Here is a 72,089-nt window from a genome sequence, read left to right as displayed (position 1 = left end):
TCTACTCCAGCCACTTTAATCATGGGAATTGATGGGAAATTATGTAAATATATCACTAGCCACTTTAAACAATGCTACCTTATATAATGTTACTTACCCTACATTGTTCATCTCATATGCATACGTTGATACTGTACTCTATATCATCGACTGCATCCTTATGTAATACATGTATCACTAGCCACTTTAACTATGCCACTTGGTTTACATACTTATCTCATATGTATATACTGTACTCGATATCATCTACTGTATCTTGCCTATGCTGCTCTGTACCATCACTCATTCATATATCCTATGTACATATTCTTTATCCCCTTACACTGTGTATAAGACAGTAGTTTTTTTGGAATTGTTAGTTAGATTACTTGCTCGTTATTACTGCATTGTCGGAACTAGAAGCACAAGCATTTCGCTACACTCGCATTAACATCTGCTAACCATGTGTATGTGACAAATAAAATTTGATTTGATTTGAAATTTGATTTGATTTGATTTGATCTAGCACCATATGCATCTAGCACCAAAGGCATCTAGCACCAAAGGCATCTAGCACCAAAGGCATCTAGCACCAAAGGCATCTAGACCAAGGGCATCTAGAAACAAATGCATCTTGAACCAAAGGCATCTAGAACCAAAGGCATCTAGAACCAAAGGCATCTAGCACCAAAGGCATCTAGACCAAGGGCATCTAGAAACAAATGCATCTAGAACCAAAGGCATCTAGAACCAAAGGCATCTAGAACCAAAGGCATCTAGCACCAAAGGCATCTAGCACCAAAGGCATCTAGCACCAAAGGCATCTGGCACCAAAGGCATCTAGAACCAAAGGCATCTTGCACCAAAGGCATCTAGACCAAGGGCATCTAGAACCAAACGCATCTAGAAACAAAGGCATCTAGAACCAAAGGCATCTAGAACCAACGGCATCTAGCACCAAAGGCATCGAACACCAAAGGCATCTTGCACCAAAGGCATCTAGCACCAAAGGCATCTGGCACCAAAGGCATCTGGCACCAAAGGCATCTGGCACCAAAGGCATCTGGCACCAAAGGCTAGATGCACCAAAGGCATCTGGCACCAAAGGCATCTGGCACCAAAGGAATCTGACACCAAAGGCATCGAACACCAAAGGCATCTAGCACCAAAGGCATCTAGCACCAAAGGCATCTGGCACCAAAGGCATCTGGCACCAAGGCTAGATGCACCAAAGGCATCTGGCAACAAAGGCATCTGGCACCAAAGGCATCTGGCACCAAATGCAATTCGCACAATAGGAATCTGGCACCAAAGGCATTTAGCACCAAAGTCATCTGGCACCAAAGGCATCTATCTAACACCAAGGGCATCTGGCACCAAAGGCATCTAGAACCAAAGGCATCTAGTACCATATGCATCTAGCACCAAAGGCATCTAGCACCAAAGGCATCTGGCACCAAAGGTATCTAGCACCAAAGGCATCTAGCACCAAAGGCATCTTGCACCAAATGCATCTAGCACCAAAGGCATCTGGCACCAAAGGCATCTAGCACCAAAGGCATCTAGCACCAAAGGCTAGATGCAGCAAAGGCATCTGGCACCAAAGGCATCTAGAACCAAAGGCATCTGGAACCAAAGGCATCAAGAACCAAAGGCATCTCGCACCAAAGGCATCTAGACCAAGGGCATCTAGAAACAAATGCATCGAGAACCAAAGGCATCTAGAACCAAAGGCATCTAGAACCAAAGGCATCTAGCACCAAAGGCATCTAACACCAAAGGCATCTAGCACCAAAGGCATCTAGCACCAAAGGCATCTAGCACCAAAGGCATCTGGCACCAAAGACATATATCTAGCACCAAGGGCATCTGGCACCAAAGGCATCTAGCACCAAAGGCATCTGGCACCAAAGGCATCTAGAACCAAAGGCATCTAGCACCAAAGGCATCTAGCACCAAAGGCATCTAGCAACACATGCATCTAGCACCAAAGGCATCTGGCACCAAAGGCATCTAGCACCAAAGGCATCTAGCACCAAAGGCTAGATGCAGCAAAGGCATCTGGCACCAAAGGCATCTAGAACCAAAGGCATCTGGCACCAAAGGCATCTAGAACCAAAGGCATCTAGCACCAAAGGCATCTAGACCAAGGGCATCTAGAACCAAAGGCATCTAGAAACAAAGGCATCTAGAACCAAAGGCATCTAGAACCAAAGGCATCTAGCACCAAAGGCATCGAACACCAAAGGCATCTAGCACCATATGCATCTAGCACCAAAGGCATCTAGCACCAAAGGCATCTAGCACCAAAGGCATCTAGACCAAGGGCATCTAGAAACAAATGCATCTAGAACCAAAGGCATCTAGAACCAAAGGCATCTAGAACCAAAGGCATCTAGCACCAAAGTAATCTAGCACCAAAGGCATCTGGCACCAAAGGCATCTAGCACCAAAGGCATCTAGCACCAAAGGCATCTAGAACCAAAGGCTAGATGCAGCAAAGGCATCTGGCACCAAAGGCATCTAGAACCAAAGGCATCTGGAACCAAAGGCATCAAGAACCAAAGGCATCTCGCACCAAAGGCATCTAGACCAAGGGCATCTAGAAACAAATGCATCGAGAACCAAAGGCATCTAGAACCAAAGGCATCTAGAACCAAAGGCATCTAGCACCAAAGGCATCTGGCACCAAAGGCATCTGGCACCAAAGGCTAGATGCACCAAAGGCATCTGGCACCAAAGGCATCTGGCACCAAAGGCATCTAGCACCAAAGGCATCTGGCAACAAAGGCATCTGGCACCAAAGGCTAGAAGCACCAAAGGCATCTGGCACCAAAGGCATCTGGCACCAAAGGCATCTGGCACCAAATGCAATTCGCACAATAGGAATCTGGCACCAAAGGCATTTAGCACCAAAGTAATCTGGCACCAAAGGCATCTATCTAGCACCAAGGGCATCTGGCACCAAAGGCATCTAGAACCAAAGTCATCTAGCACCATATGCATCTAGCACCAAAGGCATCTAGAACCAAAGGCATCTGGCACCAAAGGCATCTAGCACCAAAGGCATCTGGCACCAAAGGCATCTAGCACCAAAGGCATCTAGCACCAAAGGCTAGATGCAGCAAAGGCATCTGGCACCAAAGGCATCTAGAACCAAAGGCATCTGGCACCAAAGGCATCTGGAACCAAAGGCATCTAGAACCAAAGGCATCTAGACCAAGGGCATCTAGAATCAAATGCATCGAGAACCAAAGGCATCTAGAACCAAAGGCATCTAGAACCAAAGGCATCTAGCACCAAAGGCATCTAACACCAAAGGCATCTAGCACCAAAGGCATCTAGAACCAAAGGCATCTAGCACCAAAGGCATCTAGCACCAAAGGCATCTAGCACCAAAGGCATCTAGCACCAAAGGCATCTGGTACCAAAGGCATCTAGCACCAAATTAATCTAGCACCAAAGGCATCTGGCACCAAAGGCATCTAGCACCAAAGGCATCTAGCACCAAAGGCATCTGGCACCAAACGCATCTGGCACCAAGGCTAGATGCACCAAAGGCATCTAGCACCAAGGGCATCTAGCACCAAAGGCATCTAGAACCAAAGGCATCTAGCACCATATGCATCTAGCACCAAAGGCATCTAGCACCAAAGGCATCTAGCACCAAAGGCATCTAGCACCAAAGGCATCTAGACCAAGGGCATCTAGAAACAAATGCATCTTGAACCAAAGGCATCTAGAACCAAAGGCATCTAGAACCAAAGGCATCTAGCACCAAAGGCATCTAGACCAAGGGCATCTAGAAACAAATGCATCTAGAACCAAAGGCATCTAGAACCAAAGGCATCTAGAACCAAAGGCATCTAGCACCAAAGGCATCTAGCACCAAAGGCATCTAGCACCAAAGGCATCTGGCACCAAAGGCATCTAGAACCAAAGGCATCTTGCACCAAAGGCATCTAGACCAAGGGCATCTAGAACCAAACGCATCTAGAAACAAAGGCATCTAGAACCAAAGGCATCTAGAACCAACGGCATCTAGCACCAAAGGCATCGAACACCAAAGGCATCTTGCACCAAAGGCATCTAGCACCAAAGGCATCTGGCACCAAAGGCATCTGGCACCAAAGGCATCTGGCACCAAAGGCATCTGGCACCAAAGGCTAGATGCACCAAAGGCATCTGGCACCAAAGGCATCTGGCACCAAAGGAATCTGACACCAAAGGCATCGAACACCAAAGGCATCTAGCACCAAAGGCATCTAGCACCAAAGGCATCTGGCACCAAAGGCATCTGGCACCAAAGGCTATATGCACCAAAGGCATCTGGCAACAAAGGCATCTGGCACCAAAGGCATCTGGCACCAAATGCAATTCGCACAATAGGAATCTGGCACCAAAGGCATTTAGCACCAAAGTCATCTGGCACCAAAGGCATCTATCTAACACCAAGGGCATCTGGCACCAAAGGCATCTAGAACCAAAGGCATCTAGTACCATATGCATCTAGCACCAAAGGCATCTAGCACCAAAGGCATCTGGCACCAAAGGCATCTAGCACCAAAGGCATCTAGCACCAAAGGCATCTTGAACCAAATGCATCTAGCACCAAAGGCATCTGGCACCAAAGGCATCTAGCACCAAAGGCATCTAGCACCAAAGGCTAGATGCAGCAAAGGCATCTGGCACCAAAGGCATCTAGAACCAAAGGCATCTGGAACCAAAGGCATCAAGAACCAAAGGCATCTCGCACCAAAGGCATCTAGACCAAGGGCATCTAGAAACAAATGCATCGAGAACCAAAGGCATCTAGAACCAAAGGCATCTAGAACCAAAGGCATCTAGCACCAAAGGCATCTAACACCAAAGGCATCTAGCACCAAAGGCATCTAGCACCAAAGGCATCTAGAACCAAAGGCTAGATGCAGCAAAGGCATCTGGCACCAAAGGCATCTAGAACCAAAGGCATCTGGAACCAAAGGCATCAAGAACCAAAGGCATCTCGCACCAAAGGCATCTAGACCAAGGGCATCTAGAAACAAATGCATCGAGAACCAAAGGCATCTAGAACCAAAGGCATCTAGAACCAAAGGCATCTAGCACCAAAGGCATCTGGCACCAAAGGCATCTGGCACCAAAGGCTAGATGCACCAAAGGCATCTGGCACCAAAGGCATCTGGCACCAAAGGCATCTAGCACCAAAGGCATCTGGCAACAAAGGCATCTGGCACCAAAGGCTAGAAGCACCAAAGGCATCTGGCACCAAAGGCATCTGGCACCAAAGGCATCTGGCACCAAATGCAATTCGCACAATAGGAATCTGGCACCAAAGGCATTTAGCACCAAAGTAATCTGGCACCAAAGGCATCTATCTAGCACCAAGGGCATCTGGCACCAAAGGCATCTAGAACCAAAGTCATCTAGCACCATATGCATCTAGCACCAAAGGCATCTAGAACCAAAGGCATCTGGCACCAAAGGCATCTAGCACCAAAGGCATCTGGCACCAAAGGCATCTAGCACCAAAGGCATCTAGCACCAAAGGCTAGATGCAGCAAAGGCATCTGGCACCAAAGGCATCTAGAACCAAAGGCATCTGGCACCAAAGGCATCTGGAACCAAAGGCATCTAGAACCAAAGGCATCTTGACCAAGGGCATCTAGAAACAAATGCATCGAGAACCAAAGGCATCTAGAACCAAAGGCATCTAGAACCAAAGGCATCTAGCACCAAAGGCATCTAACACCAAAGGCATCTAGCACCAAAGGCATCTAGCACCAAAGGCATCTAGCACCAAAGGCATCTGGCACCAAAGACATCTATCTAGCACCAAGGGCATCTGGCACCAAAGGCATCTAGCACCAAAGGCATCTGGCACCAAAGGCATCTAGAACCAAAGGCATCTAGCACCATATGCATCTACCACCAAGGCATCTAGCACCAAAGGCATCTGGCACCAAAGGCATCTAGCACCAAAGGCATCTAACACCAAAGGCATCTAGCACCAAAGGCTAGATGCAGCAAAGGCATCTGGCACCAAAGGCATCTAGAACCAAAGGCATCTGGAACCAAAGGCATCTAGAACCAAAGGCATCTAGCACCAAAGGCATCTAGACCAAGGGCATCTAGAAACAAATGCATCTAGAACCAAAGGCATCTAGAACCAAAGGCATCTGAACCAAAGCACCAAAGCATCGAACACCAAAGGCATCTAGCACCATATGCATCTAGCACCAAAGGCATCTAGCACCAAAGGCATCTAGCACCAAAGGCATCTAGACCAAGGGCATCTAGAAACAAATGCATCTAGAACCAAAGGCATCTAGAACCAAAGGCATCTAGCACCAAAGGCATCGAGCACCAAAGGCATCGAGCACCAAAGGCATCTGGCACCAAAGACATCTATCTAGCACCAAGGGCATCTGGCACCAAAGGCATCTAGCACCAAAGGCATTTGGCACCAAAGGCATCTTGCACCAAAGGCATCTGACACCAAAGGCGTCTGGCACCAAAGGCATCTAGCACAGAAAGAATACTGACAACAGCTGCTAAGCCAAATTAATTAATTACCAAGTTATATCAATGGTTGATTGAAAGTCTACCTGGTAGTTCAGAACCTAATAAGGTAGAAATGAGAGCGTGATCTGAATGAAGAAACCGAGGAGAACCGTTTGTCACAGATATGCACAAATGTTCACATCCACTCCTAGAACCAAAGAAATTTAGTAAACTACTGCAATTGAAGATGATTCATAACATTTACTACCCTCCTGGATTTACTACCCTCCTGGATTTACTACCCTCCTGGATTTACTACAGTCCTGGATTTACTACAGTCCTGGATACACTACAGTCCTGGATTTATTACCCTCCTGGATTTACTACAGTCCTGGATTTACTAAAGTCCTGGATTTACTACCCTCCTAGAATTCCTACCCTCCTGGATTTACGACAGTCCTGGATTTACTACAGTCCTGGATTTACTACCCTCCTAGAATTCCTACCCTCCTGGATTTACTACAGTCCTGGATTTAATACCCTCCTGGATTTACTACAGTCCTGGATTTACTACCCTCCTGGATTTACTACAGTCCTGGATTTACTACAGTCCTGGATTTACTACAGTCCTGGATTTAATACCCTCCTGGATTTACTACAGTCCTGGATTTACTACAGTCCTGGATTTAATACCCTCCTGGATTTACGACAGTCCTGGATTTATTACAGTCCTGGATTTACTACAGTCCTGGATTTATCTACAGTCCTGGATTTATTAGAGTCCTGGATTTATTACCCTCCTGGATTTACTACAGTCCTGGATGTATTACAGTCCTGGATTTATCTACCCTCCTGGATTTACTACAGTCCTGGATTTACTACAGTCCTGGATTTATCTACAGTCCTGGATTTACTACCCTCCTGGATTTACTACAGTCCTGGATTTATCTACAGTCCTGGATTTACTACAGTCCTGGATTTAATACCCTCCTGGATTTACTACAGTCCTGGATTTACTACAGTCCTGGATTTACTACAGTCCTGGATTTAATACCCTCCTGGATTTACTACAGTCCTGGATGTATTACCCTCCTAGATTTACTACCCTCCTGGATTTACTACCGTCCTGGATTTACTACAGTCCTGGATTTACTACAGTCCAGGATTTATCTACAGTCCTGGATTTAATACCAACCTGGATTTACTACAGTCCTGGATGTATTACCCTCCTGGATTTACTACCGTCCTGGATTTATCTACAGTCCTGGATTTATTACCCTCCTGGATTTACTACAGTCCTGGATTTATCTACAGTCCTGGAATTATTACCCTCCTGGATTTACTACAGTCCTGGAATTATTACCCTCCTGGATTTACTACAGTCCTGGATTTACTACCGTCCTGGATTTACTACCCTCCTGGATTTATTTCAATTTACTACAGTCCTGGATTTATTACCCTCCTGGATTTACTACAGTCCTGGATTTACTACAGTCCTGGATGTATTACCCGCCTAGATTTACTACCCTCCTGGATTTACTACCGTCCTGGATTTACTACCCTCCTAGATTTACTACCCTCCTGGAATTACTACCGTCCTGGATTTACTACAGTCCTGGATTTACTACCCTCCTGGATTTATTTACAGTCCTGGATTTATTACCCTCCTGGATTTACTACAGTCCTGGATTTATCTACAGTCCTGGATGTATTACCCTCCTGGATTTACTACAGTCCTGGATTTATTACAGTCCTGGAATTATTACCCTCCTGGATTTACTACAGTCCTGGAATTATTACCCTCCTGGATTTACTACAGTCCTGGACTTACTACCGTCCTGGATTTACTACCCTCCTGGATTTATTTCAGTTTACTACAGTCCTGGATTTACTACAGTCCTGGATTTACTACCTGCCTGGATTTACTTACCCTCCTGGATTTATTTCAGTCCTGGATTTATCTACAGTCCTGGATTTACTACAGTCCTGGATTTAATACCTTCCTGGATTTACTACAGTCCTGGATTTACTACAGTCCTGGATTTAATACCCTCCTGGATTTACTACAGTCCTGGATTTATTAAAGTCCTGTATTTACTACAGTCCTGGATTTACTACAGTCCTGGATTTACTACAGTCCTGGATTTATCTACAGTCCTGGATTTACTACCCTCCTGGATTTACTACAGTCCTGGATTTATCTACAGTCCTGGATTTATCTACAGTCCTGGATTTAATATCCTCCTGGATTTACTACAGTCCTGGATTTAATACCCTCCTGGATTTACTACAGTCCTGGATTTACTACAGTCCTGGATTTACTACCCTACTGGATTTACTACAGTCCTGGATTTATCTACAGTCCTGGATTTATTACAGTCCTGGATTTATTACCCTCCTGGATTTACTACAGTACTGGATTTACTACAGTCCTGGATTTACTACAGTCCTGGATTTAATACCCTCCTGGATTTACTACAGTCCTGGATGTATTACCCTCCTCGATTTACTACCCTCCTGGATTTACTACCGTCCTGGATTTACTACAGTCCTGGATTTAATACTCTCCTGGATTTACTACAGTCCTGGATTTACTTCTGTCCTGGATTTATTACCCTCCTGGATTTCCTACAGTCCTGGATTTACTACCTGCCTGGATTTACTACCCTCCTGGATTTATTTCAGTCCTGGATTTATCTACAGTCCTGGATTTACTACAGTCCTGGATTTAATACCTTCCTGGATTTACTACAGTCCTGGATTTACTACAGTCCTGGATTTAATACCCTCCTGGATTTACTACAGTCCTGGATTTATTAAAGTCCTGTATTTACTACAGTCCTGGATTTACTACAGTCCTGGATTTACTACAGTCCTGGATTTATCTACAGTCCTGGATTTACTACCCTCCTGGATTTACTACAGTCCTGGATTTATCTACAGTCCTGGATTTATCTACAGTCCTGGATTTAATACCCTCCTGGATTTACTACAGTCCTGGATTTAATACCCTCCTGGATTTACTACAGTCCTGGATTTACTACAGTCCTGGATTTAATACCCTCCTGGATTTACTACAGTCCTGGATTTATTACAGTCCTGGATTTACTACAGTCCTGGATTTATCTACAGTCCTGGATTTATTACAGTCCTGGATTTATTACCCTCCTGGATTTACTACAGTCCTGGATTTACTACAGTCCTGGATTTATCTACAGTCCTGGATTTAATACCCTCCTGGATTTACTACAGTCCTGTGTGTATTACCCTCCTAGATTTACTACCCTCCTGGATTTACTACCATCCTGGATTTACTACTGTCCTGGATTTATTACCCTCCTGGATTTACTACAGTCCTGGATTTACTACAGTCCTGGATTTATCTACAGCACTGGATTTATTACCCTCCTGGATTTACTACCCTCCTGGATTTGCTACCGTCCTGGATTTACTACAGTCCTGGATTTATCTACATTCCTGGATTTATATACAGTCCTGGATTTAATACCCTCCTGGATTTACTACAGTCCTGGATTTTCTACCCTCCTGGATTTACTACAGTCCTGGATTTACTACAGTCCTGGATTTAATACAGTCCTGGATTTACCTCCTGGATTTAATACCCTCCTGGATTTACTTCAGTCCTGGATTTACTAAATTCCTGGATTTACTACCCTCCTGGATTTACTAAAGTCCTGGATTTACTACCCTCCTGGATTTACCACAGTCCTGGATTTGCTACCCTCCTGGATTTACTACAGTCCTGGATTTATCTACAGCACTGGATTTATTACCCTCCTGGATTTACTACCCTCCTGGATTTACAAAATTCCTGGATTTACTACCCTCCTGGATTTACTACAGTCCTGGATTTACTACCCTCCTGGATTTACCACAGTCCTGGATTTGCTACCTTCCTGGATTTACTACAGTCCTGGATTTATCTACATTCCTGGATTTATATACAGTCCTGGATTTAATACCCTCCTGGATTTAGTACAGTCCTTGATTTTCTACCCTCCTGGATTTACTACAGTCCTGGATTTACTACAGTCCTGGATTTACTACAGTCCTGGATTTAATACCCTCCTGGATTTACTACAGTCCTGGATTTACTAAATTCCTGGATTTACTACCCTCCTGGATTTACCACAGTCCTGGATTTGCTACCCTCCTGGATTTACTACAGTCCTGGATTTACTACAGTCCTGGATTTATCTACAGTCCTGGAGTTATCTCCCTGGATTTATTACCCCCTGGATTTACTACAGTCCTGGATTTACTACAGTCCTGGATTTATCTACAGTCCTGGATTTATTACAGTCCTGGATTTATTACCCTCCTGGATTTACTACTGTCCTGGATTTACTACCTGCCTGGATTTACTACCCTCCTGGATTTATTTCAGTCCTGGATTTATCTACAGTCCTGGATTTAATACCTTCCTGGATTTACTACAGTCCTGGATTTACTACAGTCCTGGATTTAATACCCTCCTGGATTTACTACAGTCCTGGATTTATTAAAGTCCTGTATTTACTACAGTCCTGGATTTACTACAGTCCTGGATTTACTACAGTCCTGGATTTATCTACAGTCCTGGATTTACTACCCTCCTGGATTTACTACAGTCCTGGATTTATCTACAGTCCTGGATTTATCTACAGTCCTGGATTTAATACCCTCCTGGATTTACTACAGTCCTGGATTTAATACCCTCCTGGATTTACTACAGTCCTGGATTTACTACAGTCCTGGATTTAATACCCTCCTGGATTTACTACAGTCCTGGATTTATTACAGTCCTGGATTTACTACAGTCCTGGATTTATCTACAGTCCTGGATTTATTACAGTCCTGGATTTATTACCCTCCTGGATTTACTACAGTCCTGGATTTACTACAGTCCTGGATTTATCTACAGTCCTGGATTTAATACCCTCCTGGATTTACTACAGTCCTGTGTGTATTACCCTCCTAGATTTACTACCCTCCTGGATTTACTACCATCCTGGATTTACTACTGTCCTGGATTTATTACCCTCCTGGATTTACTACAGTCCTGGATTTACTACAGTCCTGGATTTATCTACAGCACTGGATTTATTACCCTCCTGGATTTACTACCCTCCTGGATTTGCTACCGTCCTGGATTTACTACAGTCCTGGATTTATCTACATTCCTGGATTTATATACCGTCCTGGATTTAATACCCTCCTGGATTTACTACAGTCCTGGATTTTCTACTCTCCTGGATTTACTACAGTCCTGGATTTACTACAGTCCTGGATTTAATACAGTCCTGGATTTACTACCGTCCTGGATTTAATACCCTCCTGGATTTACTTCAGTCCTGGATTTACTAAATTCCTGGATTTACTACCCTCCTGGATTTACTAAAGTCCTGGATTTACTACCCTCCTGGATTTACCACAGTCCTGGATTTGCTACCCTCCTGGATTTACTACAGTCCTGGATTTATCTACAGCACTGGATTTATTACCCTCCTTGATTTACTACCCTCCTGGATTTACAAAATTCCTGGATTTACTACCCTCCTGGATTTACTACAGTCCTGGATTTACTACCCTCCTGGATTTACCACAGTCCTGGATTTGCTACCTTCCTGGATTTACTACAGTCCTGGATTTATCTACATTCCTGGATTTATATACAGTCCTGGATTTAATACCCTCCTGGATTTAGTACAGTCCTTGATTTTCTACCCTCCTGGATTTACTACAGTCCTGGATTTACTACAGTCCTGGATTTACTACAGTCCTGGATTTAATACCCTCCTGGATTTACTACAGTCCTGGATTTACTAAATTCCTGGATTTACTACCCTCCTGGATTTACCACAGTCCTGGATTTGCTACCCTCCTGGATTTACTACAGTCCTGGATTTACTACAGTCCTGGATTTATCTACAGTCCTGGAGTTATCTACAGTCCTGGATTTATTACCCCCCTGGATTTACTACAGTCCTGGATTTACTACAGTCCTGGATTTATCTACAGTCCTGGATTTATTACAGTCCTGGAATTATTACCCTCCTGGATTTACTACTGTCCTAGATTTACTACAGTCCTGGATTTACTATAGTCCTGGATTTACTACCCTCCTGGATTTACTACAGTCCTGGATTTACTACAGTCCTGGATTTACTACAGTCCTAGATTGATTACAGTCCTGGATTTACTACAGTCCTGGATTTACTACAGTCATGGATTTACTACAGTCCTGGATTTTCTACAGTCCTGGATTTATTACCCTCCTGGATTTACTACAGTCCAGGATTTACTACCCTCCTGGATTTATTACAGTCCTGGATTTACTACCCTCCTGGATTTACTACTGTCCTGGATTTACTATAGTCCTGGATTTACTACAAATAGCCCCATTACCCCCCCTCCTGCCAGAATGCATGTAATGCCCCCAGAAAGGTCTCGTCTCTGTTGGAGAAACAGAAAGGACAAACAGCCCCATTACCTCCACTGCCTTCAGAAAGTGGTGGTGGATAATTTTTCTTTACTGTCAAATGAGTAGAGACAAACTTATCACACAAGTCAGAGTTATACTTAAACTTAATCTTTAATCACTGAATAATAACGGAGCAGGTCAATACAACGCACACGCAAAAATAAAGTGAATCGATAGATTGCTCTACGATAATGATGGCTGGTCGTGGCTGGTCGACGATTCACTCTCAGTTCATTCGTTGAGAGCCCCGAGACAAAAGAACAATTTTTTTTTATAGCCAAGATACACCCTGTTTATATAGCCAAGATACACCCTGTTTATATAGCCAAGATACACCCTGTTTATATAGCCAAGATACACCCTGTTTATATAGCCAAGATACACCCTGTTTATATAGCCAAGATACACCCTGTTTATATAGCCAAGATACACCCTGTTTTATAGCCAAGATACACCCTGTTTATATAGCCAAGATATAGCACCCTGTTTATATAGCCAAGATACACCCTGTTTATATAGCCAAGATACACCCTGTTTATATAGCCAAGATACACCCTGTTTATATAGCCATACACCCTGTTTATATAGCCAAGATACACCCTGTTTATATAGCCAAGATACACCCTGTTTATATAGCCAAGATACACCCTGTTTATATAGCCAAGATACACCCTGTTTATATAGCCAACATACACCCTGTTTATATAGCCAACATACACCCTGTTTCAACCGACATGATGAAACAACATATATATTGAATGGATCACAAGGTTAAGATTAGTATGAAAGATACCAATAATTCATAGCAGACAGTGTCTGTTGTGTCAACAGTTTTCATTGAATAGAGACCAGTGTCTGGTCCTCCCGACTCCAACCTGAACCATCTCTACCTGGGACGGTATAGACCAGTGTCTGTCCCTCTCGACTCCAACCTGAACCATCTCTACCTGGGACGGTATAGACCAGTGTCTGTCCCTCTCGACTCCAACCTGAACCATCTCTACCTGGGAAGGTATAGACCAGTGTCTGGTCCTCCCGACTCCAACCTGAACCATCTCTACCTGGGACGGTATAGACCAGTGTCTGGTCCTCCCGACTCCAACAGCACTTACAGTTGACCTGGGTAGCTTTAACAGGGCAGAAATTTGACAAACTGACTTGTTGGAAAGGTGGCATCCTATGACGGTGCCACGTTGAAAGTTACTGAGCTCTTCAGTACGGGTCATTCTACTGCCAATGTTTGTCTATGGAGATTGCGGGGCTGGGGGTACTGGGGGACCTGGGAGGCTGGGGGTTGAGTGGCTGTGGAGGCTGGGGGTGCTGGAGGGGCTGACTGGGAGGGCTGGGGGACTGGGGGGGGTGCTTGGGTTTTCCGACTTGTTGACTGATTGTAGTTGTATGCATGTCACGTTCGGCCGGTTGGCAGGTCAGGGGTTTCAGAGTTTCCTAGTTCCAGCTGACGTGTGAGCTCAGCATTGATCTGACAGGCAACAGGCCAGTTGGTATGTTTGTATTGATCGTGAACTAGTGGGGCATGTTGTTGTGTTGTAGATGTTTTGGTGGATTGGTTTTGAATGGCACTTTATTTTTGGATAGATTTTTTTTACCTTCATTTTTTTCCAATAATTAAACAAAATTATAATAAAAATTCATTTTTTTCTTGTTTAATTGTGATTATGTTACAGCCAATTAGAGAGAGGAGGTAGGAGTTGTTTAATTGACATTATGTTATACAGCCAATTAGAGAGAGGAGGTAGGAATTGTTTTTAATTGACATTATGTTACAGCCAATTAGAGAGAGGAGGTAGGAGTTGTTTAATTGACATTATGTTACAGCCAATTAGAGAGAGGAGGTAGGAGTTATGTTTTATTGACATTATGAAGCAGCCAATTAGAGAGAGGAGGTAGGAGTTATGTTTTACTGACATTATGAAGCAGCCAATTAGAGAGAGGAGGTAGGAATCATGTTTTATTGACATCATGTTACAGCCAATTAGAGAGAGGAGGGAGGAGTTATGTTTTACTGACATTATGTTACAGCCAATTAGAGAGAGGAGGTAGGAATCATGTTTTTTTGACATTATGTTACAGCCAATTAGAGAGAGGAGGGAGGAGTTATGTTTAATTGACATTATGAAGCAGCCAATTAGAGAGAGGAGGTAGGAGTTATGGCCATGGAGAATTGAACCTCTGTCTCCTCTGTCGATGGAAAGTAAGATATGTGGCCATGGGGAATTGAGCTCTTCTCTCCGGGGTCGATGGACAGTCAGATGTGTTGCCATGGGCTCTGCACCAGAACCTTCTCTCTTCTCTGATCCCAGAAAAGGTTGGAACACGTCCAAGTGTGTGTATGAGAGAGAGAGAGAGAGAGAGAGACAGAGAGAGAGAGAGAGAGAGAGAGCAGAGAGAGAGAGAGAGAGAGACAGAGAGACAGAGAGAGAGAGAGAGAGAGCGAGAGAGAGAGAGAGAGAGAGACAGAGAGTATACTAAACATTAAGAACACATTCTCTTTCCATGACAGACTGACCAGGTGAATCCAGGTGAAAGCTATGATCCCTTATAGGTGTCACTTGTTAAATCCACTTCAATTACTGTAGAAGAAGGGGAGGAGACCTGGTTGAAGGAAGGATTTTTAAGCTATGAGACAATTGAGACCTGGATTGTGTATGTGTGCCATTCAGAGTATGACATGGACAAGACAAAATATTGAAGTGCCTTTGAACTGGATATGGTAGTAGGTGCCAAGATGGTGGAAAGAACTGCAACGCTGCTGGGTTTTCATTTATTAGATCTTGCCTCATCGCTGCGACTCCCCCGACGGGCTCGGGGAGAGGTGAAGTCACGCGTCCTTAATCCACCCGAAATCCAGCCGCACCATAGGTCTACTGATCTTTAGGTAGGTAACAATTTACTAGCATATGTCTCCTGGTCTGGGTAATACTGTAGGAGTGCTATAGGCTACGCTGTCCACGCTTTGGAGTCAGAACATTGAATACGAGAAAATAATTGTTCCATGAATACATGGTTTTGAAATATCATTAATAATCAATAACGCTGATTAAGACCAATGTCTTAATCAGGAAACACTGTTTTCAACTGGCTACTGGGGTCAGCCTGCAGGCACCCGGCCCGCCACAAGGAGTCACTAGAACCAAGTAAAGCCCCCACCAGTCAAACCCTCCCCTAAAGCCGGACGACGCTGGGCCAGTTGTCTTATGGGACTCGCGGCCACGGCAGGGTTGTGGTCCAGGAAGGAACCAGGTCTGTAATAACGGCTCTAGATGCAGCACATGGAAAGGCTGCTGGGTATTTCATCTCTCTCTGCATCTCTCTGCCCCTCTGTTTCCCTCTCTCCCTTTCCCTCTCTCTCCATCTCTCTGCATCTCTCTGCACCTCTGTTTCCCTCTCTCTCCATCTCTCTGCATCTCTCTGCCCCTCTGTTTCCCTCTCTCTCCATCTCTCTGCATCTCTCTGCCCCTCTGTTTCCCTCTCCCCTTTCCCTCTCTCTCATCTCTCTGCATCTCTCTGCCCCTCTGTTTCCCTCTCTCTCTTTCTCCATCTCTCTCTCTTTCCCCCTACTCTCTCTCCATCTCGCTACATCTCTCTCCACCTCTGTTTCCCTCTCTCTCTCTTTCTCCATCTCTTTCCCTCCCCCTCTGTTTCCCTCTCTCTCTTTCCCCTACTCTCTCTCCATCTCACTGCATCTCTCCCTCTCTCTCTCTCCATCTCACTGCATCTCTCCCTCTTGCTGCATCTCTCTCCCTCTCTCCCCCTCTCTCTCTCCATCCCTCTCCCTCTCGCTGCATCTCTCCCTTCTTTCTCCAGAGTGCAGTAGCAGACTCCATACAAGAGTTCTGCAGAGAGAAAGGGAGGGGGGTTGGGGGGAGGGGGTGCTTTTGACGGCAGGCGGCATGTGAAATTTAAATGACAGCTATTCTACGTCACTGAGAGGCACCCCCTGGCCGACAGACTCCACATCCACATCCTGATATAGAAGGATAGAAAACAGAAAGATTAGAAGAAAACGACGACAGAAAAAAAGGAGAAGAATTAGGCTATTCTGGTGCATTACTTTAATTTCACCTTTATGTCAGCCAATCACAAAACAAAACACCTTCATGTCAGCCAATCACAAAACAAAAACAAATAATAAAATATGACATAAAAGCAGTGGTTCCTTACAAGGTCTGAAAAAATGTATCGTCATTTATTATAATAAAAACGTTCTAAGGATCGTCTTCCGGTGATAGAAGTTGATGCTGCCTGCGTTGTGTTATCTAGTTCATTGCGCTGAAACCGGAGTTCAGCAGGGTGTTTGTGTGACGGAAGTCGTCTCAGTTCTGAAGGAACAAGCACCGAGCAGATCCACCGGGCAACAAAAAAAAAAAAAAACAGGTTGAATCAACGTTGTTTCTCACGTCATTCAAACCAACAACAACAACATCACTGTGATGATGTTGAATCAACGTGGAAAACTAATTGGATTTGTAAAAAAGTCATCAACACAAAAGGGCATTTTCATTTTTTTTTCTCCCAAATCCAATGACATTTCTTGTTGATTTCACGTCGAATTAGATTGACAGCTCAACCAAATGTAAATCAAAACTAGACGTTTGTGGCCAGTGGGGTGGGAGCCAGCACAGCGAGCAGCGCAGGCACCGTCGGTCCGTCCATCCTTCCAGCAGCCAGTCCCTCTTCTGCAGAGCGCACTCACTCACTCACACGCACGTACTCACGCACACAAACACGTTGTAGTCAGTCCTACCGTGTGCGTTGCGTGCAGGGCAGCTCGGCTCGCTGCTCGCAGCTGGGATAGGACGAGAAAGAAGACCACGGGAGAAGGAGAAGACAAGGGGTGTGTGGAAAAGGGACTTACGTTCGACTGGAAGATGTTGGACTGGGATATTTGTACCGCGGCGGACCAAGGAACACGTTACACAATGAGCCCTATTGGATTACAGTGATTGTGCTGCTCTTTCTCAGCGGTGTGTGTGGAGTTAACAACAGGATTAATATTCTATACCTCGGGAAGGAAGGAAGGAAAGAAGGAATAAACGCTTGTCTTCATTTGGTTTGAGTTCCAGCGGACGCGGGGGGGAACCGGCTGGGCTGTTGTAATGTCACCTCATCACCCCGCTGTTCTGAAGCTCTATGAAAGGGAGAGGCTGTAAGTATGTCCCTGTGTAATATGTCTTTCTGTCAGTGTCCATGTCCCCCTGCAGGTTCCCCCAGGTCTGTCTCTCTCTTGTCTATTCATGTTTTCATTATCGACATTACTGTTGCGTTTTTCAACGGTAGCGATAGGCTGCCCCGTTTTACGCATAGCCTTACCGTGCCTTGACTCTCCAAAGTGCAGCGAGCACTAGGCTGTGTGTGTGTGTGTGTGTGTGTGTGTGTGTGTGTGTGTGTGTGTGTGTGTGTGTGTGTGTGTGTGTGTGTGTGTGTGTGTGTGTGTGTGTGTGTGTGTGTGTGTGTGTGTGAACATGAGGGAAAGCTCAGCTCTTTTTGTCTTTGGGTTCATTGTGATCAACTGTGCTTCAGAACTAAACCCCCAGCCTGTAGGTTACCATGGGTGCACAGAGGTACCATTACCCACAACCACCTTTGTCCTGGTTAGGTTACATATCAACCTATAACCCCTTCTCTCCCCCCAATATCCTGCTACATATCACCCTACCACCCCAATATAACCCCTCTACATATCACCCTACCACCCCAATATAACCCCCTCTACATATCACCCTACCACCCCAATATAACCCCCTCTACATATCACCCTACCACCCCAATATAACCCCCTCTACATATCACCCTACCACCCCAATATAACCCCCTCTATAACCACCCCAATATAACCCCCTATATCACCCTACCACCCCAATATAACCCCTCTACATATCACCCTACCACCCCAATATAACCCCCTCTACATATCACCCTACCACCCCAATATAACCCCCTACATATCACCCTACCACCCCAATATAACCCCCTCTACATATCACCCTACCACCCCAATATAACCCCCTCTACATATCACCCTACCACCCCAATATAACCCCCTCTACATATCACCCTACCACCCCAATATAACCCCCTCTACATATCACCCTACCACCCCAATATAACCCCCTCTACATATCACCCTACCACCCCAATATAACCACCCTACATATCACCCTAACCCCAATATAAACCCTCTACATATCACCCTACCACCCCAATATAACCCCCTCTACATATCACCCTACCACCCCAATATAACCCCCTCTACATATCACCCTACCACCCCAATATAACCCCCTCTACACATCACCCTACCACCCCAATATAACCCCCTCTATATCACCCTACCACCCCAATATAACCCCCTCTACATATCACCCTACCACCCCAATATAACCCCTCTACATATCACCCTACCACCCCAATATAACCCCCTCTACATATCACCCTACCACCCCAATATAACCCCCTCTACACATCACCCTACCACCCCAATACAACCCCCTCTACATATCACCCTACCACCCCAATATAACCCCCTCTACACATCACCCTACCACCCCAATGTAACCCCCTCACCCCTACCACCCCAATATAACCCCCACATCTACACATCACCCTACCACCCCAATATAACCCCCTCTACATATCACCCTACCACCCCAATATAACCCCCTCTACATATCACCCTACCCCCCAATATAACCCCCTCTACATATCACCCTATATCACCCTCCCCCAATATAACCCCCTCTACATATCACCCTACCCCCCAATATAACCCCCTCTACATATCACCCTACCACCCCAATATAACCCCCTCTACATATCACCCTACTCCCCCAATATAACCCCCTCTACACATCACCCTACCACCCCAATATAACCCCCTCTACATATCACCCTACCACCCCAATATAACCCCCTCTACATATCACCCTACTCCCCCAATATAACCCCTCTACATATCACCCTACCACCCCAATATAACCCCCTCTACCCCCTGCTAAATATCTAGTTGTGGTTTTAAGAACAACCCAACACAGATGTAGGATTGTAATTTGATCACAATTTTGTTCCTGAGAATATCCCTTCACAGCAAGAAATGCTAAACTTGTAGTTTCTTTTCCTTTAAAAAGCTTCTAAAATTAGTAATTTCCACTTTGAAAATTCAGACTTGATTTGCCCTGAAGAAAAAAAATGGATCAACCCCGTACAAAAATATCCATGAATTATAATCCACATAATGATTCACATGTCCTGTTGCTGCAGGATTACTTTCCTGCTGTAGCAAACTGGCTCAAATTAAGATCCTACATCTGTAACTGGTGGAATAAACGGAGTCGTTGTTCCGTTTCGGTACCTATATGTGTGTGTGTGAGCAGAGTGATCTTGTTGCAGACTCGTGTCATAATCATGTGAGCGGAGCGCAGGACGAGCATCTCTCTCTCTGAAGACTAAACAGCGCACCGGAGCCCCCGGTAAAAATACAATAAGACAAACACCCTCTGTATCTGCCTGCCCTCGATCTCGCCGCTGTCTAGAGCTCCTGGGGGTTTGTGCGGATGCTGCAAGCATTACGTGAGACAGGAGGGGAAACGAATGAATTGTTCAACCCCCCCCATTAACGCGAACCCTTCGCTGAGAGAACATGATGTGGGAATGAAGCGTGTGGGATTTTCGGGGAGGAGAAGAGACGGTGAGAACAGATGCTACAGGGGTTACACTTCTTCCTCATTGGCTCTCCTCGTCGACACTGCGGGTTTCTGCTGTCCATCGGTTTTCCATTCAGCCTCAGAACTTCCTTTGCGTGTGTCGGTGGTCCAGCAAGGCTACAGGCTCTGAATGACCGAGAGAGACCAAATACTGTTGATTTGTTTTAAAGAATATTGAACCCAACCATTTGATCAGTCACGGCCGAGATAATAGTAACGCGTAAATTTCGGATGGCCACGCTGTGCTTTTTCCGTTTTTCATGTTGGTGCTAGTAAAACAGGCATGGTACAGTGCCAGGTATCAACAGCCAATCCTAGTAAGGTGAATGGAAACTATAGTGAGCTTCAATTGGTCAAATAGCAACACTGTGTCGCAAGAGTATATGCTTAAAGTTCAGCTCATGCCAACTTTGATCCGGTTCCGTGTTAAACATCACTCGTCTATGTACGCATTGCCCAACGGCCCCCAGCATGCTATATGGGTCTCTTATGTCAGGATCTGTCACCCACGCCCACATACAACTTGACTCGCTGGAGAGAGAGATTTTTTTGTATATTATCTACCTCACTTGCTTTGGCAATGTTAACACATGTTTCCCATGCCAATAAAGCCCTTGAATTGAATTGAGAGACAGAGAGAGAGAGAGAGAGAGAGAGAGAGAGAGAGAGAGAGAGAGACCGAGAGAGAATATGTTTTGTCCTACATTCCGCAGAGCAAGCAGCCGGGCCGATAGGTGGCTGCAGTCCCGGGTCCCGCCAGTAGGGGTCGTCGGTGTATTGTGGTGCATCCAGTAACACTTTAATGAGAAATCAAAATGAATCTACATCTTCTCTTCTGTCCCCTTCCGTGCTCTCGGAGCCAGTCACGTTGTAGAGGCACAGTTCTTACATCTGACTGAGTCTCTGCTCACCAACATGGACAGGGAGGGAGGGAGAGGGGGGAGGGAGGGAGGGAGGGAGGGAGGGAGGGAGGGAGGAGGGAGGGAGGGAGGGAGGGAGGGGGGGAGGGAGGGAGAGGGGGGGAGGGGAGGGAGAGGGGGGGGGAGGGAGGGGAGAGAGGGGGAGAGGGAGGGAGGGGGGGGGGAGGGAGAGAGGGAGGGGGAGGGAGGGAGGGGAGAGAGGGAGGGGGAGGGAGAGAGAGAGAGAGAGGGAGAGAGGGAGAGAGGGAGGGGGAGGGGGAAGGGAGAGAGGGAGGGGGAGGGAGGGAGGGAGAGAGGGAGGGGGAGGGGAGGGGGAGGGGAGGGAGGGAGGGAGGGAGAGAGGGAGGGAGGGAGGGGAGGGAGGGAGAGGGGGGAGGGAGGGAGGGAGAGCGGGAGGGGGAGGGAGGGAGAGCGGGGAGGGGGAGGGAGGGGAGAGAGAGAGAGAGAGAGATAGAGAGGGAGAGAGGGGAGGGAGGGAGGGAGGGAGGGTGGGAGGGAGGGAGAGAGGAGGGAGGGAGGGAGGAGGGAGAGGGAGGGAGGGAGGGAGGAGAGAGGGAGGGGGAGGGGGAGGAGGGAGGGAGAGGGGGAGGGGGAGGGAGGGGGAGGGGGAGGGAGGGGAGGGAGGGGGGAGGGAGGGGAGAGAGGGAGGGGGAGGGGGAGGGAGGGAGAGGGGAGAGAGGGAGGGGAGGGGGGGAGGGAGGGAGGGGGAGGAGGGAGGGAGGGAGAGAGGGAGGGGGAGGGAGGGGAGAGAGAGAGAGATAGAGAGGGAGGGAGGGAGGGAGGGGGGAGGGAGGGAGGGAGAGAGGGAGGGGGGAGGGAGGGAGGGAGAGAGAGAGAGAGAGGGGGGAGAGAAGTGTTGATGTTTAAACAGGGTCAATCAGCTTGGTCCTCGCCTATAGCAGCAGAGAGAGAGAGAGAAGTCTGGTCCTGGCCTATAGCAGCAGAGAGAGAGAGAGAAGTCTGGTCCTGGCCTATAGCAGCAGAGAGAGAGAGAGAAGTCTGGTCCTGGCCTAAAGCAGCAGAGAGAGAGAGAGAAGTCTGGTCCTGGCCTATAGCAGCAGAGAGAGAGAGAGAAGTCTGGTCCTGGCCTATAGCATCAGAGAGAGAGAGAGAAGTCTGGTCCTGGCCTAAAGCACCAGAGAGAGAGAGAGAGAAGTCTGGTCCTGGCCTATAGCAGCAGAGAGAGAGAGAGAGAAGTCTGGTCCTGGCCTAAAGCAGCAGAGAGAGAGAGAGAAGTCTGGTCCTGGCCTAAAGCAGCAGAGAGAGAGAGAACACCTATTCAACACACCAGGTTTATGTGCACAGGACACAGGCTACGATACCAGACAGTTAACCTATCTGTTAGTGGTTAGACTATATAACCCCCCAGATACCAGACAGTTAACCTATCTGTTAGTGGTTAGACTATATAACCCCAGATAGTTAACCTATCTGTTAGTGGTTAGACTATATACCCCCCCCAGATACCAGACAGTTAACCTATCTGTTAGTGGTTAGACTATATAACCCCCAGATACCAGACAGTTAACCTATCTGTTAGTGGTTAGACTATATAACCCCCCAGATACCAGACAGTTAATCTATCTGTTAGTGGTTAGACTATATAACCCCCCAGATACCAGACAGTTAACCTATCTGTTAGTGGTTAGACTATATAACCCCCAGATACCAGACAGTTAACCTATCTGTTAGTGGTTAGACTATATAACCCCCAGATACCAGACAGTTAACCTATCTGTCAGTGGTTAGACTATACAGTGCCTTGCGAAAGTATTTGGCCCCCTTGAACTTTGTGACCTTTTGCCACATTTCAGGCTTCAAACATAAAGATATAAAACTGTATTTTTTGTGAAGAATCAACAACAAGTGGGACACAATCATGACGTGGAACGACATTTATTGGATATTTCAAACTTTTTAACAAATCAAAAACTGAAAAATTGGGCGTGCAAAATTATTCAGCCCCTTTACTTTCAGTGCAGCAAACTCTCTCCAGAAGTTCAGTGAGGATCTCTGAATGATCCAATGTTGACCTAAATGACTAATGATGTTAAATACAATCCACCTGTGTAATCAAGTCTCCGTATAAATGCACCTGCATTGTGATAGTCTCAGAGGTCCGTTAAAAGCGCAGAGAGCATCATGAAGAACAAGGAACACACCAGGCAGGTCCGAGATACTGTTGTGAAGAAGTTTAAAGCCGGATTTGGATACAAAAAGATTTCCCAAGCTTTAAACATCCCAAGGAGCACTGTGCAAGCGATAATATTGAAATGGAAGGAGTATCAGACCACTGCAAATCTACCAAGACCTGGCCGTCCCTCTAAACTTTCAGCTCATACAAGGAGAAGACTGATCAGAGATGCAGCCAAGAGGCCCATGATCACTCTGGATGAACTGCAGAGATCTACAGCTGAGGTGGGAGACTCTGTCCATAGGACAACAATCAGTCGTATATTGCACAAATCTGGCCTTTATGGAAGAGTGGCAAGAAGAAAGCCATTTCTTAAAGATATCCATAAAAAGTGTCGTTTAAAGTTTGGCACATGCCACCTGGGAGACACACCAAACATGTGGAAGAAGGTGCTCTGGTCAGATGAAACCAAAATGGAACTTTTTGGCAACAATGCAAAACGTTATGTTTGGCGTAAAAGCAACACAGCTCATCACCCTGAACACACCATCCCCACTGTCAAACATGGTGGTGGCAGCATCATGGTTTGGGCCTGCTTTTCTTCAGCAGGGACAGGAAGATGGTTAAAATTGATGGGAAGATGGATGGAGCCAAATACAGGACCATTCTGGAAGAAAACCTGATGGAGTCTGCAAAAGACCTGAGACTGGGACGGAGATTTGTCTTCCAACAAGACAATGATCCAAAACATAAAGCAAAATCTACAATGGAATGGTTAAAAAATAAACATATCCAGGTGTTAGAATGGCCAAGTCAAAGTCCAGACCTGAATCCAATCGAGAATCTGTGGAAAGAACTGAAAACTGCTGTTCACAAATGCTCTCCATCCAACCTCACTGAGCTCGAGCTGTTTTGCAAGGAGGAATGGGAAAACATTTCAGTCTCTCGATGTGCAAAACTGATAGAGACATACCCCAAGCGACTTACAGCTGTAATCGCAGCAAAAGGTGGCGCTACAAAGTATTAACTTAAGGGGCTGAATAATCTTGCACGCCCAATTTTTCCGTTTTGATTTGTTAAAAAAGTTTGAAATATCCAATAAATGTTGTTCCACTTCATGATTGTGTCCCACTTGTTGTTGATTCTTCACAAAAAAATACAGTTTTATATCTTTATGCTTGAAGCCTGAAATGTGGCAAAAGGTCGCAAAGTTCAAGGGGGCCGAATACTTTCGCAAGGCACTGTATAACTAAGGGATGCCGTTGGGACGGAAGAGAAATAGAGGGGAGAGAATTTAGCCCAGGTATACTCCCCCCCCCTTCGCTGCCTGTACAGGTGTGTGGTGGACTCAGGTGCAGAGTGAACTCACAGGGATTTATCCCTGTTATGTCACAGGGCACTGTTTCCCATCACACACACACAATGTTATTCAGTCAACCTAAAGAGGTGTGTGGTCTTGGCCCTAACGTGGTCGTGTGTTCCTCAGGCCCTAACGTGGTCGTGTGTTCCTCAGGCCCTAACGTGGTTGTGTGTTCCTCAGGCCCTAACATGGTCGTGTGTTCTTCAGGCCCTAACATGGTCGTGTGTTCCTCAGGCCCTAACATGGTTGTGTGTTCCTCAGGCCCTAACGTGGTCGTGTGTTCCTCAGGCCCTAACATGGTCGTGTGTTCCTCAGGCCCTAACATGGTTGTGTGTTCCTCAGGTCCCAACGTGGTCGTGTGTTCCTCAGGCCCTAACATGGTTGTGTGTTCCTCAGGCCCTAACATGGTCGTGTGTTCCTCAGGCCCTAACATGGTCGTGTGTTCCTCAGGCCCTAACATGGTCATGTGTTCCTCAGGCCCTAACGTGGTCATGTGTTCCTCAGGCCCTAACGTGGTCGTGTGTTCCTCAGGCCCTAACGTGGTCGTGTGTTCCTCAGGCCCTAACATGGTCGTGTGTTCTTCAGGCCCTAACATGGTTGTGTGTTCCTCAGGCCCTAACATGGTCGTGTGTTCTTCAGGCCCTAACATGGTTGTGTGTTCCTCAGGCCCTAACATGGTTGTGTGTTCCTCAGGCCCTAACGTGGTCGTGTGTTCCTCAGGCCCTAACATGGTCGTGTGTTCCTCAGGCCCTAACATGGTTGTGTGTTCCTCAGGCCCTAACGTGGTCGTGTGTTCCTCAGGCCCTAACATGGTCGTGTGTTCCTCAGGCCCTAACATGGTTGTGTGTTCCTCAGGTCCTAACGTGGTCGTGTGTTCCTCAGGCCCTAACATGGTTGTGTGTTCCTCAGGCCCTAACATGGTCGTGTGTTCCTCAGGCCCTAACATGGTCCTGTCAGTCAGACCAATTTGAGCAGAATGACAGAGAGAGAGAGAGAGAGAGAGAGAGAGAGAGAGAAGAATAGAGGGATGGGAGAGAGGAATATAGGGTTGGAGAGAAAGAGAAGGAGAAGGAGAGGTTCACACAGGGCGCTCAGAGCAGATGGCAGGGCTGCTGCTGCTGCTGTGGCCGGGATGGAGAGAGACAGAGAATCTCAGAGAGAGAGAGAGAGAGAGAGGGATGGAGAGAGAGAGGCAGTGGGATGGAGGGAGAGAATCTCAGAGAGAGAGAGGCAGAGAAGGCAGTCACCCAGGTATGAGAGAGAGAGGTAGAGAAGGCAGTCAGCCAGGTATGAGAGAGAGAGGTAGAGAAGGCAGTCACCCAGGTATGAGAGAGAGGTAGAGAAGGCAGTCAGCCAGGTATGAGAGAGAGGTAGAGAAGGCAGTCACCCAGGTATGAGAGAGAGGTAGAGAAGGCAGTCACCCAGGTATGAGAGAGAGAGGTAGAGAAGGCAGTCACCCAGGTATGAGAGAGAGAGGTAGAGAAGGCAGTCACCCAGATATGAGAGAGAGAGGTAGAGAAGGCAGTCACCCAGGTATGAGAATCCCCCACAGCAGACTAACCATATGTTACCATTCACACAGGCTAACATCACAATTTAACCCTGCATATTCACATAGCATACCCATCTACGCTGAGTGAACACAACATTAAAAACACCTTCCTAATATAAGGTGTAGAAAGCGTTCCACAGGGATGCTGGCCCATGTTGACTCTACAAGGTGTAGAAAGCGTCCCAACAGGGATGCTGGTCCGTGTTGACTCTACAAGGTGTAGAAAGCGTCCCAACAGGGATGCTGGTCCATGTTGACTCTACAAGGTGTAGAAAGCGTCCCAACAGGGATGCTGGTCCGTGTTGACTCTACAAGGTGTAGAAAGCGTCCCAACAGGGATGCTGGTCCGTGTTGACTCTATAAGGCGTAGAAAGCATTCCACATGGATGCTGGTCCATGTTGACTCTACAAGGTGTAAAAAGCGTCCCACAGGGATGCTGGCCCGTGTTGACTCCAATGCTTCCCACAGTTGTCAAGTTGGCTGGATGACATTTTGGTGGTGGAACATTCTTGATCCACACGGGAAAATGTGGAGAGTGAAAAACCCAGCAGCGTTGCAGTTCTTGATACAAACTGGTGTGCCTGGCACCTACTACCAAACCCTGTTCAAAGGCACTTCAATATATTTGTCTTGCTCATTCACCCTCTGAATGGTACACACACACAGTCCATGTCTCAAGGCTTAAATATCCTTCTTCAACCAGGTCTCGTCTTCTACACTGATTGAAGTGGATTTAACCGGTGACATCAACAAGGGATCATAGATTTCACCTGGATTCACCTGGTCAGTCTGTGTCCTGGAAAGAGCAGGTGTTCTTAATGTTTTGTATACTTAAACCCACCATTTATATTGTATCTTTTATTTAACTCGGTAAGTCAGTTAAAAACACATTCTTATATTCAGTGACGGCCAAGTGGGTTTAACTGCCTTGTTCAGAACGACAGATTTGTACCTTGTCAGCTCGGGGATTCGATCTCGCAACCTGCTGGTTACTAGTCCAACACTCTAACCACTAGGATACCTGCTGGTTACTAGTCCAACACTCTAACCACTAGGATACCTGCTGGTTACTAGTCCAACGCTCTAACCACTAGGCTACCTGCTGGTTACTAGTCCAACACTCTAACCACTAGGCTACCTGCTGGTTACTAGTCCAACACTAACCACTAGGCTACCCTCTGGTTACTAGTCCAACACTCTAACCACTAGGCTACCTGCTGGTTACTAGTCCAACACTCTAACCACTAGGCTACCTGCTGGTTACTAGTCCAACACTCTAACCACTAGGCTACCTGCTGGTTACTAGTCCAACGCTCTAACCACTAGGCTACCTGCTGGTTACTAGTCCAACGCTCTAACCACTAGGCTACCTGCTGGTTACTAGGCCAACGCTCTAACCACTAGGCTACCCTCTGGTTACTAGTCCAACACTCTAACCACTAGGCTACCTGCTGGTTACTAGTCCAACGCTCTAACCACTAGGCTACCTGCTGGTTACTAGTCCAACACTCTAACCACTAGGCTACCTGCTGGTTACTAGTCCAACACTCTAACCACTAGGCTACCTGCTGGTTACTAGTCCAACGCTCTAACCACTAGGCTACCTGCTGGTTACTAGTCCAACGCTCTAACCACTAGGCTACCTGCTGGTTACTAGTCCAACGCTCTGACCACTAGGCTACCTGCTGGTTACTAGTCCAACGCTCTAACCACTAGGCTACCTGCTGGTTACTAGTCCAACACTCTAACCACTAGGCTACCTGCTGGTTACTAGTCCAACGCTCTAACCACTAGGCTACCTGCTGGTTACTAGTCCAACACTCTAACCACTAGGTTACCTGCTGGTTACTAGTCCAACGCTTTAACCACTAGGCTACCTGCTGGTTACTAGTCCAACGCTTTAACCACTAGGCTACCTGCTGGTTACTAGTCCAACACTCTAACCACTAGGTAACTAGGTTACCTGCTGCCCCAACCAGGTGTAGGTTAACCACAGGCTACATAGTATAACATATACATAACCAACGCTCTAACCACTAGGTAACTAGGTTATGTGTGTGTGTGTTGTGTGTTTGGAGTGTGTGTGTGTGTTGTGTTGTGTGTTGTGTGTGTGTGTGTGTGTGTGTGTGTGTGTGTGTGTGTGTGTGTGTGTGTGTGTGTGTGTGTGTGTGTGTGTGTGTGTGTGTGTGTGTGTGTGTGTGTGTGTGTGTGTGTGTGTGTGTGTGTGTGTGGTGTGGTGTGGTGTGTGTGTGAATAACCCATGAAGCCATGTTAATGTAGTTGGGGCTCATCAATAGAATGTGGTTCCTCCGGACTACAAAGATATTAATCATCATTTAAGGATAATGGACATTATCATACATTATTAATGATATTGAAACCTAGTTCTGTTCTGGCTTTGGGCCAATAGTGTGCCGAGGCGGAGGGAGGAAGTGATGCGTGAAGACGACTGCGGTGGAGAGTGTTCAACTCCAGACACCATGGAGAGACCTCTCCTGAGTCTATAGCGCAGAGAGAGAGAGAGACATGGAGAGACCTCTCATGAGTCTATAGCACCGAGAGAGAGAGAGACATGGAGAGACCTCTCCTGAGTCTATAGCACCGAGAGAGAGAGAGACATGGAGAGACCTCTCATGAGTCTATAGCACCGAGAGAGAGAGAGACATGGAGAGACCTCTCATGAGTCTATAGCACCGAGAGAGAGAGACAGAGAGAGAGACATGGAGAGACCTCTCCTGAGTCTATAGCGCCGAGAGAGAGAGACATGGAGAGACCTCTCATGAGTCTATTGCACTGAGAGACAGAGAGAGAGACATGGAGAGACCTCTCCTGAGTCTATAGCGCCGAGAGAGAGAGACATGGAGAGACCTCTCCTGAGTCTATAGCACCGAGAGAGAGAGACAGAGAGAGACATGGAGAGACCTCTCCTGAGTCTATAGCGCAGAGAGAGAGAGAGACATGGAGAGACCTCTCCTGAGTCTATAGCGCAGAGAGAGAGAGAGACATGGAGAGACCTCTCCTGAGTCTATAGCACCGAGAGAGAGAGACATGGAGAGACCTCTCCTGAGTCTATAGCACCGAGAGAGAGAGACAGAGAGAGAGAGACATGGAGAGACCTCTCCTGAGTCTATAGCGCCGAGAGAGAGACATGGAGAGACCTCTCCTGAGTCTATAGCGCCGAGAGAGAGAGAGACATGGAGAGACCTCTCATGAGTCTATAGCACCGAGAGAGAGAGAGACATGGAGAGACCTCTCATGAGTCTATAGCACCGAGAGAGAGAGACAGAGAGAGACATGGAGAGACCTCTCCTGAGTCTATAGCGCCGAGAGAGAGAGAGAGACATGGAGAGACCTCTCCTGAGTCTATAGCACCGAGAGAGAGAGAGACATGGAGAGACCTCTCCTGAGTCTATAGCACCGAGAGAGAGAGACAGAGAGAGAGACATGGAGAGACCTCTCCTGAGTCTATAGCGCCGAGAGAGAGAGACATGGAGAGACCTCTCCTGAGTCTATAGCGCCGAGAGAGAGAGACATGGAGAGACCTCTCCTGAGTCTATAGCGCCGAGAGAGAGAGACATGGAGAGACCTCTCCTGAGTCTATAGTGCCGAGAGAGAGAGAGACAGACAGGTATAACAGACAGACAGACAGACAGACAGGTATAACAGACAGACAGGCACGCAGGCAGACAGGTATAACAGACAGACAGGCAGACAGGCAGACAGGTATAACAGACAGACAGACAGACAGACAGACAGGTATAACAGACAGACAGGCACGCAGGCAGACAGGTATAACAGACAGACAGGCAGACAGGCAGACAGACACTGCTCCTGTGTTAGGAAGGTTATAGAAGTAGGAATTAGAATACTAGAATGGACAGGAACCTTCTTATGATGGGATAAACGTCGGCCATGTTGGTCAGGGAGTTGGTCAACCATCGTTTGCCAGTGCTGTGATAAGATATTATGTAAAATAATGAATTTGAACAATTTATCTGCGCTGTATGTGTGTTAGCTAGCTAGTGTTGATGAATCGATACAGGAGACCAAGTTGAAACACTGGACAGGGTGGATCAGGTATAGTAAAGGCAGTTTATTTTAACAGTGTAGAGACATCTGACAAAGCGTGCACGGACTCTCGTTCGTCTGGCTCATAGGGAACCTTCAGAAAAGAGCCCCGATACATTGTGTACAGTCATTTTATTCATGGGTCTGACCTAGGTAGATTCTGGTAGATCAGGCCTATGGTAGGTTGCTGGTAGTTGATTGGCAGTTCCCTCCAGACTGGTGTCGGCGTCCCATTGGCAGTTGGAAGAGTTCTTTGTCTTTGGAACCCATCCCCAGGAGAGGGAATGAGTGTGTGTATGTGTGTGCGTTCTTATCTTGGTGTCCTCGCAGTGAGTGTGTGTAATGTGTGTGCGTTCTTATCTTGGCAAGTCTGTGTGTCCTTGCAGGCTAGCACCTGTGGCTAGGATGTCTCCTGTTTTGACAGTGTTGTGGATGGTTTAAGTGAGTGTGTGTGTGAGAGATATCCTGTTATGAGGCCTAACATGTTTTACTGTGAACATACGTTGCTATGTGTTGTCAATACGTTGCTATGTGTTGTCAATACGTTGCTATGTGTTGTCAATACGTTGCTATGTGTTGTCAATATGTTGCTATGTGTTGTCAATACGTTGCTATGTGTTGTCGATACGTTGCTATGTGTTGTCAATACGTTGCTATGTGTTGTCAATACGTTGCTATGTGTTATCAATACGTTGCTATGTGTTGTCGATACGTTGCTATGTGTTGTCGATACGTTGCTATGTGTTGTCGATACGTTGCTATGTGTTGTCGATATACGTTGCTATGTGTTGTCGATACGTTGCTATGTGTTGTCGATACGTTGCTATGTGTTGTCAATACGTTGCTATGTGTTGTCAATACGTTGCTATGTGTTGTCAATACGTTGCTATGTGTTGTCAATACGTTGCTATGTGTTGTCAATACGTTGCTATGTGTTGTCAATACGTTGCTATGTGTTGTCAATACGTTGCTATGTGTTGTCAATACGTTGCTATGTGTTGTCAATACGTTGCTATGTGTTGTCAATACGTTGCTATGTGTTGTCAATACGTTGCTATGTGTTGTCCATACGTTGCTATGTGTGTTGTCGATACGTTGCTATGTGTTGTCGTTCTTGCTATGTGTTGTCGATACGTTGCTATGTGTTGTCGATACGTTGCTATGTGTTGTCGATACGTTGCTATGTGTTGTCGATACGTTGCTATGTGTTGTCGATACGTTGCTATGTGTTGTCGATACGTTGCTATGTGTTGTCGATACGTTGCTATGTGTTGTCAATACGTTGCTATGTGTTGTCAATACGTTGCTATGTGTACAAGCATTTCGCTACACTCGCATTAACATCTGCTAACCATGTGTATGTGACAAATAAAATTTGATTTGATTTGATTTGATTTGATTTGTTGTCAATGCGTTGCTATGTGTTGTCAATACGTTGCTATGTGTTGTCAATACGTTGCTATGTGTTGTCAATACGTTGCTATGTGTTGTCAATACGTTGCTATGTGTTGTCGATACGTTGCTATGTGTTGTCGATACGTTGCTATGTGTTGTCAATACGTTGCTATGTGTTGTCAATACGTTGCTATGTGTACAAGCATTTCGCTACACTCGCATTAACATCTGCTAACCATGTGTATGTGACAAATAAAATTTGATATGATTTGATTTGATTTGATTTGTTGTCAATGCGTTGCTATGTGTTGTCAATACGTTGCTATGTGTTGTCAATACGTTGCTATGTGTTGTCAATACGTTGCTATGTGTTGTCGATACGTTGCTATGTGTTGTCGATACGTTGCTATGTGTTGTCGATACGTTGCTATGTGTTGTCAATACGTTATAGCAATGCAATAGCAGTAAGCTGGTCATTTGCATAAGAAATAGCACTTCATTACACTAGCCAGACAGTTTTAGAGGAATGATTCTATACACGTGTCAAATGAATTGCCGATATGTCAACATTTCATTTAAACAATGCAGTCATTCCCTCAGCCACATCCTGTCTGATATCAGTTGATGATGGGACTTAGACAAGTTGTGAAGGCAACACTTACTGACATTGTATCATGTAATAGCACATAGCTTTAACAGGAAAACTAAAATGTTGTCATTTATGGTCTGTTTACATATATTTTAGAGGTTATTTATACAGAACATTTTTTTGTATAAACCCTGTATAAACTGTATTTATAATTATATGATATTATTTTAGTTTGACTATAATTCTATTACAAAATACCTAATATCACATTCCATTTTCCTGCTTAGTAAAACCAGGGATGATGCCTCTACTGTCATTCATTCCAATTAGACTGGGCTTTGGGATTTCTCCCTGACAAAGATGGCTGCCATTTTCCACCCCCATTCTGGAACTTTGAGGGTTTATGACACAACCCCCTTCTAGTAATTTCATAGGATCTCTATGGGATATATCCCCGTGATGTAATTAAGCAATAAGGCCCGAAGAGGTGTGGTATATGGCCAATATACCACTGCTAAAGGTATATAGGACACGGTCCTTAGCCGCGTTGTATTGGTCCACAAACCCCCTGAGGTGCCTTATTGCCATGATAAACTGGTTACCAACGTAATTAGAGGAGTAAAAATAAATGTTTCGTCATAGCTGTGATATATGGTCTGATATACCACAGCTGTCAGCCAATCAGCATTCAGGGCTCGAACCTTCCAGTTTATAATTGATTGTAAAAGCACAGGATTTGCATTTTTTTTTTAAAATCAATAAACATTAACATTCACACAGCACATGGCTTTAATGCATTTTAAATTCTCTTTATGTTTTTAGATTTTTTAAATTATTTATTCAATATAGAAAATGCTGAGCATCATAATAGTATTGGCAAAATGATTTCTCAAACTAAAATGATACCGTGCCCCTCTAAGGGCAGAGCAGCGCCCTGTGCTGTGAAAAAGGCCTTCTGGTATCCAGCCTTGTGCCACTCTGTCCAGGAGAGACACTAACAAACAGAGACAAGATGCAAATTAATGGTCATGTTTTAAACAACGTAAACAAAACCAAAATATGGTATTTTAAACTGTTTTTATTTTTTTATTTATTTTAAACTACATATCTAGAGTTGATGTAGCCTATTTCGTAAATTGTTGGGGATGTTTTTAAACTTTGGACCAAACAAACAAACCACGATAGTGACTGTTTAGCGTGGCTAACTGCTAACTGGGACAATGGAAAGGCTAATGATAATTTAGCACGGCTAACTGCTAACTGGGACAATGGAAAGGCTAATGATAATTTAGCACGGCTAACTGCTAACTGGGACAATGGAAAGGCTAATGACCGTTTAGCACGGCTAACCGCTAACTGGAACTAATTAAACAAAACGTGAGCCCGGGTGGGGGGTGACCTGGAGGGCTCTGAGGTACTGGAACAAAACGTGAGCCGAGAGTGGGGTGGTGTGTGCGACCTGGGGGTTCTGAGGTTCTGGAACGCATTTAAAAAAAATCACTTGCAATATCATGGCTTTTGCATATTGGCTTAGAGCAGTAGATTAGAGAGAGAGGGGTTTTGACATAGAGCAGTAGATTAGAGAGAGAGGGGTTTTGCATATTGACTTAGAGCAGTAGATTAGAGAGAGAGGGGTTTTGACATAGAGCAGTAGATTAGAGAGAGAGGGGTTTTGACATAGAGCAGTAGATTAGAGAGAGAGGGTTTTGACATAGAGCAGTAGTTAGAGAGAGAGGGGGTTTTGCATATTGGCATTGAGCAGTAGTTAGAGAGAGGGGGTTTTGCATATTGACTTAGAGCAGTAGTTAGAGAGAGAGGGGTTTTGACATAGAGCAGTAGATTAGAGAGAGAGGGTTTTGCATACTGGCTTAGAGCAGTAGTTAGAGAGAGAGGGGTTTTGCATATTGACTTAGAGCAGTAGTTAGAGAGAGAGGGTTTTGACATAGAGCAGTAGATTAGAGAGAGGGGGTTTTGCATATTGGCTTAGAGCAGTAGTTAGAGAGAGAGGGGTTTTGACATAGAGCAGTAGATTAGAGAGAGAGGGTTTTGGCATGGAGCAGTAGTTAGAGAGAGGGGGGTTTTGCATACTGACTTAGAGCAGTAGTTAGAGAGAGGGGGTTTTGACATAGAGCAGTAGATTAGAGAGAGGGGTTTTGGCATGGAGCAGTAGATTAGAGAGAGAGGGGTTTTGCATATTGGCTTAGAGCAGTAGTTAGAGAGAGAGGGGGTTTTGACATAGAGCAGTAGATTAGAGAGAGGGGGTTTTGCATATTGACTTAGAGCAGTAGTTAGAGAGAGAGGGGTTTTGACATAGAGCAGTAGTTAGAGAGAGAGGGGTTTTGACTTAGAGCAGTAGTTAGAGAGAGGGGGTTTTGACATAGAGCAGTAGATTAGAGAGAGAGGGTTTTGCATATTGGCTTAGAGCAGTAGTTAGAGAGAGAGGGGTTTTGACATAGAGCAGTAGATTAGAGAGAGAGGGGTTTGCATATTGACTTAGAGCAGTAGTTAGAGAGAGAGGGGTTTTGACATAGAGCAGTAGTTAGAGAGAGAGGGGTTTTGACATAGAGCAGTAGTTAGAGAGAGAGGGTTTTGACTTAGAGCAGTAGTTAGAGAGAGAGGGTTTTGCATATTGACTTAGAGCAGTAGTTAGAGAGAGAGGGTTTTGACATAGAGCAGTAGATTAGAGAGAGGGGGTTTTGCATACTGGCTTAGAGCAGTAGTTAGAGAGAGAGGGTTTTGCATATTGACTTAGAGCAGTAGTTAGAGAGAGAGGGGTTTTGACATAGAGCAGTAGATTAGAGAGAGGGGGTTTTGCATATTGGTTTAGAGCAGTAGATTAGAGAGAGAGGGGTTTTGACATAGAGCAGTAGATTAGAGAGAGGGGGTTTTGCATATTGACTTAGAGCAGTAGATTAGAGAGAGGGGGTTTTGCATATTGGCATGGAGCAGTAGATTAGAGAGAGAGGGGTTTTGACATAGAGCAGTAGATTAGAGAGGGGTTTTTGCATATTGGCTTAGAGCAGTAGTTTAGAGAGAGAGGGGTTTTGACATAGAGCAGTAGATTAGAGAGAGAGGGTTTTGCATATTGGCTTAGAGCAGTAGATTAGAGAGAGAGGGGTTTGACATAGAGCAGTAGATTAGAGAGAGGGGTTTGCATATTGGCTTAGAGCAGTAGATTATAGAGAGAGGGTTTTGACATAGAGCAGTAGATTAGAGAGAGAGGGGTTTTGCATATTGGCTTAGAGCAGTAGATTAGAGAGAGAGGGGTTTTGCATATTGGCTTAGAGCAGTAGATTAGAGAGAGAGGGGTTTTGACATAGAGCAGTAGATTAGAGAGAGAGGGGTTTGCATATTGGCTTAGAGCAGTAGATTAGAGAGAGAGGGGTTTTGACATAGAGCAGTAGATTAGAGAGAGGGGGTTTTGACATAGAGCAGTAGATTAGAGAGAGAGGGGTTTTGACATAGAGCAGTAGATTAGAGAAAGAGGGGTTTTGGCATATTGGCTTGGAGCAGTAGTTAGAGAGAGAGGGGTTTTGCATATTGACTTAGAGCAGTAGTTAGAGAGAGGGGTTTTGACATAGAGCAGTAGATTAGAGAGAGGGGTTTTTGCATACTGGCTTAGAGCAGTAGTTAGAGAGAGAGGGGTTTTGCATATTGACTTAGAGCAGTAGTTAGAGAGAGAGGGGTTTTGACATAGAGCAGTAGATTAGAGAGAGAGGGTTTTGCATATTGGCTTAGAGCAGTAGTTAGAGAGAGAGGGTTTTGACATAGAGCAGTAGATTAGAGAGAGGGGTTTTGGCATGGAGCAGTAGTTAGAGAGAGAGGGTTTTGCATATTGACTTAGAGCAGTAGTTAGAGAGAGGGGTTTTGACATAGAGCAGTAGATTAGAGAGAGAGGGGTTTTGGCATGGAGCAGTAGATTAGAGAGAGAGGGGTTTTGCATATTGGCTTAGAGCAGTAGTTAGAGAGAGAGGGGTTTTGACATAGAGCAGTAGATTAGAGAGAGAGGGGTTTTGCATATTGACTTAGAGCAGTAGTTAGAGAGAGAGGGGTTTTGACATAGAGCAGTAGTTAGAGAGAGAGGGGTTTTGACTTAGAGCAGTAGTTAGAGAGAGGGGGTTTTGACATAGAGCAGTAGATTAGAGAGAGAGGGGTTTTGCATATTGGCTTAGAGCAGTAGTTAGAGAGAGAGGGGTTTTGACATAGAGCAGTAGATTAGAGAGAGAGGGGTTTTGCATATTGACTTAGAGCAGTAGTTAGAGAGAGAGGGTTTTGACATAGAGCAGTAGTTAGAGAGAGAGGGGTTTTGACATAGAGCAGTAGTTAGAGAGAGAGGGTTTTGACTTAGAGCAGTAGTTAGAGAGAGGGGTTTTGCATATTGACTTAGAGCAGTAGTTAGAGAGAGGGGGGTTTGACATAGAGCAGTAGATTAGAGAGAGGGGTTTTGCATACTGGCTTAGAGCAGTAGTTAGAGAGAGAGGGTTTTGCATATTGACTTAGAGCAGTAGTTAGAGAGAGAGGGTTTTGACATAGAGCAGTAGATTAGAGAGAGAGGGGTTTTGCATATTGGTTTAGAGCAGTAGATTAGAGAGAGAGGGTTTTGACATAGAGCAGTAGATTAGAGAGAGAGGGGTTTTGCATATTGACTTAGAGCAGTAGATTAGAGAGAGAGGGTTTTGCATATTGGCATGGAGCAGTAGATTAGAGAGAGGGGGTTTTGACATAGAGCAGTAGATTAGAGAGAGAGGGGTTTTGCATATTGGCTTAGAGCAGTAGATTAGAGAGAGGGGTTTTGACATAGAGCAGTAGATTAGAGAGAGAGGGGTTTTGCATATTGGCTTAGAGCAGTAGATTAGAGAGAGGGGGTTTGACATAGAGCAGTAGATTAGAGAGAGGGGGTTTTGCATATTGGCTTAGAGCAGTAGATTAGAGAGAGAGGGGTTTTGACATAGAGCAGTAGATTAGAGAGAGAGGGTTTTGCATATTGGCTTAGAGCAGTAGATTAGAGAGAGGGGTTTTGCATATTGGCTTAGAGCAGTAGATTAGAGAGAGAGGGTTTTGACATAGAGCAGTAGATTAGAGAGAGAGGGGTTTTGCATATTGGCTTAGAGCAGTAGATTAGAGAGAGGGGGTTTTGACATAGAGCAGTAGATTAGAGAGAGAGGGGTTTTGACATAGAGCAGTAGATTAGAGAGAGGGGGTTTTGCATATTGGCATGGAGCAGTAGATTAGAGAGAGAGGGGTTTTGCATATTGGCTTAGAGCAGTAGATTAGAGAGAGAGGGTTTTGACATAGAGCAGTAGATTAGAGAGAGGGGTTTTAACATAGAGCAGTAGATTAGAGAGAGGGGGTTTTAACATAGAGCAGTAGATTAGAGAGAGAGGGGTTTTAACATAGAGCAGTAGTTAGAGAGAGGGGTTTTGCATATTGACTTAGAGCAGTAGTTAGAGAGAGAGGGGTTTTGACATAGAGCAGTAGATTAGAGAGAGAGGGGTTTTGCATATTGGTTTAGAGCAGTAGATTAGAGAGAGAGGGGTTTTGACATAGAGCAGTAGATTAGAGAGAGAGGGGTGTTGCATATTGACTTAGAGCAGTAGAGTAGAGAGAGAGGGTTTTGCATATTGGCATGGAGCAGTAGATTAGAGAGAGAGGGTTTTGACATAGAGCAGTAGATTAGAGAGAGAGGGTTTTGCATATTGGCTTAGAGCAGTAGATTAGAGAGAGAGGGGTTTTTACATAGAGCAGTAGATTAGAGAGAGAGGGGTTTTGCATATTGGCTTAGAGCAGTAGATTAGAGAGAGGGGTTTTGACATAGAGCAGTAGATTAGAGAGAGGGGTTTTGCATATTGGCTTAGAGCAGTAGATTAGAGAGAGAGGGGTTTTGACATAGAGCAGTAGATTAGAGAGAGAGGGGTTTTGCATATTGGCTTAGAGCAGTAGATTAGAGAGAGAGGGGTTTTGCATATTGGCTTAGAGCAGTAGATTAGAGAGAGAGGGGTTTTGACATAGAGCAGTAGATTAGAGAGAGAGGGTTTTGCATATTGGCTTAGAGCAGTAGATTAGAGAGAGAGGGGTTTTGACATAGAGCAGTAGATTAGAGAGAGAGGGGTTTTGACATAGAGCAGTAGATTAGAGAGAGGGGTTTTGCATATTGGCATGGAGCAGTAGATTAGAGAGAGAGGGGTTTTGCATATTGGCTTAGAGCAGTAGATTAGAGAGAGAGGGTTTTGACATAGAGCAGTAGATTAGAGAGAGAGGGGTTTTAACATAGAGCAGTAGATTAGAGAGAGGGGTTTTAACATAGAGCAGTAGATTAGAGAGAGAGGGGTTTTAACATAGAGCAGTAGATTAGAGAGAGAGGGGTTTTAACATAGAGCAGTAGATTAGAGAGAGAGGGGTTTTAACATAGAGCAGTAGATTAGAGAGAGAGGGGTTTTGCATATTGGCTTAGAGCAGTAGATTAGAGAGAGAGGGTTTTGACAGAGCAGTATATAGAGAGAGAGGGGTTTTGACATAGAGCAGTAGATTAGAGAGAGAGGGTTTTGACATAGAGCAGTAGATTAGAGAGAGAGGGGTTTGACATAGAGCAGTAGATTAGAGAGAGAGGGGCTTTGCATATTGGTTTAGAGCAGTAGTTAGAGAGAGAGGGGTTTTGCATATTGGCATGGAGCAGTAGTTAGAGAGAGAGGGTTTGGCATATTGGCATGGAGCAGTAGATTAGAGAGAGAGGGTTTGGCATATTGGCATGGAGCAGTAGTTAGAGAGAGAGGGGTTTTGACATAGAGCAGTCGATTAGAGAGAGAGGGGTTTTGGCATAGAGCAGTAGTTAGAGAGAGGGGGTTTTGGCATAGAGCAGTAGTTAGAGAGAGAGGGGTTTTGGCATAGAGCAGTAGATTAGAGAGAGAGGGTTTTGACATAGAGCAGTAGTTAGAGAGAGGGGTTTTGGCATAGAGCAGTAGATTAGAGAGAGAGGGGTTTTGGCATAGAGCAGTAGATTAGAGAGAGAGGGGTTTTGGCATAGAGCAGTAGATTAGAGAGAGAGGGGTTTTAACATAGAGCAGTAGATTAGAGAGAGAGGGGTTTTGACATAGAGCAGTAGATTAGAGAGAGAGGGGTTTTGACATAGAGCAGTAGATTAGAGAGAGAGGGGTTTTGACATAGAGCAGTAGATTAGAGAGAGAGGGGTTTTGACATAGAGCAGTAGATTAGAGAGAGAGGGTTTTGACATAGAGCAGTAGATTAGAGAGAGAGGGGTTTTGGCATAGAGCAGTAGTTAGAGAGAGAGGGGTTTTGACATAGAGCAGTAGTTAGAGAGAGAGGGGTTTTGGCATAGAGCAGTAGTTAGAGAGAGAGGGGTTTTGACATAGAGCAGTAGTTAGAGAGAGAGGGGTTTTTCATATTGCCTTAGAGCAGTAGATTAGAGAGAGAGGGGTTTTGCAGAAATTGCACACATGGGTAAAACATATATTTTTTTTGTAGCCTTGGGTCTGGGAAAATGTGTCCTTTTAATAAACACCTTCCATCCAGTTTATGATTGGAAACTGTAGCAGAGTCTTTTATAATACTTAAATGATTGAAAATGACAGAGTACTTTGACACACCGACAAAAAACTGAGAATCTGAGATCCGTAAAAAAAAAATGACCTTGTCTTGAATCCGTCAATAGCCGAGGCCTAGGTGTGTAGGAGAGAAATGTATTGGACAATTATGAGGAGGAAATTATAGTCTGAAAACAGCTTTACAAGTTCCACTGACTCGCCCAACGAGAAGCGCCCCGGTGTGCCGATGCGCTCGTGTCACAAGCCTCTCTCTCATGTTTCACTTTGCAATGAAATGTGGTTTTGAAAGAAAAGCCTATTTTTTTTTTGTCCTATTAATAATAAAATAACATCAAATTGATCAGAAATACAGTGTAGACATTGTTAATGTTGTAAATTACTATTGTAGCTGGAAACGACAGATATTTTAATGGAGTATCTACAGAGACCCACTATCAGCAACCATCTCTCCTGTGTTCCAATGGCACGTTGTGTTAGATAATCCAAGTTTATAATTTTAAAAAGGCTAATTGATCATTAGAAAACCCTTTTGCAATTATATTAGCACAGCTGAAAACTGTTGTCCTGATTAAAGAAGCAATAAAACTGGCCTTCTTTTAGACTAGTTGAGTATCTGGAGCATCAGCATTTGTGGGTTCGATTACAGGCTTAAACTGTCCAGAAACAAAGACCTTTCTTCTGAAACTCGTCAATCTATTCTTGTTCTGAGAAATTAAGGTATCTATATGTTAGAACTCTAACATCCTCTAACATTCACTACAGTATCTATGTTAGAACTAGACCCCAACTCTAACATTCACTACAGTATTTATGTTAGAACTAGACCCCAACTCTAACATTCACTACAGTATCTATATGTTAGAACTAGACCCTACCTCTAACATTCACTACAGTATCTATATGTTAGAACTAGACCCTACCTCTAACATTCACTACAGTATATATATGTTAGAGCTAGACCCTACCTCTAACATTCACTACAGTATCTATATGTTAGAACTAGACCCTACCTCTAACATTCACTACAGTATCTATATGTTAGAGCTAGACCCTACCTCTAACATTCACTACAGTATCTATATGTTAGAGCTCTAACATCCTCTAACATTCACTACAGTATCTATATGTTAGAGCTAGACCCTACCTCTAACATTCACTACAGTATCTATATGTTAGAGCTAGACCCTACCTCTAACATTCTCTACAGTATCTATATGTTAGAGCTAGACCCTACCTCTAACATTCACTACAGTATCTATATGTTAGAACTAGACCCTACCTCTAACATTCACTACAGTATCTATATGTTAGAGCTAGACCCTACCTCTAACATTCGCTACAGTATCTATATGTTAGAGCTAGACCCTACCTCTAACATTCACTACAGTATCTATATGTTAGAGCTAGACCCTACCTCTAACATTCACTACAGTATATATATGTTAGAACTAGACCCTACCTCTAACATTCACTACAGTATCTATATGTTAGAGCTAGACCCTACCTCTAACATTCACTACAGTATCTATATGTTAGAACTAGACCCTACCTCTAACATTCACTACAGTATCTATATGTTAGAGCTAGACCCTACCTCTAACATTCACTACAGTATCTATATGTTAGAGCTCTAACATCCTCTAACATTCACTACAGTATCTATATGTTAGAACTAGACCCTACCTCTAACATTCACTACAGTATCTATATGTTAGAGCCAGACCCTACCTCTAACATTCACTACAGTATCTATATGTTAGAGCTAGACCCTACCTCTAACATTCACTACAGTATCTATATGTTAGAACTAGACCCTACCTCTAACATTCACTACAGTATCTATATGTTAGAGCTAGACCCTACCTCTAACATTCACTACAGTATCTATATGTTAGAGCTAGACCCTACCTCTAACATTCACTACAGTATCTATATGTTAGAGCTAGACCCTACCTCTAACATTCACTACAGTATCTATATGTTAGAGCTAGACCCTACCTCTAACATTCACTACAGTATATATATGTTAGAACTAGACCCTACCTCTAACATTCACTACAGTATCTATATGTTAGAGCTAGACCCTACCTCTAACATTCACTACAGTATATATATGTTAGAACTAGACCCTACCTCTAACATTCACTACAGTATCTATATGTTAGAGCTAGACCCTACCTCTAACATTCACTACAGTATCTATATGTTAGAACTAGACCCTACCTCTAACATTCACTACAGTATCTATATGTTAGAGCTAGACCCTACCTCTAACATTCACTACAGTATCTATATGTTAGAGCTCTAACATCCTCTAACATTCACTACAGTATCTATATGTTAGAACTAGACCCTACCTCTAACATTCACTACAGTATCTATATGTTAGAGCCAGACCCTACCTCTAACATTCACTACAGTATCTATATGTTAGAGCTAGACCCTACCTCTAACATTCACTACAGTATCTATATGTTAGAGCCAGACCCTACCTCTAACATTCACTACAGTATCTATATGTTAGAACTAGACCCTACCTCTAACATTCACTACAGTATCTATATGTTAGAGCTAGACCCTACCTCTAACATTCACTACAGTATCTATATGTTAGAACTAGACCCTACCTCTAACATTCACTACAGTATCTATATGTTAGAGCTAGACCCTACCTCTAACATTCACTACAGTATCTATATGTTAGAACTAGACCCTACCTCTAACATTCACTACAGTATCTATATGTTAGAGCCAGACCCTACCTCTAACATTCACTACAGTATCTATATGTTAGAGCTAGACCCTACCTCTAACATTCACTACAGTATCTATATGTTAGAACTAGACCCTATCTCTAACATTCACTACAGTATCTATATGTTAGAGCTAGACCCTACCTCTAACATTCACTACAGTATCTATATGTTAGAGCTAGACCCTACCTCTAACATTCACTACAGTATCTATATGTTAGAGTTAGACCCTACCTCTAACATTCACTACAGTATCTATATGTTAGTGCTAGACCCTACCTCTAACATTCACTACAGTATCTATATGTTAGAGCCAGACCCTACCTCTAACATTCACTACAGTATCTATATGTTAGAGCTCTAACATCCTCTAACATTCACTACAGTATCTATATGTTAGAGCTAGACCCTACCTCTAACATTCACTACAGTATATATATGTTAGAACTAGACCCTACCTCTAACATTCACTACAGTATCTATATGTTAGAGCTCTAACATCCTCTAACATTCACTACAATATCTATATGTTAGAACTAGACCCTACCTCTAACATTCACTACAGTATCTATATGTTAGAGCCAGACCCTACCTCTAACATTCACTACAGTATCTATATGTTAGAGCTAGACCCTACCTCTAACATTCACTACAGTATCTATATGTTAGAACTAGACCCTACCTCTAACATTCACTACAGTATCTATATGTTAGAGCTAGACCCTACCTCTAACATTCACTACAGTATCTATATGTTAGAGCTCTAACATCCTCTAACATTCACTACAGTATCTATATGTTAGAGCTAGACCCTACCTCTAACATGCTGTTAAGTTGGCAGAGCATCTCTTTATTATGGCCAGACTCCCCCATCTTTAGCTACTTGTTGTATCAATATGTTGGAGAGGCTTCCGTTTGAGAGAAGACCCTCTGTGTTCTGAGAGGCAGCAGCAGACTATGATCGATAATATCAAAAGCGGCACTGAAGTCTAAACAAGACAGCCCCCCCTCCACCCCCACACACACAATCATTATTTTAATCATCAATTTCTCTCAGCCAATCATCAGTAATTTGTGTTAAAGTGTGTGTGTTTGTGTGTGTGTGTGTGAGTGTGTCCTGTGTGTTTGTGTGTCCAGTGTGTGTGTGTGTGTGTGTGTGTGTGTGTCCTGTGTGTGTGTGTGTGTGTGTGTGTGTGTGTGTGCTGTGCTGGTTGAAAGTCCTACCCTGTCAGTCTGCTGAATATCTGTTGTCAGTTTGTTTACTGTAAACAAAAAAAGAAGCAATGTATCTGGTCAAACACCATTCCCCCCCCAGTACCACCATTCCCCAGTACCCCCCCCCAGTGCCACCAACCCCCCAGGACCCCTAGTACCACCATTCCCCCAGGACCCCCTAGTACCACCCCCCCCAGGACCCCCTAGTACCACCATTCCCCCCCAGGACCCCCTAGTACCACCACCATCCCCCCAGGACCCCCTAGTACCACCATCCCCCCCAGGACCCCCTTGTACCACCCCCCCAGAGGTTTATTATTAAAGGTGTTTGATTGGTCGACTATTTCAGCCGGTAAAAGGGTGGCTTTAATATTATTGGCTAGTGGAATGACTTTTAGCTTCCTTCAGGCCTGAGAGAACACGCTCTCTAGTCGGCTTAAATTGAAGATGTAGGAAAATAGGAGTGGGCAATATCGTCCGCGATTATCCTCAGTCATTTTCCATCCAGGTTGTCAGACCCTCGGTGGCTTGTCATTGTTGACAGACAACAGTAATATAATATCCACACTGACTTTGAAACACAACTCAAAAGTAACCTAGTGAGTGTAGAGGAGGCAGGTAGCCTAGTGGTTAGAGTGTAGAGGAGGTAGGTAGCCTAGTGGTTAGAGTGTAGAGGTGGTAGGTAACCTTGTGGTTAGAGTGTAGAGGAGGTAGGTAACCTAGTGGTTAGAGTGTAGAGGAGGTAGGTAACCTAGTGGTTAGAGTGTAGAGGAGGTAGGTAACCTAGTGGTTAGAGGAGTCAGGTAGCCTAGTGGTTAGAGTGTAGAGGAGGTAGGTAACCTAGTGGTTAGAGTGTAGAAGAGGCAGGTAGTCTAGTGGTTAGAGTGTAGAGGAGGCAGGTAGCCTAGTGGTTAGAGTGTAGAGGAGGCAGGGTAGCCTAGTGGTTAGAGTGTAGAGGAGGCAGGTAGCCTAGTGGTTAGAGGAGGTAGGTAATCTAGTGGTTAGAGTGTAGAGGAGGTAGGTAGACTAGTGGTTAGAGTGTAGAGGAGGCAGGTAGTCTAGTGGTTAGAGTGTAGAGGAGGCAGGTAGCCTAGTGGTTAGAGTGTAGAGGAGGTAGGTAGACTAGTGGTTAGAGTGTGGAGGAGGCAGGTAACCTAGTGGTTAGAGTGTAGAGGAGGTAGGTAGCCTAGTGGTTAGAGGAGGCAGGTAGCCTAGTGGTTAGAGGAGGCAGGTAGCCTAGTGGTTAGAGTGTAGAGGAGGTAGGTAGCCTAGTGGTTAGAGTGTTGGACTAGTAACCGAAAGGTTGCAAGTTCAAATCCCCGAGTTGACAAGGTACAAATCTGTCGTTCTGCCTCTGAACGAGCCAGTTAACCCGTCATTGCAAAATAATAATTTGTTCTTAACTGACTCGCCTGGTTAAATAAAGGTCAAATAGAACACTTCTTGTCTGTCATAATCTGGTCCGATATACTTGGATGTGTCGTGTCAGCGTTTGTTACTGGCGTGTCATCATGCCTAATCTTGCCAATGGAAAAAGACATTAAAAGTAGTTGGCAATATCAGTGGGGCTTTTGTGATGAATGAGCCGACTCATTCAATGAATGAAGGAGCCAAGTTGGCTTTTTCTCTTCTTTTTACACACTAAAAATGTAATTTAAAGTGCTCCGAATCATGTTTTACTCTCTGTCTTTATATCTCTGATATTTGGTTTCATAGTAATGTTTCTGTCAATGTAATATACGGTGCTGACCTTGGACCCCCTTGTACCAGGACCCCCTTATACCAGGACCCCCTTATACCAGGACCCCCTTGTACTAGGACCCCCTTGTACCAGGACCCCCATTGTACTAGGACCCCCCTTGTACTAGGACCCCCTTGTACCAGGACCCCCTTGTAGCATAACTGTTACTACAGGACCCCCCTTGTACCAGGACCCCCTTGTACCAGGACCCCCTTGTAGCATAACTGTTACTACTGGACCCCCCTTGTACCAGGACCCCCTTGTACCAGGACCCCCTTGTACCAGGACCCCCTTTATACCAGGACCCCCTTGTACCAGGACCCCCTTGTACCAGGACCCCCTTGTACCAGGACCCCCTTTATACCAGGACCCCCTTGTACCAGGACCCCCTTGTACTAGGACCCCCTTTGTACCAGGACCCCCATTGTACTAGGACCCCCTTGTACTAGGACCCCCTTGTACCAGGACCCCCTTGTAGCATAACTGTTACTACAGGACCCCCTTGTACCAGGACCCCCTTGTACCAGGACCCCCTTGTACCAGGACCCCCTTTGTAGCATAACTGTTACTACAGGACCCCCTTGTACCAGGACCCCCTTGTACCAGGACCCCCTTGTAGCATAACTGTTACTACAGGACCCCCTTGTACCAGGACCCCCTTGTACCAGGACCCCCTTGTACCAGGACCCCCTTGTACCATAACTGTTACTACAGGACCCCCTTGTACCAGGACCCCCTTTGTACCAGGACCCCCTTGTACCAGGACCCCCTTGTACCAGGACCCCCTTGTACCAGGACCCCACTCGTACCAGGACCCCCTTATACCAGGACCCCCTTGTACCAGGACCCCCTTATACCAGGACCCCCTTGTACCAGGACCCCCTTGTACCAGGTCCCCCTTGTACCAGGACCCCCTTGTACCAGGACCCCCTTGTACCAGGACCCCCTTATACCAGGACCCCCTTGTACCAGGACCCCCCTTGTACCAGGACCCCCTTGTACCAGGACCCCCTTGTACCTGGACCCCTTGTACCAGAACTGTTACTAGGAGTTGTATTAAGTGGATCTAGTAACCTAGGCCCTGTCTTTAACATCTCAGTAGTAGTCTAGGAGTTGTATTAAGGCCTGTATAGTGGATCTAGTAACCTAGGCCCTGTCTTTAACATCTCAGTAGTAGTCTAGGAGTTGTATTAAGGCCTGTACTAGTGGATCTAGTAACCTAGGCCCTCCCGTTAACATCTGAGTAGTAGTCATCTTGGCAATATTCTGTTATAATCTCCACCCGGCACAGCCAGAAGAGGACTGGCCTCCCCTCATAGCCTGGTTCCTCTCTAGGTTTCTTCCTCATAGCCTGGTTCCTCTCTAGGTTTCTTGCTAGCCTCCCCTCATAGCCTGGTTCCTCTCTAGGTTTCTTCCTAGCCTCCCCTCATAGCCTGGTTCCTCTCTAGGTGTCTTCCTAACCATGTGTATGTGACAAATAAAATTTGATTTGATTTGATTTGATTTTGATTTGGAACTGCCCATCATAGCCTGGTTCCTCTCTAGGTTTCTTCCTAGCCTCCCCACATAGCCTGGTTCCTCTCAAGGTTTCTTCCTAGGTTCTGGCCTTTCTAGGGAGTTTTTCCTAGCCACCGTGCTTCTACACCTGCATTGCTTGCTGTTTGGGGTTTTAGGCTGGGTTTCTGTACAGCACTTTGAGACATCAGCTGATGTAAGAAGGGCTTTATCAATACATTTGATTGATTGATAGTCTAGGAGCCATATTAAGGCCTGTTTTTGTTCTCAGGAAAGATGTACCTTTCTCTCTCTCTCAGCCTCAACAGTGGAACATCTGAACCATGTAATCAACAGGGGATGTGTGTGTGTGTGTGTGTACGGTGTGTGTGTGTGTGTGTAGAACAGTGTATGTGAACCATGTAATCAACAGGGGATGTGTGTGTGTGTGTGTGTACGGTGTGTGTGTGTTTGTGTGTGTGTGTGTGTGTGTAGAACAGTGTATCTGAACCATGTAATCAACAGGGGATGTGTGTGTGTGTGTGTGTGTACGGTGTGTGTGTGTACGGTGTGTGTGTGTGTGTGTAGAACAGTGTATCTGAACCATGTAATCAACAGGGGATGTGTGTGTGTGTGTGTTCAGTCTCCTATTCATTATCTATAAGTCCCTGCCTGTCCTAGTCTGCTGGCCATCCCTCCTCACTGACAAGCCTCTAACACACACACACACACACACACACACACACACACACACACACACACACACACCGTAACGAGCAGAGGACCACTTATTTCGTCCCCCTGGGGCGCTCACCCCTTGAGAGAACACACACACGCACACTCTCTCACACACATATACACACACACACACACACACACACACACACACAGTTTGTATATTTTTAGAATGGAGTTTGTATTTCCTTCTATTTGAGTGATAGATTCTGAAAGGAGCTGGGAATAGGGCTGTAGTATAAAGTAGTGCACTATATAGGGAATAGGGCTGTAGTATAAAGTAGTGCACTATATAGGGAGTAGGGCTGTAGTATAAAGTACTGCACTATATAGGGAATAGGGCTGTAGTATAAAGTAGTGTACTATATAGGGAATAGGGCTGTAGTATAAAGTAGTGCACTATATAGGGAATAGGGCTGTAGTATAAAGTAGTGCACTATATAGGGAGTAGGGCTGTAGTATAAAGTACTGCACTATATAGGGAATAGGGCTGTAGTATAAAGTACTGCACTATATAGGGCTGTAGTATAAAGTAGTGTACTATATAGGGAATAGGGCTGATCATTACACAGGTGCACTTTGTGCTGGGGACAATAAAAGGCCACTCTAAAATGTGGAGTCTTGTCTCACAACACAATGCCACAGATGTCTCATGCATGCAATTGGCATGCTGACTGCTGGAATGTCCACCAGAGCTGTTGTCAGAGAATTTAATGTTAATTTCTCTACCATAAGCCGCTTTTCCAACATCATTTTAGAGAATTTGGCAGTACGTCCAACCGGCCTCACAACCGCAGACCACGTTGATGGCGTCATGTGGCCGAGCGGTTTGCTGATGTCAACGTTGTGAACAGAACGTCCCATGGTGCCGGTGGGGTTATGGTGTGGGCAGGCACAAACTATGGACAACCATCACAATTGCATTTTATTGATGGCAATTTGAATGCTCAGAGATATCGTGACGAGATCCTGAGGCCCATTGTGAGACCCATTTTATTTGAGGGTATCTGTGACAAACAGAAATCCATAGATTAGGGCCTAATGAATTCATTTCAATTGACTGATTTCCACATATGAACTGTAACTCAGTAAAATCAATGAAATTATTGCATGTTGCGTTTCTATTTCTCTTCAGTATAGTTGTATACAATCAGTTCTAGAATCACAATCTGATTTAGAATGAGAATGTATTCTATAATTAGAATCTGATTTAGAATGAGAATGTATTCTATAATTAGAATCAGATTTAGAATGAGAATGTATTCTAGAATTAGAATCAGTTCTAGAATTAGAATCAGTTCTAGAATTAGAATCAGATTTAGAATGAGAATGTATTCTATAATTAAAATGTGTTCTAGAATTAGAATCAGTTCTAGAATTAGAATCAGATTTAGAATGAGAATGTATTCTATAATTAAAATGTGTTCTAGAATTAGAATCAGTTCTAGAATTAGAATCAGATTTAGAATTAGAATCAGATTTAGAATGAGAATGTATTCTATAATTAAAATGTGTTCTAGAATTAGAATCAGTTCTAGAATTAGAATCAGTTCTAGAATTAGAATCAGATTTAGAATGAGAATGTATTCTATAATTAAAATGTGTTCTAGAATTAGAATCAGTTCTAGAATTACAATCAGTTCTATGGTTTCTACATTTTTTTTTTTTTTTCTCAATACACATATTTCTGTCCCTACCTTACTCAATACCTTCTTCAGTATCTCCATGTTATATTCATCTCTCTCTCTCTCTCTCTCTCTCTCTCTGTCTCTCTCTCTCTCTCTCTCTCCCTCTCTCTCCCCCAGGAGATGAAGTGTCTCAACATGTCAGTGGGCAGGGGGCTGACCCTGGCCTTCCCAGCTCTCCTGTGTTCCCTGGTGACCCTGGTGACCCTGGTCATGGAGGTCGAAAGTCAGAAGGTCCCCATCCTCAACATCGCTGTGATCCTGGGCCGCACGCGCTACATCTCCGACCGGGACATTCGGGCTCTCTGGAGCAAAGACGACCCCATGGACGTCAACGTGGTCACCGTATTGGTCAACGAGACTGACCCCAAGAGTATCATCACCCACGTGTGCGACCTGATGTCTGGGACCAAGATCCACGGGGTGGTGTTCGGAGACGGGACAGACCAGGAGGCCATCGCTCAGATATTGGATTTTATTTCCTCCCAGACACTGATCCCCATCCTGGGCATCCACGGGGATCCTCCATGATCATGGCTGATAAGGTGAGGAGGGAGGAGATCCTCTATGGTCATGGGTGAGGAGGGAGATCCTCTGTGTTCATGGCTGATGAGGTGAGGAGGAAGATCCTCTATGGTCATGGCTGATGAGGTGAGGAGGGAGGGAGGAGGGAGATCCTCTATGGTCATGGCTGATGAGGTGAGGAGGGAGATCCTCTATGGTCATGGCTGATGAGGTGAGGAGGGAGATCCTCTATGGTCATGGCTGATGAGGTGAGGAGGGAGATCCTCTATGGTCATGGCTGATGAGGTGAGGAGGGAGATCCTCTATGGTCATGGCTGATGAGGTGAGGAGGGAGGGAGGAGGGAGATCCTCTATGGTCATGGCTGATGAGGTGAGGAGGAGATCCTCTATGGTCATGGCTGATGAGGTGAGGAGGGAGATCCTCTATGGTCATGGCTGATGAGGTGAGGAGGGAGATCCTCTATGATCATGGCTGATGAGGTGAGGAGGGGGAGGAGGGAGATGCTCTATGGTCATGGCTGATGAGGTGAGGAGGAGATCCTCTATGGTCATGGCTGATGAGGTGAGGAGGGAGATCCTCTATGGTCATGGCTGATGAGGTGAGGAGGGAGATCCTCTGTGGTCATGGGTGAGGAGGTGAGGAGGGAGGAGGGAGATCCTCTATGGTCATGGCTGATGAGGTGGGGAGGGAGATCCTCTGTGGTCATGGTTGATGAGGTGAGGAGGGAGATCCTCTATGGTCATGGCTGATGAGGTGAGGAGGGAGGAGGGAGATCCTCTATGGTCATGGCTGGTGAGGTGAGGAGGAGATCCTCTATGGTCATGGCTGATGAATGTATCATTATAATGATTTGGGGGGTATATGTGTCCTTTTCATCACATCCTAACTCCCCTGAGACATCTGCAGGGTTCACATTGCCCAGGGCCCCTGGAGTGAATGTGGTTAAGTGCCTTGCTCAAGAGCACATCAATAGATTTGTTTTAACTTGCCGGCTCAGGGTTATTTGGACCGGCAACTTATCGGGTACCGACCCAACTCTCTAACCTCGAGGCTACCTGCTGCACCCGAGGTGAGGAGGGAGGGGGTTGGGAGGGAGGGGGTGAGGAGGTAGAGAGGGAGGGGGTGGGGAGGGAAGGAGGGGGTGATGAGGGAGGGAGGGAGGGAGGGGGTGATGAGGGAGAGGAGAGGGGTGAGGAGGGAGACGATGGCTATGTGAAGTCATCTGTCTCGTTGTTTTTGCCTCTTGTGGGTTTTTATCGTATCAGAATATGTGTGAAAACAGATAGTGTGTGTGGAGAAATTAGTAGATGAATGGATGGCTGAAATTGCAAAATGGGGTATCTGCTTGGTAAGGGTTAGGGGTGGGGTATCTGCTTGGTAAGGGTTAGGGTGGGGTATCTGCTTGGTAAGGGTTAGGGTGGGGTATCTGCTTGGTAAGGGTTAGGGTGGGGTATCTGCTTGGTAAGGTTTAGGGTGGGGTATCTGCTTGGTAAGGGTTAGGGGTGGGGTATCTGCTTGGTAAGGTTTAGGGTGGGGTATCTGCTTGGTAAGGGTTAGGGGTGGGGTATCTGCTTGGTAAGGTTTAGGGGTGGGGTATCTGCTTGGTAAGGTTTAGGGTGGTGTATCTGCTTGGTAAGGGTTAGGGTGGGGTATCTGCTTGGTAAGGGTTAGGGTGGGGTATCTGCTTGGTAAGGTTTAGGGTGGGGTATCTGCTTGGTAAGGGTTAGGGTGGGGTATCTGCTTGGTAAGGGTTAGGGTGGGGTATCTGCTTGGTAAGGTTTAGGGTGGGGTATCTGCTTGGTAAGGGTTAGGGTGGGGTATCTGCTTGGTAAGGGTTAGGGTGGGGTATCTGCTTGGTAAGGTTTAGGGTGGGGTATCTGCTTGGTAAGGGTTAGGGTGGGGTATCTGCTTGGTAAGGGTTAGGGTGGGGTATCTGCTTGGTAAGGTTTAGGGTGGGGTATCTGCTTGGTAAGGGATAGGGTGGGGTATCTGCTTGGTAAGGGTTAGGGTGGGGTATCTGCTTGGTAAGGTTTAGGGTGGAGTATCTGCTTGGTAAGGGTTAGGGTGGGGTATCTGCTTGGTAAGGGTTAGGGTGGGGTATCTGCTTGGTAAGGTTTAGGGTGGGGTATCTGCTTGGTAAGGGTTAGGTGGGGTATCTGCTTGGTAAGGGTTAAGGGGTGGGGTATCTGCTTGGTAAGGTTTAGGGGGTGGGGTATCTGCTTGGTAAGGGTTAGGGTGGGGTATCTGCTTGGTAAGGTTTAGGTGGGGTATCTGCTTGGTAAGGGTTAGGGTGGGGTATCTGCTTGGTAAGGGTTAGGGGGTGGGGTATCTGCTTGGTAAGGGTTAGGGTGGGGTATCTGCTTGGTAAGGGTTAGGGGGTGGGGTATCTGCTTGGTAAGGGTTAGGGTGGGGTATCTGCTTGGTAAGGTTTAGGGTGGGGTATCTGCTTGGTATGGTTTAGGGTGGGGTATCTGCTTGGTAAGGGTTAGGGGTGGGGTATCTGCTTGGTAAGGGTTAGGGGTGGGGTATCTGCTTGGTAAGGTTTAGGGTGGGGTGTCTACTTGGTAAGGTTTAGGGTGGGGTATCTGCTTGGTAAGGGTTAGGGGGTGGGGTATCTGCTTGGTAAGGGTTAGGGTGGGGTATCTGCTTGGTAAGGCTTAGGGTGGGGTATCTGCTTGGTAAGGGTTAGGGTGGGGTATCTGCTTGGTAAGGTTTAGGGTGGGGTATCTGCTTGGTAAGGGTTAGGGGTGGGGTATCTGCTTGGTAAGGTTTAGGGTGGGGTATCTGCTTGGTAAGGTTTAGAGTGGGGTATCTGCTTGGTAAGGGTTAGGGGTGGGGTATCTGCTTGGTAAGGTTTAGGGGTGGGGTATCTGCTTGGTAAGGTTTAGGGGTGGGGTATCTGCTTGGTAAGGTTTAGGGTGGGGTATCTGCTTGGTAAGGGTTAGGGTGGGGGTATCTGCTTGGTAAGGTTTAGGGTGGGGTATCTGCTTGGTAAGGGTTAGGGGTGGGGTATCTGCTTGGTAAGGTTTAGGGTGGGGTGTCTGCTTGGTAAGGGTTAGGGGTGGGGTATCTGCTTGGTAAGGTTTAGGGTGGGGTATCTGCTTGGTAAGGGTTAGGGGTGGGGTATCTGCTTGGTAAGGTTTAGGGTGGGGTATCTGCTTGGTAAGGGTTAGGGGTGGGGTATCTGCTTGGTAAGGTTTAGGGTGGGGTATCTGCTTGGTAAGGTTTAGGGTGGGGTATCTGCTTGGTAAGGGTTAGGGTGGGGTATCTGCTTGGTAAGGGTTAGGTGGTGGGGTATCTGCTTGGTAAGGTTTAGGGTGGGGTATCTGCTTGGTAAGGTTTAGGGTGGGGTATCTGCTTGGTAAGGGTCAGGGGTGGTATCTGCTTGGTAAGGGTTAGGGTGGGGTATCTGCTTGGTAAGGGTTAGGGGGTGGGGTATCTGCTTGGTAAGGGTTAGGGGTGGGGTATCTGCTTGGTAAGGGTTAGGGGTGGGGTATCTGCTTGGTAAGGGTTAAGGGGTGGGGTATCTGCTTGGTAAGGTTTAGGGTGGGGTATCTGCTTGGTAAGGTTTAGGGTGGGGTATCTGCTTGGTAAGGGTTATGGGGTGGGGTATCTGCTTGGTAAGGTTTAGAGTGGGGTATCTGCTTGGTAAGGGTTAGGGTGGGGTATCTGCTTGGTAAGGGTTAGGGGGTGGGGTATCTGCTTGGTAAGGGTTAGGGGTGGGGTATCTGCTTGGTAAGGGTTAGGGGTGGGGTATCTGCTTGGTAAGGTTTAGGGTGGGGTATCTGCTTGGTAAGGGTTAGGGGGTGGGGTATCTGCTTGCAAGGGTTAGGGGTGGGGTATCTGCTTGGTAAGGGTTAGGGGGTGGGGTATCTGCTTGGTAGGAGGGTCAGGGGGTGTGGTATCTGCTTGGTAAGGGTTAGGGTGGGGTATCTGCTTGGTAAGGGTTAGGGGTGGGGTATATGCTTGGTAAGGGTTAGGGGTGGGGTATCTGCTTGGTAAGGGTTAGGGGTGGGGTATCTGCTTGGTAAGGGTTAGGGGGTGGGGTATCTGCTTGGTAAGGTTTAGGGGTGGGGTATCTGCTTGGTAAGGGTTAGGGGTGGGGTATCTGCTTGGTAAGGGTTAGGGGTGGGGTATCTGCTTGGTAAGGGTTAGGGGTGGGGTATCTGCTTGGTAAGGGTTAGGGGGTGGGGTATCTGCTTGGTAAGGGTTAGGGGTGGGGTATCTGCTTGGTAAGGGTTAGGGGTGGGGTATCTGCTTGGTAAGGTTTAGGGGTGGGGTATCTGCTTGGTAAGGGTTAGGGGTGGGGTATCTGCTTGGTAAGGGTTAGGGGGTGGGGTATCTATCTACAGGAGAAAGAGAGAGTAGGAAAATAGGTAGAATAGGAGGAGAGAAGAGAAGGGTAAAGAAATGTAGCAGGAGAAGAGAGAGAGAGAGAGAGAGAGGGAGAGAGACAGAGGTTCATGTGACCAGAGATGAGAGACTACTGTGACTGACCCAAAATTAAGGAAAGCTTTGACTATGTACAGACTCAGTGAGCATAGCCTTGCTATTGAGAAAGGCCGCCGTAGGCAGACATGGCTCTCAAGAGAAGACAGACTATGTGCTCACTGCCCACAAAATGAGGTGGAAACTGAGCTGCACTTCCTAACCTCCTGCCCAATGTATGACCATATTAGAGATACATATTTCCCTCATATTACACAGATCCCCAAAGAATTAGAAAACAAATCCAACTTTGATAAACTCCCATATCTACTGGGTGAAATTCCACAGTGTGCCATCACAGCAGCAAGATTTGTGACCTGTTGCCACGAGAAAAGGGCAACCAGTGAAGAACACACACCATTGTAAATACAACCCATATTTATGTTTATTTATTTTATCTTGTGTCCTTTAACCATTTGTACATTGTTAAAACACCGTATATATACAATATGACATTTGTCATGTAGGGGTAATGTGTAATGTTTATGTGTAATGTCTACTGTTCATTTTTATTGTTTATTTCACTTTTGTATATTATCTACCTCACTTGCTTTGGCAATGTTAACACATGTTTCCCATGACAATAAAGCCCCTTGAATTGAATTGAGAGGTTAATGTGACCAGAGAGAGAGAGAGAGGTTAATGTGACCAGAGAGAGAGAGAGAGGTTAATGTGACCAGAGAGAGAGAGAGAGAGAGGTTAATGTGACCAGAGAGAGAGTTAATGTGACCAGAGAGAGAGAGAGAGCTTAATGTGACCAGAGAGAGAGAGAGGGTAATGTGACCAGAGAGAGAGAGAAGTTAATGTGACCAGAGAGAGAGAGAGGTTAATTAATGTGACCAGAGAGAGAGAGAGGTTAATGTGACCAGAGAGAGAGAGAGCTTAATGTGACCAGAGAGAGAGAGAGGTTAATGTGACCAGAGAGAGAGAGAGAGGTTAATGTGACCAGAGAGAGAGGTTAATGTGACCAGAGAGAGAGAGAGTTAATGTGACCAGAGAGAGAGGTTAATGTGACCAGAGAGAGAGAGAGGTTAATGTGACCAGAGAGAGAGAGAGAGTTAATGTGACCAGAGAGAGAGAGAGGTTAATGTGACCAGAGAGAGAGAGAGGTTAATGTGACCAGAGAGAGAGAGAGGTTAATGTGACCAGAGAGGAGAGAGAGTTAATGTGACCAGAGAGAGAGAGAGAGAGAGAGTTAATGTGACCAGAGAGAGAGAGAGAGGTTAATGTGACCAGAGAGAGAGAGATGTTAATGTGACCAGAGAGAGAGAGGTTAATGTGACCAGAGAGAGAGAGAGAGTTAATGTGACCAGAGAGGAGAGAGAGGTTAATGTGACCAGAGAGAGAGAGAGGTTAATGTGGCCAGAGAGAGAGAGAGAGGTTAATGTGACCAGAGAGAGAGAGAGGTTAATGTGACCAGAGAGAGAGAGAGAGGTTAATGTGACCAGAGAGAGAGAGAGGTTAATGTGACCAGAGAGGAGAGAGAGAGAGAGTTAATGTGACCAGAGAGAGAGAGAGAGGTTAATGTGACCAGAGAGAGAGAGAGGTTAATGTGACCAGAGAGAGAGAGAGAGGTTAATGTGACCAGAGAGAGAGAGGTTAATGTGACCAGAGAGAGAGGGTTAATGTGACCAGAGAGAGAGAGAGGTTAATGTGACCAGAGAGAGAGAGAGGTTAATGTGACCAGAGAGAGAGAGAGAGGTAATGTGACCAGAGAGAGAGAGGTTAATGTGACCAGAGAGAGAGAGAGGTTAATGTGACCAGAGAGAGAGAGAGGTTAATGTGACCAGAGAAAGAGAGGTTAATGTGACCAGAGAGAGAGAGAGAGGTTAATGTGACCAGAGAGAGAGAGAGTTAATGTGACCAGAGAGAGAGGTTAATGTGACCAGAGAGAGAGAGAGAGGTTAATGTGACCAGAGAGAGAGAGAGGTTAATGTGACCAGAGAGAGAGAGAGGTTAATGTGACCAGAGAGAGAGAGAGGTTAATGTGACCAGAGAAAGAGAGAGAGGTTAATGTGACCAGAGAGAGAGAGAGGTTAATGTGACCAGAGAGAGAGAGAGGTTAATGTGACCAGAGAGAGAGAGAGGTTAATGTGACCAGAGAGAGAGAGAGGTTAATGTGACCAGAGAGAGAGAGAGGTTAATGTGACCAGAGAGAGAGAGAGAGGTTAATGTGACCAGAGAGAGAGAGAGGTTAATGTGACCAGAGAGAGAGAGAGGTTAATGTGACCAGAGAGAGAGAGAGGTTAATGTGACCAGAGAGAGAGAGGTTAATGTGACCAGAGAGAGAGAGGTTAATGTGACCAGAGAGAGAGAGAGGTTAATGTGACCAGAGAGAGAGAGAGGTTAATGTGACCAGAGAGAGAGAGAGGTTAATTTGACCAGAGAGAGAGAGAGAGGTTAATGTGACCAGAGAGAGAGAGAGTTAATGTGACCAGAGAGGAGAGAGAGAGAGAGAGGTTAATGTGACCAGAGAGAGAGAGAGGTTAATGTGACCAGAGAGAGAGAGAGTTAATGTGACCAGAGAGAGAGAGAGTTAATGTGACCAGAGAGAGAGAGAGGTTAATGTGACCAGAGAGAGAGAGAGAGGTTAATGTGACCAGAGAGAGAGAGAGAGGTTAATGTGACCAGAGAGAGAGAGAGAGGTTAATGTGGCCAGAGAGAGAGAGGTTAATGTGACCAGAGAGAGAGAGTTAATGTGACCAGAGAGAGAGAGAGGTTAATGTGACCAGAGAGAGAGAGAGTTAATGTGACCAGAGAGGAGAGTTAATGTGACCAGAGAGAGAGAGAGGTTAATGTGACCAGAGAGAGAGAGAGGTTAATGTGACCAGAGAGAGAGAGAGGTTAATGTGACCAGAGAGGAGAGAGAGAGAGGTTAATGTGACCAGAGAGAGAGAGAGATGGTTGTGACCAGAGAGAGAGAGAGGTGACCAGAGAGAGAGAGGTTAATGTGACCAGAGAGAGAGAGAGAGGGTTAATGTGACCAGAGAGGATAGAGAGAGAGAGAGGTTAATGTGACCAGAGAGAGAGAGAGGTTAATGTGACCAGAGAGAGAGAGAGAATGTGACCAGAGAGAGAGAGGTTAATGTGACCAGAGAGAGAGGTTAATGTGACCAGAGAGAGAGAGAGGTTAATGTGACCAGAGAGAGAGAGGTGACCAGAGAGAGAGAGAGAGTTAATGTGACCAGAGAGAGAGAGAGGTTAATGTGACCAGAGAGAGAGAGAGAGGTTAATGTGACCAGAGAGAGAGAGAGAGGTTAATGTGACCAGAGAGAGAGAGGTTAATGTGACCAGAGAGAGAGAGAGAGCTTAATGTGACCAGAGAGAGAGAGAGTTAATGTGACCAGAGAGAGAGAGAGGTTAATGTGACCAGAGAGAGAGAGAGGTTAATGTGACCAGAGAGAGAGAGAGGTTAATGTGACCAGAGAGAGAGAGGTTAATGTGACCAGAGAGAGAGAGAGGTTAATGTGACCAGAGAGAGAGAGAGGTTAATGTGACCAGAGAGAGAGAGAGGTTAATTAATGTGACCAGAGAGAGAGAGGTTAATGTGACCAGAGAGAGAGAGGTTAATGTTAATGTGACCAGAGAGAGAGAGAATGGTTAATGTGACCAGAGAGAGAGAGAGGTTAATGTGACCAGAGAGAGAGAGAATGTGACCAGAGAGAGAGAGAGGTTAATGTGACCAGAGAGAGAGAGAGAGTTAATGTGACCAGAGAGAGAGAGAGAGGTTAATGTGACCAGAGAGAGAGAGAGGTTAATGTGACCAGAGAGAGAGAGAGGTTAATGTGACCAGAGAGAGAGAGAGAGTTAATGTGACCAGAGAGAGAGAGAGGTTAATGTGACCAGAGAGAGAGAGAGAGAGAGAGAGAGGTTAATGTGACCAGAGAGAGAGAGAGAGGTTAATGTGACCAGAGAGAGAGAGAGAGAGAGAGAGAGGTTAATGTGACCAGAGAGAGAGAGAGAGAGAGAGGTTAATGTGACCAGAGAGAGAGAGAGAGGTTAATGTGACCAGAGAGAGAGGTTAATGAGAGAGAGAGAGAGGTTAATGTGACCAGAGAGAGAGAGAGAGTTAATGTGACCAGAGAGAGAGAGAGGTTAATGTGACCAGAGAGAGAGAGAGGTTAATGTGACCAGAGAGAGAGAGAGGTTAATGTGACCAGAGAGAGAGAGAGAGAGAGAGAGGTTAATGTGACCAGAGAGAGAGAGAGAGAGGTTAATGTGACCAGAGAGAGAGAGAGGTTAATGTGACCAGAGAGAGAGAGAGAGTTAATGTGACCAGAGAGAGAGAGGTTAATGTGACCAGAGAGAGAGAGGTTAATGTGACCAGAGAGAGAGAGAGAGAGAGAGGTTAATGTGACCAGAGAGAGAGAGAGAATGGTTAATGTGACCAGAGAGAGAGAGAGTTAATGTGACCAGAGAGAGAGAGGTTAATGTGACCAGAGAGAGAGAGAGGTTAATGTGACCAGAGAGAGAGAGAGGTTAATGTGACCAGAGAGAGAGAGAGGTTAATGTGACCAGAGAGAGAGAGAGGTTAATGTGACCAGAGAGAGAGAGGTTAATGACCAGGTTAATGTGACCAGAGAGAGAGAGAATGTGACCAGAGAGAGAGAGAGGTTAATGTGACCAGAGAGAGAGAGAGAGAGGTTAATGTGACCAGAGAGAGAGAGAGTTAATGTGACCAGAGAGAGAGAGAATGACCAGAGAGAGAGAGAGGTTAATGTGACCAGAGAGAGAGAGAGAGAGGTTAATGTGACCAGAGAGAGAGAGAGGTTAATGTGACCAGAGAGAGAGAGAGGTTAATGTGACCAGAGAGAGAGAGAATGGTTAATGTGACCAGAGAGAGAGAGAGTTAATGTGACCAGAGAGAGAGAGAGGTTAATGTGACCAGAGAGAGAGAGAGAGGTTAATGTGACCAGAGAGAGAGAGAGGTTAATGTGACCAGAGAGAGAGAGAGGTTAATGTGACCAGAGAGAGAGAGAGGTTAATGTGACCAGAGAGAGAGAGAGAGGTTAATGTGACCAGAGAGAGAGAGAGGTTAATGTGACCAGAGAGAGAGAGAGGTTAATGTGACCAGAGAGAGAGAGAGGTTAATGTGACCAGAGAGAGAGAGAGAGGTTAATGTGACCAGAGAGAGAGAGAGAGTTAATGTGACCAGAGAGAGAGAGAGGTTAATGTGACCAGAGAGAGAGAGAGAGGTTAATGTGACCAGAGAGAGAGAGAGAGAGGTTAATGTGACCAGAGAGAGAGAGAGGTTAATGTGACCAGAGAGAGAGAGAGGTTAATGTGACCAGAGAGAGAGAGAGGTTAATGTGACCAGAGAGAGAGAGAGGTTAATGTGACCAGAGAGAGAGAGAGGTTAATGTGACCAGAGAGAGAGAGAGAATGTGACCAGAGAGAGAGAGTTAATGTGACCAGAGAGAGAGAGAGAGGTTAATGTGACCAGAGAGAGAGAGAGAGAGAGAGAGGTTAATGTGACCAGAGAGAGAGAGAGGTTAATGTGACCAGAGAGAGAGAGAGTTAATGTGACCAGAGAGAGAGAGAATGGTTAATGTGACCAGAGAGAGAGAGAGAGAGGTTAATGTGACCAGAGAGAGAATGAGAGAGAGAGAGGTTAATGTGACCAGAGAGAGAGAGAGGTTAATGTGACCAGAGAGAGAGAGAGAGTTAATGTGACCAGAGAGAGAGAGAGTGACCAGAGGTTAATGTGACCAGAGAGAGAGAGAGGTTAATGTGACCAGAGAGAGAGAGAGGGTTAATGTGACCAGAGAGAGAGAGAGGTTAATGTGACCAGAGAGACCAGAGAGAGTTAATGTGACCAGAGAGAGAGAGAGGTTAATGTGACCAGAGAGAGAGAGAGGTTAATGACCAGAGTTAATGTGACCAGAGAGAGAGAGAGAGGTTAATGTGACCAGAGAGAGAGAGAGAGGTTAATGTGACCAGAGAGAGAGAGAGGTTAATGTGACCAGAGAGAGAGAGAGGTTAATGTGACCAGAGAGAGAGAGAGGTTAATGTGACCAGAGAATGTGACCAGAGAGAGAGAGTTAATGTGACCAGAGAGAGAGAGGTTAATGTGACCAGAGAGAGAGAGAGGTTAATGTGACCAGAGAGAGAGAGAGAGGTTAATGTGACCAGAGAGAGAGAGAGGTTAATGTGACCAGAGAGAGAGAGAGTTAATGTGACCAGAGAGAGAGAGAGGTTAATGTGACCAGAGAGAGAGAGAGAGAGAGGTTAATGTGACCAGAGAGAGAGAGAGTTAATGTGACCAGAGAGAGAGAGGTTAATGTGACCAGAGAGAGAGAGAGAGTTAATGTGACCAGAGAGAGAGAGAGGTTAATGTGACCAGAGAGAGAGAGAGGTTAATGTGACCAGAGAGAGAGAGAGAGAGAGAGAGAGATTAATGTGACCAGAGAGAGAGAGAGGTTAATGTGACCAGAGAGAGAGAGAGTTAATGTGACCACAGAGAGAGAGAGAGGTTAATGTGACCAGAGAGAGAGAGAGGTTAATGTGACCAGAGAGAGAGAGGTTAATGTGACCAGAGAGAGAGAGAGAGGTTAATGTGACCAGAGAGGAGAGAGAGAGGACCAGAGAGAGAGAGAGGTTAATGTGACCAGAGAGAGAGAGGTTAATGTGACCAGAGAGAGAGAGAGGTTAATGTGACCAGAGAGAGAGAGAGGTTAATGTGACCAGAGAGAGAGAGGTTAATGTGACCAGAGAGAGAGAGAGGTTAATGTGACCAGAGAGAGAGAGAGGTTAATGTGACCAGAGAGAGAGAGAGGTTAATGTGACCAGAGAGAGAGAGTTAATGTGACCAGAGAGAGAGAGAGGTTAATGTGACCAGAGAGAGAGAGAGGTTAATGTGACCAGAGAGAGTGAGAGAGAGTTAATGTGACCAGAGAGAGAGAGAGGTTAATGTGACCAGAGAGAGAGAGAATGTGACCAGAGAGAGAGAGAGGTTAATGTGACCAGAGAGAGAGAGAGGTTAATGACCAGAGAGAGAGAGGTTAATGTGACCAGAGAGAGAGAGAGAGGTTAATGTGACCAGAGAGAGAGAGAGGTTAATGTGACCAGAGAGAGAGAGACCAGAGAGAGAGAGAGTTAATGTGACCAGAGAGAGAGAGGTTAATGTTTAATGACCAGAGAGAGAGAGAGGTTAATGTGACCAGAGAGAGAGAATGAGAGAGAGAGAGAGTTAATGTGACCAGAGAGAGAGAGAGGTTAATGACCAGAGAGAGAGAATGACCAGAGAGAGAGAGAGAGGTTAATGTGACCAGAGAGAGAGAGAGGTTAATGTGACCAGAGAGAGAGAGGTTAATGTGACCAGAGAGAGAGAGAGAGGTTAATGTGAGAGAGAGAGAGGTTAATGTGACCAGAGAGAGAGAGAGAGGTTAATGTGACCAGAGAGAGAGAGAGGTTAATGTGACCAGAGAGAGAGAGAGAGTTAATGTGACCAGAGAGAGAGAGAGGTTAATGTGACCAGAGAGAGAGAGAGGTTAATGTGACCAGAGAGAGAGAGAGGTTAATGTGAGAGAGAGAGAGAGGTTAATGTGACCAGAGAGAGAGAGAGGTTAATGTGACCAGAGAGAGAGAGGTTAATGTGACCAGAGAGAGAGAGGGTTAATGTGACCACCAGAGAGAGAGAGAGGTTAATGTGACCAGAGAGAGAGAGAGGTTAATGTGACCAGAGAGAGAGAGAGTTAATGTGACCAGAGAGAGAGAGTTAATGTGACCACAGAGAGAGAGAGAGGTTAATGTGACCAGAGAGAGAGAGAGAGGTTAATGTGACCAGAGAGAGAGAGAGTTAATGTGACCACAGAGAGAGAGAGAGGTTAATGTGACCAGAGAGAGAGAGAGGTTAATGTGACCAGAGAGAGAGAGAGGTTAATGTGACCAGAGAGAGAGAGAGAGGTTAATGTGACCAGAGAGAGAGAGAATGTGACCAGAGAGAGAGAGGTTAATGTGACCAGAGAGAGAGAGAGGTTAATGTGACCAGAGAGAGAGAGAGGTTAATGTGACCAGAGAGAGAGAGGTTAATGTGACCAGAGAGAGAGAGAGGTTAATGTGACCAGAGAGAGAGAGGTTAATGTGACCAGAGAGAGAGAGAGGTTAATGTGACCAGAGAGAGAGAGAGGTTAATGTGACCAGAGAGAGAGAGAGGTTCATGTGACCAGAGAGAGAGAGAGGTTAATGTGACCAGAGAGAGAGAGAGGTTAATGTGACCAGAGAGAGAGAGGTTAGACCAGAGAGAGAGAGAGGTTAAGGTTTCTCCAGGTGGTCTCTAGTACTGACTGGGTCTCTAGTACTGACTGGGTCTGTCTCCAGGTCGTCTCTAGTACTGACTGGGTCTCTAGTACTGACTGGTTCTCTAGTACTGTCTGGTTCTGTCTCCAGGTGATCTCTAGTACTGACTGGGTCTGTCTCCAGGTGGTCTCTAGTATTGACTGGTTCTCTAGTACTGACTGGTTCTGTCTCCAGGTGGTCTCTAGTACTGACTGGTTTTCTAGTACTGACTGGTTCTCTAGTACTGACTGGTTCTGTCTCCAGGTGGTCTCTAGTACTGACTGGTTCTGTCTCAAGGTGGTCTCTAGTACTGACTTGTTCTGTCTCCAGGTGGTCTCTCGTACTGACTGGGTCTCTAGTACTGACTGGTTCTCTAGTACTGACTGGTTCTGTCTCCAGGTGGTCTCTAGTACTGACTGGTTCTGTCTGCAGGTGTTCTCTAGTACTGACTGGTTCTCTAGTACTGACTGGTTCTGTCTCCAGGTGACCTCTAGTACTGACTGGGTCTCTAGTACTGACTGGTTCTCTCTCCAGGTCGTCTCTAGTACTGACTGGTTCTGTCTCCAGGTGGGCTCTAGTACTGACTGGTTCTCTAGTACTGACTGGTTCTGCCTCCAAGTGGTTTCTAGTACTGACTGGTTCTGTCTCCAGGTGGTCTCTAGTACTTACTGGTTCTGTCTCCAGGTGGTCTCTAGTACTGACTGGTTCTCTAGTACTGACTGGGTCTCTAGTACTGACTGGTTCTCTAGTACTGACTGGTTCTGTCTCCAGGTGGTCTCTAGTACTTACTGGTTCTGTCTCCAGGTGGTCTCTAGTATTGACTGGTTCTCTAGTACTGACTGGTTCTGTCTCTATGTGGTCTCTAGTACTGACTGGGTCTCTAGTACTGACTGGTTCTGTCTCCAGGTGGTCTCTAGTACTGACTGGTTCTCTAGTACTGACTGGGTCTCTAGTACTGACTGGTTCTGTCTCCAGGTGGTCTCTAGTACTGACTGGTTCTCTAGTACTGACTGGTTCTCTAGTACTGACTGGGTCTCTAGTACTGACTGGTTCTGTCTACAGGTGGTCTCTAGTACTAACTGGTTCTGTCTCCAGGTGGTCTCTAGTACTAACTGGTTCTGTCTCCAGGTGGTCTCTAGTACTGACTGGTTCTGTCTCCAGGTGGTCTCTAGTACTGACTGGTTCTCTAGTACTGACTGGTTCTGTCTCCAGGTGGTCTCTAGTACTGACTGGTTCTCTAGTACTGACTGGTTCTGTCTCCAGGTGGTCTCTAGTACTGACTGGTTCTGTCTCCAGGTGGTCTCTAGTACTGACTGGTTCTCTAGTACTGACTGGTTCTGTCTCCAGGTGGTCTCTAGTACTGACTGGTTCTCTAGTACTGACTGGTTCTGTCTCCAGGTGGTCTCTAGTACTGACTGGTTCTGTCTCCAGGTGGTCTCTAGTATTGACTGGTTCTGTGTCGACAGGGGAGCTGCTATTCTCTTTCGTCACGTAGAGAGCTCTCCTCAGACAGACAGACAGAGAAGAGTGGCAACAAGATAAAAATTGACTTCAGAATCCACGGTGTGATAAACATAGATTTTTGACGGTTAAATGTAGGTTTTAATCCAGAGGTGAAGGGCTCAGAACGGCTGAGCTTTCTCCCGCAGATTCATGCACATTCATTGTTTCATCGTTTGAATCATGTTTTATCAATTCCCCCAGTACACGTCACCAGTAGGAAATGTACCGTTAATCCCCATCATTTGGTTCCATTCATGTCTGTTAAATGCAGGTATTAATTACAGTAAAGCAGTGTAGTAGTGTAGTAAAGTAGTGTGGTAAAGTAGTGCGGTAAAGCAGTGTAGTAGTGTGGTAAAGTAGTGCGGTAAAGTAGTGTGGTAAAGTAGTGTGGTAATGTAGTGTGGTAAAGTAGTGTAGTAAAGTAGTGTAGTAAAGCAGTGTGGTAAAGTAGTGTGGTAAAGTAGTGTGGTAAAGTAGTGTGGTAAAGTAGTGTAGTAAAGTAGTGTGGTAGTGTAGTAAAGTAGTATGGCTGTTCATAAATGCAGGTATTAATTACAGTAAAGCAGTGTAGTAGTGTAGTAAAGTAGTGTGGCTGTTCATAAATGCAGGTATTAATTACAGTAAAGCAGTGTAGTAGTGTAGTAAAGTAGTGTAGTAAAGCAGTGTAGTAGTGTAGTAAAGTAGTGTGGCTGTTAATAAATGCAGGTATTAATTACAGTAAAGCAGTGTAGTAGTGTAGTAAAGTAGTGTGGTAAAGCAGTGTAGTATTGTAGTAAAGTAGTGTGGCTGTTAATAAATGCAGGTATTAATTACAGTAAAGCAGTGTAGTAGTGTAGTAAAGTAGTGTGGTAAAGCAGTGTAGTATTGTAGTAAAGTAGTGTGGCTGTTAATAAATGCAGGTATTAATTACAGTAAAGCAGTGTAGTAGTGTAGTAAAGTAGTGTGGTAAAGCAGTGTAGTATTGTAGTAAAGTAGTGTGGCTGTTCATAAATGCAGGTATTAATTACAGTAAAGCAGTGTAGTAGTGTAGTAAAGTAGTGTGGTAAAGCAGTGTAGTATTGTAGTAAAGTAGTGTGGCTGTTAATAAATGCAGGTATTAATTACAGTAAAGCAGTGTAGTAGTGTAGTAAAGTCGTGTGGCTGTTAATAAATGCAGGTATTAATTACAGTAAAGCAGTGTAGTAGTGTAGTAAAGTCGTGTGGCTGTTAATAAATGCAGGTATTAATTACAGTAAAGCAGTGTAGTAGTGTAGTAAAGTAGTGTGGTAAAAATGCAGTGTAGTATTGTAGTAAAGTAGTGTGGCTGTTAATAAATGCAGGTATTAATTACAGTAAAGCAGTGTAGTAGTGTAGTAAAGTCGTGTGGCTGTTAATAAATGCAGGTATTAATTACAGTAAAGCAGTGTAGTAGTGTAGTAAAGTCGTGTGGCTGTTAATAAATGCAGGTATTAATTACAGTAAAGCAGTGTAGTAGTGTAGTAAAGTCGTGTGGCTGTTAATAAATGCAGGTATTAATTACAGTAAAGCAGTGTAGTAGTGTAGTAAAGTAGTGTGGCTGTTAATAAATGCAGGTATTAATTACAGTAAAGCAGTGTAGTAGTGTAGTAAAGTAGTGTGGCTGTTAATAAAAAGCAGTGCAGGTATTAAATAAATAGGTATTAATTACAGTAAAGCAGTGTAGTAGTGTAGTAAAGTAGTGTGGCTGTTAATAAATGCTGTTAATAAATGGTATTAATTACAGTAAAGCAGTGTAGTAGTGTAGTAAAGTAGTGTGGCTGTTAATAAATGCAGGTATTAATTACAGTAAAGCAGTGTAGTAGTGTAGTAAAGTAGTGTGGCTGTTAATAAATGCAGGTATTAATTACAGTAAAGCAGTGTAGTAGTGTAGTAAAGTCGTGTGGCTGTTAATAAATGCAGGTATTAATTACAGTAAAGCAGTGTAGTAGTGTAGTAAAGTCGTGTGGCTGTTAATAAATGCAGGTATTAATTACAGTAAAGCAGTGTAGTAGTGTAGTAAAGTAGGCTGTTAATAAATGCAGGTATTAATTACAGTAAAGCAGTGTAGTAGTGTAGTAAAGTAGTGTGGCTGTTAATAAATGCAGGTATTAATTACAGTAAAGCAGTGTAGCAGTGTAGTAAAGTAGTGTGGCTGTTAATAAATGCAGGTATTAATTACAGTAAAGCAGTGTAGTAGTGTAGTAAAGTAGTGTGGCTGTTAATAAATGCAGGTATTAATTACAGTAAAGCAGTGTAGTAGTGTAGTAAAGTAGTGTGGCTGTTAACATAAATGCAGGTATTAATTGTAGTAAAGCAGTGTAGTAGTGTAGTAAAGTAGTGTGGCTGTTAATAAATGCAGGTATTAATTACAGTAAAGCAAGCAGTGTAGTAAAGTGTAAAGTGTAGTATTGTAGTGTGGCTGTTGTTAATAAATGCAGGTATTAATTACAGTAAAGCAGTGTAGTAGTGTAGTAAAGTAGTGTGGCTGTTAATAAATGCAGGTATTAAATAAATGCAGGTATTAATTACAGTAAAGCAGTGTAGTAGTGTAGTAAAGTAGTGTAGTAAAGCAGTGTAGTAAAGTTAATAAATGCAAGGTGTATTAGTGTAGTAAAGTAGTGTAGTAGTGTAGTAAAGTCGTGTGGCTGTTAATAAATGCAGGTATTAATTACAGTAAAGTGTAGTAAGTAGTGTAGTAGTGTAGTAAAGTAGTGTGGCTGTTAATAAATGCAGGTATTAATTACAGTAAAGCAGTGTAGTAGTAAAGTAGTAATAAATGCAGGTATTAATTACAGTAAAGTGTAGTAGTGTAGTAAAGCTGTTAATAAATGCAGGTATTAATTACAGTAAAGCAGTGTAGTAGTGTAGTAAAGCAGTGTAGTAGTGTAGTAAAGTAGTGTAGTAGTGTAGTAAAGTCGTGTGGCTGTTAATAAATGCAGGTATTAATTACAGTAAAGCAGTGTAGTAGTGTAGTAAAGTAGTGTAGCTGTTAGTAAATGCAGGTATTAATTACAGTAAAGCAGTGTAGTAGTGTAGTAAAGTAGTGTGGCTGTTAATAAATGCAGGTATTAATTACAGTAAAGCAGTGTAGTAGTGTAGTAAAGTAGTGTGGCTGTTAATAAATGCAGGTATTAATTACAGTCATTTCACTGTTCTCATTCTCAGAGTGGAAACGTTGGTTTTGCAGAGTTCACAACCTGCTACAGTTTTGGTTCATTTCATAATCGTTTTTTTTTAGGAGATCTGTCAAGTGTTTTCCTTGTCTGGTGTCTGTAGTGGCTCCGTGTGATCAACAAGCACGTCGTCTGGTTTCTCCTGATCACGTTGTGACGGTTGTATAGAAGCACTTGGCCCGCTGCGCCAAAATGTAGAACATTATTTCCAATTTTTAATATTGTTTTTAACTCCAGATGGCATTTAGAATTCTACATTTTTTTTGTGTTTGAATTTAATTTTTGACTTATGAACACTTATTGAAATTGTTGTATTTCTCTTAAAACAGCGCTGTTGGTTAAGGACTGGTCACCTGTTGGTTAAGGACTGGTCACCTGTTGGTTAAGGACTGGTCACCTGTTGGTTAAGGACTGGTCACCTGTTGGTTAAGGACTGGTCACCTGTTGGTTAAGGACTGGTCACCTGTTGGTTAAGGACTGGTCACCTGTTGGTTAAGGGCTGGTCACCTGTTGGTTAAGGGCTGATCACCTGTTGGTTAAGGACTGGTCACCTGTTGGTTAAGGACTGGTCACCTGTTGGTTAAGGACTGGTCACCTGTTGGTTAAGGACTGGTCACCTGTTGGTTAAGGACTGGTCACCTGTTGGTTAAGGACTGGTCACCTGTTGGTTAAGGACTGGTCACCTGTTGGTTAAGGACTGGTCACCTGTTGGTTAACGACTGGTCACCTGTTGGTTAAGGGCTGGTCACCTGTTGGTTAAGGACTGGTCACCTATTGGTTAAGGACTGGTCAAATCAAATCAAATCAAATCAAATTTTATTTGTCACATACACATGGTTAGCAGATGTTAATGCGAGTGTAGCGAAATGCTTGTGCTTCTAGTTCCGACAATGCAGTAATAACGAGCAAGTAATCTAACTAACAATTCCCCCCCCCAAAAAAAAACTACTGTCATACACAGTGTAAGGGGATAAAGAATATGTACATAAGGATATATGAATGAGTGATGGTACAGAGCAGCATAGGCAAGACACAGTAGATGATATCGGTACAGTATATACATATGAGATAAGTATGTAAACCAAGTGGCATAGTTAAAGTGGCTAGTGATACATGTATTACATAAGGATGCAGTCGATGATATAGAGTACAGTATCAACGTATGCATATGAGATGAACAATGTAGGGTAAGTAACATTATATAAGGTAGCATTGTTTAAAGTGGCTAGTGATATATTTACATCATTTCCCATCAATTCCCATGATTAAAGTGGCTGGAGTAGAGTCAGTGTCATTGACAGTGTGTTGGCAGTAGCCACTCAATGTTAGTGGTGGCTGTTTAACAGTCTGATGGCCTTGAGATAGAAGCTGTTTTTCAGTCTCTCGGTCCCAGCTTTGATGCACCTGTACTGACCTCGCCTTCTGGATGGCAGCGGGGTGAACAGGCAGTGGCTCGGGTGGTTGATGGTCACCTGTTGGTTAAGGACTGGTCACCTGTTGGTTAAGAACTGGTCACCTGTTGGTTAAGGACTGGTCACCTGTTGGTTAAGGGGCTGGTCACCTGTTGGTTAAGGACTGGTCACCTGTTGGTTAAGGGCTGATCACCTGTTGGTTAAGGGGCTGGTCACCTGTTGGTTAAGGACTGGTCACCTGTTGGTTAAGGACTGGTCACCTGTTGGTTAAGGACTGGTCACCTGTTGGTTAAGGACTGGTCACCTGTTGGTTAAGGACTGGTCACCTGTTGGTTAAGGGCTGGTCAGCATTTCACTGTGAGGTCTACACCTGTTGGTTAAGGACTGGTCAGTCAGCATTTCACTGTGAGGTCTAGACCTGTTGGTTAAGGGCTGGTCGGTCAGCATTTCACTGTGAGGTCTACACCTGTTGGTTAAGGGCTGGTCGGTCAGCATTTCACTGTGAGGTCTACACCTGTTGGTTAAGGGCTGGTCGGTCAGCATTTCACTGTGAGGTCTACACCTGTTGGTTAAGGGCTGGTCGGTCAGCATTTCACTGAGGTCTACACCTGTTGGTTAAGGGCTGGTCGGTCAGCATTTCACTGAGGTCTACACCTGTTGGTTAAGGGCTGGTCAGTCAGCATTTCACTGTGAAGTCTACACCTGTTGGTTAAGGGCTGGTCGGTCAGCATTTCACTGTGAGGTCTACACCTGTTGGTTAAGGGCTGGTCAGTCAGCATTTCACTGTGAGGTCTACACCTGTTGGTTAAGGGCTGGTCAGTAGCATTTCACTGTGAGGTCTATCTACACCTGTCGGTTAAGGGCTGGTCGGTCAGCATTTCACTGTGAGGTCTACACCTGTTGGTTAAGGGCTGGTCGGTCAGCATTTCACTGTGAGGTCTAGACCTGTTGGTTAAGGGGCTGGTCGGTCAGCATTTCACTGTGAGGGCTACACCTGTTGGTTAAGGGCTGGTCAGCATTTCACTGTGATGTTTACACCTGTTGGTTAAGGACTGGTCAGTCAGCATTTCACTGTGAGGTCTAGACCTGTTGGTTAAGGACTGGTCAGCATTTCACTGTGATGTTTACACCTGTTGGTTAAGGACTGGTCAGTCAGCATTTCACTGTGAGGTCTACACCTGTTGGTTAAGTGCTGGTCGGTCAGCATTTCACTGTGAGGTCTACACCTGTTGGTTAAGGGCTGGTCGGTCAGCATTTCACTGTGAGGTCTACACCTGTTGGTTAAGGGCTGGTCGGTCAGCATTTCACTGTGAGGTCTACACCTGTTGGTTAAGGGCTGGTCGGTCAGCATTTCACTGAGGTCTACACCTGTTGGTTAAGGGCTGGTCAGTCAGCATTTCACTGTGAGGTCTACACCTGTTGGTTAAGGGCTGGTCGGTCAGCATTTCACTGTGAGGTCTACACCTGTTGGTTAAGGGCTGGTCAGTCAGCATTTCACTGTGAGGTCTACACCTGTTGGTTAAGGGCTGGTCAGTAGCATTTCACTGTGAGGTCTACACCTGTTGGTTAAGGGCTGGTCAGCATTTCACTGTGAGGTCTACACCTGTTGGTTAAGGACTGGTCAGTCAGCATTTCACTGTGAGGTCTAGACCTGTTGGTTAAGGGCTGGTCGGTCAGCATTTCACTGTGAGGTCTACACCTGTTGGTTAAGGGCTGGTCACCTGTTGGTTAAGGGCTGATCACCTGTTGGTTAAGGGGCTGGTCCCCTGTTGGTTAAGGACTGGTCACCTGTTGGTTAAGGGCTGATCACCTGTTGGTTAAGGGGCTGGTCACCTGTTGGTTAAGGACTGGTCACCTGTTGGTTAAGGACTGGTCACCTGTTGGTTAAGGACTGGTCACCTGTTGGTTAAGGACTGGTCACCTGTTGGTTAAGGGCTGGTCAGCATTTCACTGTGAGGTCTACACCTGTTGGTTAAGGACTGGTCAGTCAGCATTTCACTGTGAGGTCTACACCTGTTGGTTAAGTGCTGGTCGGTCAGCATTTCACTGTGAGGTCTACACCTGTTGGTTAAGGGCTGGTCGGTCAGCATTTCACTGTGAGGTCTACACCTGTTGGTTAAGGGCTGGTCGGTCAGCATTTCACTGTGAGGTCTACACCTGTTGGTTAAGGGCTGGTCGGTCAGCATTTCACTGTGAGGTCTACACCTGTTGGTTAAGGGCTGGTCGGTCAGCATTTCACTGTGAGGTCTACACCTGTTGGTTAAGGGCTGGTCAGTCAGCATTTCACTGTGAGGTCTACACCTGTTGGTTAAGGGCTGGTCGGTCAGCATTTCACTGTGAGGTCTACACCTGTTGGTTAAGGGCTGGTCAGTCAGCATTTCACTGTGAGGTCTACACCTGTTGGTTAAGGGCTGGTCAGTAGCATTTCACTGTGAGGTCTATCTACACCTGTTGGTTACACCTGTGAGGTTAAGGGCTGGTCGGTCAGCATTTCACTGTGAGGTCTACACCTGTTGGTTAAGGGCTGGTCGGTCAGCATTTCACTGTGAGGTCTACACCTGTTGGTTAAGGGCTGGTCAGCATTTCACTGTGAGGTCTAGACCTGTTGGTTAAGGGGCTGGTCGGTCAGCATTTCACTGTGAGGGCTACACCTGTTGGTTAAGGGCTGGTCAGCATTTCACTGTGATGTTTACACCTGTTGGTTAAGGGCTGGTCAGTCAGCATTTCACTGTGAGGTCTACACCTGTTGGTTAAGGGCTGGTCAGCATTTCACTGTGAGGTCTACACCTGTTGGTTAAGGACTGGTCAGTCAGCATTTCACTGTGAG

The 72,089-nt window shown here is 45.3% G+C and overlaps 1 protein-coding gene across 1 annotated transcript; it reads left to right on the top strand.

The window, feature by feature from the left end:
- Window positions 1–17,502: 17,502 nt before the first annotated feature.
- On the top strand, window positions 17,503–50,417 carry LOC121844928 (glutamate receptor ionotropic, NMDA 2A-like). Its single transcript, XM_042315456.1, has 2 exons — window positions 17,503–18,131; window positions 50,007–50,417. The coding sequence occupies exon 2, from the start codon at window positions 50,010–50,012 to the stop codon at window positions 50,415–50,417; it is 408 nt and encodes a 135-aa protein (XP_042171390.1). The 5' UTR covers window positions 17,503–18,131; window positions 50,007–50,009.
- Window positions 50,418–72,089: the final 21,672 nt, after the last annotated feature.

The sequence above is a fragment of the Oncorhynchus tshawytscha genome, unplaced genomic scaffold (assembly GCF_018296145.1).
Source record: "Oncorhynchus tshawytscha isolate Ot180627B unplaced genomic scaffold, Otsh_v2.0 Un_contig_1289_pilon_pilon, whole genome shotgun sequence".
NCBI lineage: Eukaryota > Metazoa > Chordata > Actinopteri > Salmoniformes > Salmonidae > Oncorhynchus > Oncorhynchus tshawytscha.
The sequence above is the reverse complement of the archived record's forward strand: the minus strand, read 5'-3'. Positions and strand labels throughout refer to the sequence as shown.

What these genes read in the sequence shown, in the direction of transcription:
- LOC121844928 (XM_042315456.1), top strand. Translation starts at nt 50,010, where the DNA reads ATGAAGTGTCTCAACATGTCAGTGGGCAGGGGGCTGACCCTGGCCTTC.